Source organism: Prunus mume, linkage group LG3 (assembly GCF_029339155.1).
Source record: "Prunus mume cultivar Tortuosa linkage group LG3, ASM2933915v1, whole genome shotgun sequence".
Lineage (NCBI taxonomy): Eukaryota > Viridiplantae > Streptophyta > Magnoliopsida > Rosales > Rosaceae > Prunus > Prunus mume.
In genome coordinates this window covers 20115343-20184980 of record NC_142700.1, presented here as the reverse complement: position 1 = coordinate 20184980, position 69638 = coordinate 20115343, and the positions used below count along the sequence as shown (strand labels likewise).

The window sequence follows — 69638 nt, the reverse complement described above, 5'->3', positions numbered from 1 at the left end:
ACTTCACCACAAGGTCATCCACATAGTCCTCGACTTCCTTTCCCATCATGTCGTGAAACACTGCTGTCATGGCTCTTTGGTAGGTGCACCAGCATTCTTAAGGCCTAATGGCATGACCGTGTAATAAAACTTCTCATATGGTGTTCGAAAGGCTGTCTTCTCAGCATCCTTAGGTGACATCTTGATCTGATTGTAGCCACTAAACCCATCCATGAATGACAACAAGCCTTGACCCGAGGTTGAATCGACCAAGATATCCGTATTGGGCAGCGGGAATTCATCCTTTGGGCAAGCCCGGTTAAGGTCTCGGTAATCCGTGCATAATCTAATTACTCCAGTCTTCTTCTTCACATGAACAATATTTGCTAACCACGTTGGATGCTTGATTGGCCTTTGATGAATCAGTAGCTAGCAGCTTTTCGATCTCCACCTTGATTTGCTTTTCAATTTCGGGATGGAAATTCCTCCTTGGTTGCACAATAGGCTTTGTACCGAACTCAATATTCAAAGTGTGACTTACTAAGTTTGGGTTTAAGCCAGGCATTTCCTCGTAGCTCCAAGTGAACACATCTCGGAATTCCTTTAGCAAAGATACCATGGCCTCCTTCTCTTTATTTGTTAAATGAACGCTGATGGAGATGGGCCTTGAGGCAGAGGGATCCTTACTCAAATTAATTGTTTCAATTGCTCGGCTACGTTTGTCGATCCATCTTGCATGTGTCTGCAGGTGCTGTCATCGGATCTTGGAAAACACAAGGCATGAGTGACTTGTCATCGAGACCCTTACAGCTGTTTGCTTGCCTTACATCTCCTCCATACTCGAGGTTTTGATGAACACGATCAAGCCCCAACCCGTCACAAGTGGTACACAGTACGTCCATTGGGCAGCGTCACCTTCAAGCATTGGGGATAATCATAGGCATGATTGTTGACCTCCAAGTGCCTCTTCCTCTCTCGATCGACAATGGTGATGAGCTCCTCATTGCTTAGATCACGAATTTCAGTCCACGAAGGAAGATAGGTCCCGAAATCTTTGGATGGGTTGCTTCCAGCACCTGTGCATTCAGTGTAAAATTCTGCCTCGGAGTAGTGAGCTTCATCCTTGTTGAACGGTGCTTGATTTCCAGGTATGCGTAGTGGCCTCAGCCCAATCCTTCCCTTTACGCATTGATGATAAGTAGAGACCACAGGTTTATGATTGTTGAGCCATGCCCTTCCTAGCAAAGCATGGTAAGCCACATCCATATCTATGACATAGAACTTGGTAAGTGACCGAATCGGCCCAACCTTCAAATTTACTTGCACATGCCCGACTGTGACCTCACTTTTATTCCCAAAACCGCTGATACTTGTTTGTGATTGGACAATTTTGGATAATGGGATACCAGCTGCCATAAACACAGACAGAGGAAATATGTTGACAGAGGAACCCGTGTCTACCAAAGCTCTTCTTATAAACACATCGTTGATTTGACCCTCCAAATAAAGCGGCCTCCTATGGTTCGAGTATGGAACTTCCATGTCTTCGTCCGTGAAGACAATAGCATTGTCATTTCCCAAAAATGACCTTTGTGGTTGAGCGGTAAAGCAATGAGGTTAGACCCCTTGAGAGATATTCATAAGAGCTACAACAGCAATGCTTCTCTTGCTTGAGGTCCGAAGCCAAGTTGATCAAAGAGTGATTTGAACTTTGAGTTTCTTTGAAGGGCCTGCGGTCAGGCCCTTTGCACTTAAATAACGCTCCATCACGCTTGTTTCAGCCCGTAAGATTATGAAATGTCACAAAATTGTTTCTGCTGCCTCGATGAAAACCCAGTAGCATTCTTCCGGCATGTCTAAAAAACTTCGCTACCTGAGTTGTTACCCCATCCATCGTGAGCGGCCATGGTGTGTTGTAACTTGAAGGCCTCGAATATTTACACCAATATGTCTTCTCCATGTTCCCGCAAGGTTCCCACATAGCTTTCGGCGGCTTTGGGTCATTCCTCTAGGGGTGGCACAATTCATCATCATCGAGCAAATCATCAGGACATGTAATGATAGCTACTTCCTCCTTTCCCCTTTGTTTTGGCAAGGGGTCTTCATCAATTGTTTGCTTCCTAGAGGGAAGTTCAAGGACTCCCTCATGTATCTTGGCATGTAAAATCCTCCTCAAACTCTGACAGGCAGTAGTTGGATGCCCCACAAATTGATGATAACGATACCTAGGATCATTCTTTTCCTCCTCGGGTAGGAATTTTGTAGGGTCTGACAGGCTTGATTGCGCCCTCAGCAATCATTGTGTCAAGGATAGCATGAAATTCTTCATCTTTGCATGGTAGTGGTGGATACGTCTCCCTATTCTTCCGTTTGCGGGAATTGTAGTCGTTGGATGGCTTGTCATCTATTGCTAATGTCCGATGCGTTTCCTTCTTCTCATTCTTCCAAGTCCTTTGTCCTGCTATTGGCTTGACGGACATGCTTGTCTTCCTTGACTTCCAGTAGAAAATTGACTAATGTCAATATTCTCCAAATAAACTATATAATCTGCCATGATATTGCTGATGCAGATTTCAACAAGCGCCTCCTCATCCTTCTCATCGTAGCAATCCAATGCCAAGTCCCGGAACCTATACACAAAGTCCATGGGATCCTCACCATGCTTTTGACGAGTGTTGTTGAGTTGAGTGGTGGTGACTCGTTCTTCATGCTGGAAATACTTCTTACAAAACCTGCTTGCCAAACTTTTCCAAGAGTGAATAGAGCCTGGTGCCAATGTCGTATACCATGTGTAAGCACAATCGGTGAGACTCTTTGAAAATTCTCTAAGTCGAAGATTATGATCAACGGCATATGGTCCCAAGGCATCAATGAAGCGATTGACATGCTCCTTCGGGCTCCCCTTCCTTTCGTCGAAGATGACAAAAGTTGGTGCTTCATAGCCTTTAGGATATGGCTGTTGGAGCAAGCTTGCTGGGTACGGTGGCTGAGGAAGATACTTCCAATCTTCCTAACTTCGACTCAGCTCCTTTTCCAACATGGCAACAACGTCCTCTTGAGTGACAAAAGATGGTCCTTTTTGTTCAGACTCCTTTCCAGCAGCAGCAGATTCCTCTTGTGGGTGTTTCTCATTTTCTTCACTTGGCTTTGGAGCTGAATTTTTGAGTTCTTTTATCATCTCTGCAATCTCCCTCTGGGTCTTACCCATAGCATGAATGGCTGCAACAAGGTCTGTGAGGGTAAAAGTTCCCTCACTTGCACGTTCTTCTTCTCTAGAAGAGGCATGTTGCCTCGATTCTGAGTCAGCATGGCTTGGCCCATCCTGGGAAGTCATGTTGTTGCTTCTAGTCTTCTTTCTTGGAGGCATTGATGAAGATAATGGCTTAATCCCCAGCAGAGTCGCCAATTTATGTAGGGGACTTTTTCTTCCTGCAGACTATAATGGTGGCCTGCTGTAAGTGAGGAGAATGTCCCTTTGTTTGGGTTCGAAAATTAAGCCCCAAAAATACTTCGAAAGGGCAGCAAAGCCTTAAGAAATATTTTGGTTACCTTCATCAACCAAAATAATGGCTGCTTACAGGTGGTTTTGGCATGTTTACAGATAATCTTTTTAGCTCAGCGTGAGTGGCATGTGGCATGGGAGCAAAATCAACATGAGTTTAGCACCTAGAGAGAATTTAGGCTTGCTTTATGAAAAAAGGAAGTGTTAAGGTAAGAAAGAGATGTTTTGTGAGGGATTTGGCTAAGGAAAGAGAAAATGAAGAGCAGAGAGAATAACAAAATGGAGAAGAAGATGAACAGTGCACGAGGTTGCTGGGTTTTTGCAAATTAGAGAGAAGGCTTGCTCTCTGAATCTGAGTTGCTCTCGTTAGGTAGGAGAAGCCTCAATTTATACCCGCTGGAAACCACCGTTTTTCAAGAAACTCTAATGGCTTCTACCCATTTTGGCTAAGCTTTTTCCTCCGTTCTCCTCTTCTTCTTTGACTTCCCTATCTTGGCAAAAATTACCTCTGTCTATTTGCACGAATTCAGGAAATTTGGGAGCTCAATGAGCCCTTTCCTAGTATTCTGGGAACTTCCATTCTTGGCTACTATTTTTTCTTCTTTCCTTCCCCCTTCTTTGGCCAAATCTGATGAAGGAAAGGAAGTGAAAATATATGCTGGTCCAAAGGGTGCTTCGACAGCTAGTATTCCTTGGTTCTTTGAGCGTCTATGGCTTGGAACTTGCTCCCTGCATGTGATGGAACCTCCCAACAACTTTGCTCAATGAATCTGACAACCTTCCTCACGTGGCTTCTATTTTTTCAAAAGGGCTGAGGCTTTTGTGAGTTATTTTTTGGAGTTTTATATGGGCCAAGGTGGTTCCCTAAGTAAATGGGCTTTTTTTGTTAAACATTGGGCTTTTTGGTTGTGTCCATAGGCTATTTTGCTTGGGCTATTGGGCTATTTTTCTCTCTTGTGCTCATCCACATGTTTGGGCCTAAGAAATGGCTTGAGTCTCAAGGCTCCCAAGCAACCCGAGACTTTTCATTTCTCAGCCCATCAATGGGCCTCATGTTGATTCATTACCATCCATACCACAACCCACTCAAGCAAGCCCCGAGTGTTTGAGTGGCTTGGGCCCACTTAGGCTTGTAGCGTGGTTGGGTGTGAGATAACGATTTCGTGCTTGGCATGGCATGTCGCTTTGGCATGTTTTAATTTATCGTCCTGCGATGTTTAATTTGGGCATGGGCTTGTAAACCCGGTATATTTTATCTCAACCCCTAGCGAATTTATTTATTTAGCGTAGCTTAGCACGTGAACTATAATTTGCATGTGGTGGGTTTTTGTGTACTCTGATTTACGCTTTTTCTTAATGGACTGTCGTTTTGGGCTGATAATTTATTCGGGCCCAACCATAAATTTTTTGGGTCTCAACAACCTTAAAATTTTAAAATTTCAAATATAGTCATTGCTTTTATTGTAGCCATTTGATAGGAAAGGGAGCTAGTTCATCTAATCATATACCATCTACCTATAGCAGTAACCTTTGCAGTCTTCAGTTTTGAGAACAGTATGGTAAGAAAAAGCTTTTTTTTCTCTTCTAAATATGATGTTTGCATAAAACTTGGTTGAAACAATGAAGTTCTTTGTCTGACTTGATTCAATGACATATAGGTGATTGATCCAACCCACCATGAAGAGGCTAATCACGGAGGCCTTGGGCATAAGCAGGCAAGGCAAAGCCCCCAATTTGTATAAACCCCTATATATATGCATTTAAAAAAATTATATTATTTAAAAAGTAGAAACTCAATAAAGGCTCGCACATTAGAATATAAAAAATTTAACTTTACCAATTACTCAATTCAAAATTTAAAAATGAAACTCAATAAAGGCCCATTTATTATAGTATAAATCAATTAGGAAATTAAATACATATATTTATCATCAACACCAAAACCCTCAGTATAACATACACTAGAGATTTTGACAACCCACCAAAAAAGCAAGATGTTTCGATAGCATACAAGTAGCCATTCAATCTTATACTTTTCAAAATTCAAATATGTGAGTACTGTTATTGTTGTAAGTGTGGTGTTATTACTTTGATTGTTGACCATTGAATTTCGATCAACTATGTCACAAGAAAAATTGAACAGCTTTGAAAAGGACATGGTAGAAAGTTTGATTATGTAAAGTTAATTGATACTTTTGCATCAAAAAATGGAAGACAAGTAATATTTAAGTGATATTTTGATGCATTTTATAAAGCTTTTGTATAAGTTACAATATTGTTTGTTTCTTTTATGTTTCAATTGTGAATTTGAGTTCATATAATTTTTTTTAACTTACCGGAAAAAAAAAATCACATAACACACATATAAAGTAGAAGGCCCCATTTAGGTTGTTCGCCTAGGGCCTACTAAACATAGGACCGCCGATGTTGAGCACCTAAATACTTGTCTCATTGTCTCCATACGAATGACTTAAGACTAATTATCCTCCCAATTGAGCAGACATAGTATGTACCGATCTTTACGGATTATTAATATTAAGTTGATAATCCTATGACCATGAACTATTTAGGATATGGGAGTGAAAAAAGAAATGTCTCATAGATTTAACTTCTTTAGATTGCTTTCTCTCAATCTCATAACAATTAATGAAACATTTTCCATTACACAATAATCTTTCCCTTTGATTTAACTTACTATAAGTTCAATAAATGAAATATCGTAAAAAGATTACATCACCTAATTGGTTTTTATGGCATATTTCTAAGTTACTCATTTCGTTTCAATATTTGAATTTAGTGGTATTATCTTGATTTACTCACTGGAGCGTGAGTCTGAGTTCACCCACAGAGTCACTGTCACCGAGCATGATAACTTAGTTGATTGAAGCAAGTCAAAGTCTTGTCTTCAAGGTATAAGAGTCCAAGGTCTATAGGTGTTCCTTCCTCGGGCTTAGTTTTTTGAAGAAGTCCAGATTTGTTTGTCTAACCTTGAAGGGTGATTCTACACAATAAAGCATTCAACCCTATTCAAAACGGGATAAAAAATAAACATGAAAAACATGGTAGAAGTTTGCTCCCATTCAAAGCATTGGCAATTGGCAAGTGTCAGTCTTCCAGCCTCCTTTGCTAATCAATTTATGTGAGCCTTTGCATGAGTTTGGGCACCAAGGATTGAAGAAAAGAATGATGATGGAAAATGTAGTACATTAACAGTCTTTGTGTCTTGTGCTTGACACGCGCTTACAACTGTTTATCGTAAATTCTAAAAGTATGAGCAAATTGCGTCAACGGACTAAAAAGTGATAAGTTGTCAATAACCGCTAACTCTCTGGAATAATTTATGCTGCGTTTATCCAAATGTAGAAAATACAAACAATTTTCTTAAGACAACAAGAAGTCGCCCCATCGTATTCGTAAATATGGAACCTTGGTAAACCAAAAGAAATTGTTTGGCACCTTCCGTAATCGAAAATGACAAATATGGAATCTTCCGAATTCAGAAAATATGTAAATGATTTACCCAATGTGATGATTATACATAATACGCTAACAGATGAATTTAGTGAAATTCAAAATAAATAATTTTTTTTATCTATTATGTGAGAAACAATGAAAAGAAATAGAAGAGTGTGAGGTAAATGAGCATCAAATTAAAGGATTATTGCCTAACAATAAAAAATATATATACACAATACAATTGCAAAACCCGTTCACGAGCTAAAATTGAAAGAAACAAACAAACGAAAAAAAGGAAAAAACACTTGGTTAAATAAACGGGGATATAATGGTCATTTGACCCCACAAAAAACCAACTCTTTTTACCCAAAATTTTCAGGTGTCATTAAACAAGGAGCATGAGTGCCTTGATGGCTAATGCTGAATGGGTTTGCTTTTTAGGCCCCTAGTAATCAAAACCAAGACCTTGAGAAGGGCAATTCAGGGAAATTGACCCACCGACCTGTTACTCCCGGTAAAAACATCCCCTTATCCAATCACGCACCCTCTTATGACCGGCAATTCTGGGTCCTTCTCGTTTGCCACGCCGGTTAGCCACTTGGACTTTACCCCTGCTGCTCTAGCTATAAATTCATTTGACTAGACCCACTGCCCTTTCCACAGAGCCAATTAAACAAATAAAAAAACACAGAGAGAGAGAGAGAGAGAGAGAGGGCAAGCAGGTGACAGTATGGAACGTATGAGAGGGCCTCCTAGCAGCAGGCATGCAAAATCAAGCTCTGGTAAAATCTCTCTGATAACAAATGCCATAGGGCTTTTTTCTCTTTTATTAATTTATATATATCTTCTTCTTTTTTCTGTTTTTTTTTATATGTTTTTCTTGATGATGGTACATATGTGTGCATCAAAAAATAATGGTTGCGAGGTTTCAGATTTTTCTTTTTGGTTTTCTTATTTGTTTGTGGATTTTCATTGCATGCATGTCTTTTTCTCCTCGAAATTCTGAGCACAAAATTTTCTTCCTCACTCCCTTTTTTTTTTTTCCAGAGAGTTCCAAGCCCGATCTCAAGGTTTTTGCTTTCGATCCTGCGTTTGTTGATGTTTTTGCATGTAAATCTATGTTTTGTCTCAGCTCCTCTCGATATCACATGTATATCTGTCTGATCTCATTAGGGTTGTCATTGTTGTGTCAAGATTTTGACACGAAACTTGTTGTAGCTGATTTTTGGGGCTTGAAAGAGTGTGTTTTTGTTTGTGTTTTGGAATTTCTGAAGGGATGTTATCTTTTTTTACCTTATCTTGCTGTACAGCTAGTTTCAGTGCTTCATTCACTGTAACGCTTGCTCAAATATTGGTTGTTTTCTGTATAGGCCGACTCAGGAATATCTGCTTCAAATCTCTATGTCTTCATTTTCGCATATCTCAAATGAACCTTTCCCTTCCGCTCTTCTTATTTATTTATTTATGTATTTGTTGTTTTTTACTCATGTGGCGTTCATGCAGCAGCACTGTAGAGTCTCATCAAGACCTAGGCTTGCACCTGCTTTATATATCATCTATGAATCATATATGATCTGTTATTTCTAACTCATATATCTCTACTGGCTTATTATTGTCTGATTTTTGTTTCTAATGTGAAAAAAATATATATAGTTATTCTCTCGTCCATATGTCCGCACTTTTTATATATATATTTCATGAGATGTCTTTGATTTTCATTGTCGCAAACACCACTAACTTGGTTTGCTTTCACTAAAAACATTTGTATCTTTTTGCCAAAAAAAAAAACATATATGTAGATAGTTTTCTGGTGAAGAAAAGCCAAATCAAAGAGGCTTCAGATTACGTCCATTTTTCTTTATCGAAATTTTACAAATGTCAGAAAGATTTATGTCCTGTATATAATATATATATATATGTATATATACATTCGGATTGAAAATTTGAAATTGTTTGATTAAATCCCAAGTAGACCAGCTAAAAAATAGCAGAGCACATGAAAAACCTTTGAGTAGCTGACAAGGTCTTTTGGTGTTTGGCGAAGACGAAGAAGAAGAGGATTAGGAAGGAGAAACGAGTTTTGAACAGTAGGAGTAGGTTAGGTAGGGCCCACTTTTTGTTTCTTTAAAATGAACCGTTTTCACACAACGGTGCCACGTGGACAAGCAAGCGCGTGAGGTGTCAGTTTATTCTTCTCTTTTGAGCTTAGCTGGAGGACTAACAGACAAACAAAACAGCGTGAGCATTGAGAAAAGACTTGGACCTTTTTCTTCTTTTGTCTTGACCAGAGTAAACGTAAGTCTGATGACATGTCGACGCGCGCGTCCATGCGTGGAGGTCACATTTGACGTCATCACCTCCTGAGCACCAAACCCTATTTTGTTTCTCAATTCCTTCTCTCTTGTTAGTAGATTAGATTAGTGTTGTTATACATGAGGGTTTGATCAATAACTACGCTTATTATTTAAATGGTCAATCATTTATGCATGCGTCAGTGACTAATTGTCTTTACTTGCGTGTGAATAATTAACTATTATTAATTAATACGAGTCTTACGATGAGTTTCACGGTAGATTCAAAGTCTTTGATATTTTTAACATACATTGTATTTAGTATTAGCATAGGCTATATAATGACTTGTAATTGCATGCATCTTGGTTAATGATCTTCCATATGGAGCTTTTATATCGTAGAAAGTGGCAAAACCATTTTTTTTCTTTGGTCGAACATGGTTGGCTAAACCATCTTCCATTTCTGCACTGCACACACAAACACACAGAGAGACAATTAATAAATTATTCACACCCATAAATGTACACCTTGATTACCATAACCATATCTTCCTCACCCATTAATAAACTGACCTATATTGTTACTTTCAAATAATATATATATATATATATATATATATATATATATAAAAGCTTGTTAATTGGTCTCTCATTTATGAACGTATCTGTACAGTGATTAATTATTGCTCGACTTACATGAACTGTTTTTTTCAACCTTGAACGCAGCACAAGTCAACAACTCCGAGAGGAGCAACTCCAAAGCCCCAATCAACGCTACCCCAGCAGCAACCAACAGCAACGCCGCTGCGGCCGTAGCCAACGCCGGTGATCCTGCACAGCTGGCCCCACAACAGTCTGTTGTTCGCGAGCAGGACCAATACATGCCTATCGCGAACGTGATCCGCATAATGCGTCGTATTTTGCCACCCCATGCGAAAATATCTGACGACGCCAAGGAGACCATCCAGGAGTGTGTGTCCGAGTACATTGCCTTCATCACTGGGGAGGCCAACGAGCGCTGCCAGCGCGAGCAGCGCAAGACCGTCACTGCCGAGGACATCCTCTGGGCGATGGGGAAGCTTGGCTTCGACAACTACGTCGAGCCCCTCACTCTTTTCCTCCAGAAGCACCGGGAGTCGGAGAACAGCGACAGGTCCACTCTGAGAGCTGAGTTTATGAAGAGGGATCGTGCAGTGGATTTTGGACCTGCTGGGCCCCCGATTGCCCTGATGCCTCCTCCACCGCCTTATGGGCCGGGCTATCCTTTTGGGCCCCAGCATGGTCCTGGGATGTTCGACCCATCCATGCTTGGGATGTTTAGGGATGGGTCGTCATCTGGCTCGGGTGGGGGAGCTGGGTCTTCGTCGGCTTCAGGAGATCAGGGTCAGAATTCATTGGAGGGGTTTGATCCGTTTGCTCAGTTCAAGTGAGCACAATTTAGAGCAGGGTCTCTGCTTACCAGAAAACAATGAATAAGTAGTAATTAAAGACTTTTGGAATAATAAAGTACTCGCTGGTTGTTGCTGTTGTAGACCAGTGTGATGTACTTTCATGTTTTATCATGGTTTCAGAATAGCTGGGTTGTTTCATTTGAGTTTTAAGACAGCTTGAGTAGTTGTAAATCTTTGATTAATGAAACTGTTTTATTTGGTATGTGTTTTAAGGGACAAAAGGCAGGCCGGCCGTAAACCTAAACCAAAATTCCAATGCAGCCCAAATGTTTCATAGCTCTAATCCAATTCCAAGCCCAATCCATAGGCATCAAGCCCATTTGCAGAGACGATATTATTTATATCTCCAAACAAGTGAAATTCTATAATGAGGGTGCCATATATGAACTTACCATGTGGGCCTTCATATTAACTACACAATCATTTCATTAAACTTAAGTGAAGTTCTTATTCGGATGAATCATGTGGCAAATATAAAGATCCACATCTATGGCCCATATATTACATCTTCACCATAAAACGACTCCTCCAAACAAAATACCCTAATCCAATGGACACCAATAGTGCAGAATCAACCTCAACCTCAAGCTTGTTTGAGGCCTTTTATACCAAGCAATAGGCTTTTTTTAATTTATCCCAAGCGCTTACTTTGCAACCAGAACAGGTCTCTGGCTGATCCTGACTCCCAATTTGAACATATGGAGCTAACATTGTTGATTGGTACTACTGGTTGAATAAGAGTCATTCATGTGTACAACTTATACAAGATCTGCCGTATGAAACACACAGGTTATGTGACCACCACAGAAAAGAAGAAAAAAAAAAAAAAAACCCAACACGAATGCTCTGTGATGGGGATATGCCCACCCAAAAAGCTTAACTATTATATGACAAAACAATAATCATTTCAATACTCATCTAACAAGTGTATGCCGTGTCGCCTTGACACCATGAGTGCTGTTATTTGTATTATATTTTTTTGATCATATTGTTGATCACATCTCTAATACAGGTGAGTCTCGTACATTAATAGGTCCTACTTATATTAGAGAGGTGATACACAATTTGATCAATAAACGCAATGCAAATCCGTAGGACCATTTTATATCATCTATGCTGCCTCAAATTAAAAGCTCTATGTTTGTAAGAATGAGAGTCTAGATTAAAACTAAGTGACAAATTAAACAATTCTCAACCTTCTCAACATGCCCAACTTGGAGCCGAAGTGAAGTAGAGTAACAGGAGGAGGCCAGGAAGATGAGTGCTCTAATAACAAGAAAGTGTGTAAAAAGCATATATGTTTGGTCCTCGTCTTCCAAAAAACATGGCATGACTCATTTTGATGCTGACCTATCGCTCTACGGGAATATTATCACGCCCATCCCGTCCTCTTCCAAAAAATACTATTATTCTCTGCAGCCAAATCCAGAATCTACCCAAAATTGACGAATTCCAGGCACATCATGATCAGCAAAACGATTGGATATCCACTAATAAAGAGAGGAGGATGATATTTTGAGCACGAGATGATGAGATGAGAGTGTTAAGGCTGAACATTTCTATACTGCCATGACAGATGGTGCGCTCAAAAGTGTTGCTGCACTTCGTTGCACAGTACACGCATGAACCCAAGGACAAAGTCCTGGACCATGCACCATGTTCTTTCCTTTATTTTTTTCTTTTCCTTTTAATTTTAGGGTAAATAATATGGACCACGTACGTTTTGCTTTCAAATCTGTACTTAAAAGAGCATGCACATACCAATTGGTGATGAAAAAAAATAAAAAATACACGGACATATATTATATATATAACACTAAAATCATGATTCAAACGAAAAAAAAGGGCAAAATAGAGTTCTTCTTTAAGATGAGTATTTACCATTATATATATATATATATATATATATATATGAGGTCCTATATTCGATTCTCCCCTCCACCAATATCGTTTGTATTAAATAAATAAAAAATCACGATTGAAATATTAATTCGTGACAATTTAATTGAAATATATTTTAAATTTGAATTTCTGCTCTCATATAAAAAATATTAATTAAATATATTTCAAATTCGAATATCTGCTCTCGTATGAAGAAAAGCTGATATGTAATTAGATGTGAACAAAAGCTGATGCATAAATGAATTATATAGTATGTGGTTTCTGAACCCATTGAGAATTTCGATTTTGCTTTACCCGTCTCTTTCTGGAACGGGTTGCTGTTACACGTCTCTCTCCCTAGCATTACTACTGGCATTGGCACCAGTCCTCTGCTGCGTACACTTGGATGGGATACAATACTCATGCAAGTCTATCATCTGAATATACTTAATCTTATGACATCTCAATATCATAGGCTCATATAGCATTTATAAATGATGAATGTTTGACATTGACACCCCAAAAGTTTGGCCTAATTATATTCGAACTTTAATTTGAAAAAAAAAAAAAAAAAAACCTACTTAGAGAGAAAAAAAAGTTAATTAATTAGAAATATGATATGTTAATATAGTATTAAAAAATAAATACATTTGTAATAATATTAATGAATTGGTAGAACTATCTGTGTCACACCAAAAAATCTATTGAAGTTCATGATCTTGATATAATCTTGCGACGTGTCCACATTAGAAATGAAATTACTCCAATACCCTCATTTGGTTAAAAAAAAATTATGGGAGTGAGACCTATTAAGCTTGAGTGACCTACACGGCAAAAGAGGAAGAACTCTAATCCACATATTCTAGGAGTTACTTCGTGCCAAATCTATTTAGATTAGGAGAAGGAATTCAAGGCCAAAACTGCTAACAATAAGAGGGATCAACTTCTTCGTTAGTTTCCTCTTACTCATGTTTACTTACTAAAAATACGAAGGAAGTCATGAATCGGAACTCAACAAGTAATCATTTACAAACTTCATACTAAATCTAAATACACTCTTTGAGAAATCTAAGGTATTCATTCGTAGAAAAATCAAATTATATATAGGGCTCAAACCGTTGGGATTGGTGAAATGGAATATTTGGAGTTGGAAAAGTACCCACACTAAAGAATGCAAATTGTGACAACATGATGTTTACATCAAACAGGCAGGATCGATATACAACAATAAAAATTAAAAAGTTATTAAAATATAAAAAAAAAATTATACAAAACCAAATTTCTCCCGGCACCTTGTTCCCTTTTTGTCCAAACCTTCATAATATTCCACACATGCATGATATTTCTAGTATAATTAAGCCTTATTTGGGGGGTCGGTGTGTAATTAGGCCTAATCAAAGGGTATGAGTCGTAAAATAAAACCGTTCAAACCTATGCGTATGAGGGTGGGAAATCAAACATATATAAGACGTTATAATTTCAAATTTTTAAAAAGTCAGGCGACTATATAAACGACAAGCCCCACCAACAACAATTCCATACGCACAGAAGAAAATTCTGGGTCACAAACTCTCCGCGGTTTCGCCGACCTCACAATTCCCGCCTCCCTTCGCCTCTGCAAAACCCTAATATTCTTCTCAGCTTTCTCGCCTCTTTCCTTCTTTTCAGCTTTTACCTTTTTTCCTCCACTCACTCACTCGCGTCGTCTTCTTCGTCAATTAAAGGTACTTTATGCGCACTCACGCACGCACTTGCGTATATATACACACCTAGATATAGATATGAGCTCTACAATTTTGTATTGTTCTTGATGATTGACAGAGATGAATTTTTTTTTAGGTTAATTGTACTTTGATCACTTGGAACTTTGAATTTCTTTGTTAATTGATTAATTTCAATCTTTTTATGTATCAATTTCTTTAATTTTTCTGCTGATGTTGATTGGATAAATTGTAATAATTTAACAGTAACACACAGTTTATTTATTTGTTGTATATTAATTTTTTGGTGTTTGATTGATTGATCACGTGCGTATGATGTTTGATTTTTGATTTTTTTTCCCTTCTGTTTTAGCCATCTTTAATCTTTCTTACTTTTTTTTTTGCGGACTTAATCGTTTTTTCATTATGGATACATGCGTGGAGAAACATGTGTGTATATATATATATTACTGTTGTCTTCAAATATAGTTCAAAAAAATTCGATGTTATTTTGGAAAGTCTAGAATAATTGGCCCCAATTATTTGTATTTAGTACTAAATATCATTTGTAATTTAGGTTTGATGGACTCGAACAATTTGGATGGTGGAGTGGATGCTAAAGGGATGGATGATCTGAAGGAGCCTCTGTTGAAGCCTTTGGATATTAATAACAAAGATAAAAGGATTAGAACAGTTAAGTTCAAAATAGGGGATATCGAGTGTGCATCTTGTGCAACTACCATTGAATCTGTGCTCGGAAAGTTTGATGGGGTCAAGAATGCAACAGTGTCGCCCATTCAAGGCCAAGCTGCAGTCAATTATATACCAGAGCTCATTAATGTTAGACACGAGATCCTGACAAAAATGTTTCTACTTTAAATTTTTTTAACTACTTCATTAGTATGTTTTATGGACATTTATATGATAAAGGATAACATATGATGTATTCTGTGTTAGGCAAAAAAAATTAAGGAAGCCATAGAAGATGCAGGTTTCCCAGTTGATGAGTTTCCAGAACAAGACGTAGCAGTCACCCGGCTTAGGATAAAAGGAATGGCATGCACAAGCTGCTCGGAGTCTGTTGAATCTGCCCTTCGAATGATTGCTGGAGTGAAAAATGCAGTTGTTGGTCTAGCCCTTGAAGAAGCAAAGATTCACTTTGATCCAACCCTCACTGACACCAGTTGCATTATTCAAGCAATTGAAGATGCTGGCTTTGGAGCTGATCTCATTAGTTCTGGGAATGATGTAAACAAAGTTCATCTAAAACTTGAAGGAGTTAATTCTCCGGAGGATATGAGTATTGTCCAATCCTCCCTTGAATCAGTTGAAGGTGTAAATAATGTTGAAGTGGATTTCGCAGAAAAAAAGGTGACTATTGCCTACGATTCAAACCTCACAGGTCCAAGATCTCTTATACACTGTGTCGAAAAAGCCGGCCATGACCTCAAATTGTACCAGGCAAGCTTGTATGTCCCTCCAAGACGAAGAGAAGCTGAGCAGAAACATGAGATTCAGATGTACAGGAACCAGTTTTTCCTGAGCTGCCTATTTTCAGTTCCTATATTCTTTTTCTCAATGGTTCTTCCTATGCTTCCTCCATATGGTAACTGGTTAGAATACAAGGTTCACAACACGCTTACTGTAGGGATGCTTTTAAGATGGATTCTTTGCACACCAGTGCAGTTCATTGTCGGCCGGAGGTATTCAATTACTGTATTTCTATTCTTGTTCTTGTTATGAGTTGTGTAGCAAAAACTTGTACATCCAGGCTTTTGATAAATAAATATTGATTTTGGATTTCCTTGTCAGGTTTTATGTGGGATCGTATCATGCATTAAGACGTAGATCAGCTAATATGGATGTTCTTGTTGCACTGGGAACCAATGTTGCTTATTTTTACTCTGTCTATATAGCAATGAAAGCATTGGCTTTGGATAAATTTGAAGGGCAAGATTTCTTTGAAACTAGTTCTATGTTGATATCCTTTATACTCTTGGGAAAGTTCTTAGAAGTTATAGCTAAAGGGAAGACATCCGATGCTTTAGCGAAGCTGACTGACCTTGCTCCTGATACAGCTTATCTGTTGTCATTGGATGATGATGGAAATGTTATCTCCGAGATGGAAATTAGCACTCAACTTATTCAAAGAAATGATATACTTAAGATTGTTCCAGGGGCAAAAGTTCCTGCTGATGGTATTGTAGTTAGTGGTCAAAGCTATGTGAATGAGAGTATGATTACAGGAGAGGCACGGCCTATTGCTAAAAGACTTGGTGACAAGGTAGTAAACATTTTTTCTTACTTCTTTTTTTCTGCAGCATTTAAGGAAAAATGCTAAATTCCAATTTTTTCCATGTTCTTGAATAGGTTATTGGTGGCACCATCAATGAGAATGGATGCTTACAGGTGAAGGCAACTCACGTTGGTGCAGAGACTGCACTGTCCCAGATAGTTCAACTTGTTGAAGCAGCGCAGCTTGCCAGAGCACCTGTTCAGAAACTAGCTGACCAGATTTCAAAGTTTTTTGTTCCAACAGTAAGTTGATTTTTATATTCCTCTTTACCATGTAATGTTGGTAATAAATTCTGCTTAATACATTTTTTAGCTAGATTAACCTGCTTCTAAGATTTTTAATTCCAATAGTTGAAGTTTTATGTGCATTTTTCCTATCATACTTTTACCCAAAAATAAAAAATAAAAAAAATAATTAATTAAAACTGGAAATTGGATATTGAAGTATTCAAGGCACTTAGCTGCATCTGATTGTTAGCAGGAGACGCTTCTCTCTAAAATGAAGACTTGCCCTTGATTTAAAAGATCAGGAGCATGTATTTAGGCAATGCTTTTGTTTTTTCTTTCTATTGGTTATTTTAATGTCTTTCTTCTTTTTTATTTCTCTTATCTGTCTTTTGCTTTCTTGGCTTTCTGTGGGCCAGTTTTTATTTTTTGTGCTCCCAATAACATCTGAGTTATTTTTTCTTTTTGGAATATTTTGTTTAAAGTTGAGTTTCTTGCTTGACAAAGTAGCTAATGGTAGCCGGAGGCAAATAACTCCACGTGTTATGACAAATTTTCAATTTCCGAATTAATTTTTTGCCTTTCCTATATCAGGTTGTCATTGCAGCATTTTTAACATGGCTGGGATGGTTCATCCCTGGAGAATTTGGTCTTTACCCAAAACATTGGATACCAAAAGGCATGGATAAATTTGAGCTGGCATTACAGTTTGGTATCTCGGTGCTAGTGGTTGCTTGCCCTTGTGCTTTGGGATTAGCAACCCCTACTGCAGTAATGGTTGCAACAGGGAAGGGTGCTTCACAAGGTGTTCTCATCAAGGGTGGAAATTCACTTGAAAAGGCTCATAAGGTAAGGCCACCTTTGCCTAGGAAACAACTTTCAGCTGTCTATTTAGAATCTGGGTGCAATTTACATGTTATGTTTGCTAGTGTCTTTAGTTACTTCATTTAGAAATAAAAGGAGACTGGAAACCTGCTTGTTTTGGTATTAGGAAATGCAAGTGTGACAATTTTTACTTGAAAAATTGCAGTATTGTGACATTATCTCACAATAAGGTGAATTGCCGATCACAAACTATATATGTCTTGAGGTTGCAAGTGTAGTTATTTTCTTGTTTCCTCCTTTATGAGGTTGTTTTCCTTTTATTGGTCATCAGGTCTCATGAAGTTCATATTATCACATATTTTACCAACATAGCTTATGTTGATGATTGCAAATTGCAATTATGAAAAATTTTATACTTAAGAACAGTAATATTCTCTGCCTCCCTTTTGTGAACTTGTAGGCTTTGAACCCAAAAAAAAACATTACAATTTATGTCATTGTGTATGGAGGGATGCAAACAGAACCTAAGTCATGCACATCCATAGATTTCATATCATTTGACACTTTTTAGGTATCTGGACATTTAACTGGGCGTTCTTTTTGTTTTCTTTTTTCTTTTTCTAAAAATACATATGTGTGTGATCCTACAGGTGAAAACAGTTGTTTTTGATAAAACTGGGACACTGACAGTTGGGAAACCAGAAGTAGTCAGTGCTGTGCTCTTTTCCAATTACTCAATGGAGGAGTTCTGTGCTGTGGCTACCGCTGCAGAGGTTGGTGCTTATATTTCAAAATTTTACATGAAAATTTACTATCTTTACTGTTAATTTGAAACTTTGAGTGCTTAAAGAGTTAAGCTACACATGACATAATCCCCAATAACCGCTGATAGGTTTGTTTGTTTACCACCATTTTAATTTATGAATGATTACAATTATTGTCCTATCTTAATTTATTTTGACAATTATGCTAACACACCTCTTTTTTACAAATATTTAGGCAAATAGTGAACACCCAATAGCAAAATCCATTGTGGAGCATGCTAAGAGGCTGCTTAAGAAGTTTGGATCAACTGAACATGTGATGGAGGCTAAGGACTTTGAGGTACACACAGGAGCTGGGGTTAGTGGAAGAGTTGGTGACAAAATGGTTTTGGTTGGGAACAAGAGGCTCATGCAGGATTGTAATGTCCAGGTTCGTCCTGAGGTTGAGGAATATGTTTCAGAAAATGAAAAACTGGCTCGAACTTGTGTGTTGGTTGCCATTGATGGAAAGGTTGCTGGGTCTTTTGCTGTAACTGATCCAGTGAAGCCAGAGGCTGCACGAGTCATCTCTTATCTTCACTCAATGAGCATTTCAAGCATCATGGTTACTGGTGATAACTGGGCTACAGCAGCAGCTATTGCAAAGGAGGTTGGCATTGACAAGGTGTTTGCTGAGACAGATCCACTGGGAAAAGCTGATAGAATCAAAGAGCTACAGGTAAGCTTATTTCAAGAAGTTTAAATATACGTAGTTGTATGAAGCCTTGTTAATATGCTTTTACTCCCTGACGTGTAGGCAACTATACTAGACTAGAACAAGATTTTGCATGAGTGAGTGATACATTTACAGATGTTCTTCCTAGTTCCGCTTCTAGAATATGGAATTTACTATCCATTTTATCTTTAGGATGGTGGTGACATTTTGTGAGGCATGCAAGCCTCAAATTCTGTTCAGTGTGTGCTTTTTTCATCTTCTCCAGCCTCTACCTCTGTCAATTTTTAGAACTCATTTTCCAGCTGAAAATTACAGGCTTTTTGATCCAGTTGAGTTGTAAAAATGGTTGAGAACAAAACCATTGAGCATGCTTTGATCATTAGTTGACTTATTTCGAAACATCGGAGAGCTTTGAGTCACTAGTTGAATTTCTTGTAAAGGTTTGATGAGTCTTGGATTAATTTGCTTTTTAATGAGACACTGTGTCTTGGATTACTATTACCCAGCTACACAAGCAATTTTATTCTGGTTTCAATTTTATCAGTGGTATGTCGAGAGTAAACCAATTTCTTTAAGGAACATTTTAATTTTTTAATCTGTATTAAGTTTTTTCTCCTACCTAAATATGTGAGTACAATATGAGCAAGTATAGCCTTCTCTGACTTGTCAAATGAAAATTGGATGCAGTTGAAAGGGCTGACAGTGGCAATGGTGGGAGATGGAATCAATGACTCTCCAGCTTTGGTTGCAGCAGATGTTGGGATGGCAATTGGTGCTGGCACCGACGTAGCTATCGAAGCAGCAGATATAGTTCTGATGAAGAGCAATTTGGAAGATGTAGTTACAGCCATACATCTCTCTAGAAAGACCATGTCTCGTATTCGTTTGAATTATGTCTGGGCCTTGGGCTACAATATCCTTGGCATGCCAATTGCTGCTGGAGTCTTGTTCCCTTTCACTGGAATTCGATTACCACCATGGCTTGCAGGTGCCTGTATGGCTGCTTCATCTCTAAGTGTGGTATGTTCTTCTCTCCTGTTGCAGTCTTATAAGAAGCCTTTGCATATCTCCGCCAAGTCTGCATGACAATCGACATTTGACTATATTTCAACCTCTGGTTGTTGCTTCCCTTCTTCATTATTGCAGCAACGAATATGTACATGGAAATAGTTTAAGTGCAATCGTGATTGAATAATATTTTAGAAGTATAAGGCCTTGTTTCTTCTACCAAGATTTTGCCATATCATTTATGACTCTTGGTGCTCTGGAAAACTAATTATCTGTAACAATAATGCTACGGACACCAAAATTGTGCACCACAATTGAGTCCCAAATGATGTGGTATACTCCACATCGTCAATTTTATATTATTCTTTTTATGAATCGTTACTTTGCTTGGGTAAAAGACTATTTAAAAAAGTAAAGTTAATTAACCCTAATAAAAATAATCCCTCGTAGCAAAAAGAAAACAAGAAACCCTAATCGCCATCCTACACCATGGTACCACCATCTGTCTCACCGCCATCATTAAGATCTTACAAGCAATCCCATTTTAGGGTTCGAAATAAATTGAGGAAATTAAATAAAAAATATTGAAGATACAGGCTGCTCATCATGATGATAGTGATGAACAGTCCTTGTACAAGACAAACAAAGCTTAAACCATGATTATTTCTTCTCTCTTCCTCCCTCCACTCTAATATTAGTTTGTGTTGTAGTTGAAGGAGAATTAAAAACACAAGCTTCTTTCATTAGAGTAGAGAATGCAGGAGAGGGCTCTTGAATTGGTTTTTTCATTAGTTGACTTTTCGGTTTCATTCTTAATTCAATTATTTTAGAAGTTAATGATTTTTATTTAATGAATACATGTTGGAAATTTGTTAAGTGAAAATTGATGCGTACAAATTTGGTGTCCCTAATGTTACCCCTATACTGTAAAGTTGAAAATCCATAGCTTGTTCCAGTTTTTATTCCGTTCAGGCCCAAAAATGTTTGTGCTTTCCCAAGCTGTTGCTGTTTCACTTGGCCATACACACCATCAAAGACTCAAGGCCCACCAATCTTCAAAGTAGATGCTGTAGACAGCTTCATACTTGGGCATACGGTGCGGCATTGATATAGAATGCGTAACGCACCCCTCAATTAACCTTATTTGGAGGACATATTGTGAGGTCACCACTACTTTTACTTGAACAATCCAAACAACGAACATGGTATTTGTAAAAAATACTAGTATAAAAACCATTTAATTGAATAGTTAAATGGTTTCGCATTCGTCATTGAAATACAATTTTAAGAAAATACTAATATAATAACCGTTTAATTGAATAGTTAAATGTCATTAAAATACAATGCAATGCGAGTCCCCCAAACATTAAATGTTGATGATATGTGTTCAACACAATTCTCTCAAATGGCTTAAATTACTAATGCTTTATTAATTTTAAATTGCTATTAAAGCAAATAATAACATGAAATCAACATATTGGATTGGATTCTTCTTACAACAAAATCCGTATGTCGGTTTTTGAATTTAGAGATCCAATTCAATCTGCTAAAGTCATCAAAACCAATAAAAACTGAATTGGATTGAATCAGTTCGTTTGAGCGGATTGAATTTTTGAACACCCCATGTTCATGGTGTTTCCCATACATCTTATTGACAAGAGAATCCTGCAAGCCAACCTAAAAACATCAAGCGTGGCACAAAAGACCATCTTCACACAACTGACTAGCAGCCCTCTATCTGTTGGATTTCTTGATTGTCAAATATGCTAACAATGTCAAACCCCAGGCCAACAGAACAGTTAGATGTTTACTTTTCTATTTGTATAAAAGCCAAAGCGCACACAGATCAAGCACACACAGGATAGAAACACAAAGTTATTTCATTAATCAAGAAGTTACTTAACTTCTACATCTGCCCTTGAACAAAAAATATTATAGGGCAGTGAGACTGTTGCTCTTGATTGTTCAGTGAAATTTAATGGTTATATTGGGTTGAGGCACTTCACCAATTTGTGCTCATCTTTCTAACAAAAGGAACAAAATTATTCCAGTTTTCAGCCCTAAAAATCTTATCATTCATTCTGAAGTAAGTAAATGATCTTACAGCTTCGGCCTGTGAATGGTGACAGTTAGCATGTATTTGCCATAACCCAACCTGCAAGAGAAAAGCCGATGGGTGAATATGGGGGCAAAATGGGCAACCAAAGAAGGAGATAAACCCTAAATTCATTTTAAGCTAGCCACCTTAAATGATATCAGAAGTCATTCTTACTAATTATTTGTTGCTATTCTAGGATTGTCAGACATTTCATCTCCTTTCAATCAAATACTCGTTCTCTTACATGAGCATAACCCAATTGCAATATTAAATAAATAATGTTCAATCCATATCTGTGTGTGCTGTCCAATAGACGGTCAAATAGAAATATAAGGTAGCTGAAATTTGCTTTTTTCTCTTAAGACAAAGGATGAATCTACCCTGTCAAATCGTTCATTGGTATTTCTCCCGATCAAATGTATTATCCTTTTCTTTGAAGCAGTCCATATCTGGGGTCAAATAGAATCATGTTAGAGCAAAGTTTAATTGGATAAAAATCCAGTAAACATTTTATATAAGAAACCAATTGAATGATATAGATGGCAGCAAACCACCACTACCACCACCTAGTGGAGTAAAATGGACCAGGCCATGCCAACATAAAGTAAGATATACGTAAACTATAGTGATGCTAAAACGATATTGATGCAGTTCCAACCTTATTTTGTAGTAAATTGTATTCCAAATTTCAATAGTACAGAAAATAATTATTCGTTGAGAAATTGTTATACGTTTTTTCTTTATTCTTCATTTCGCCACAGAAAACAACCCAATTAATACTAAGATTTACCTTACAATGGATTATGCTAAAAGAAAACTACAAAATCACCAATACCCAATATCCGTAATACTAAAAAAATCGCAAGGGTGGATGCCAAGCTCATGTTGGGCCTAGACCTGGCATGACTTGCCGTGCCAAGAAAAGCTGCATGGCCTAGCTAACTTGAAAACTTGAGAAATACAAATGAAAATGTCAAAACTGAAACAAGGACTTCAAACTAATTCCCAACAACGCAACAAGCATAGAAGCAATGCATTATTAATCAACAGGCCAAATACCTGTTGGCGTAATCCTTCTGGGCTGCAAAGATAGGATGCTGGGTTATCAGTGTCCATCATTTCTAAGCAGCTGCAATAAGATATTTAGTATGTGAGCATGCTAGAATAGATACATTGGAAAAGATCATGTCTAAGGAAACCCTTTAGTCATCAGGTTGGTACTATGAACAAAATTCTAGTAAGAAGCTTAAAATTTAGAATCTTACGAAAAATGCAAAGCAGCTCCATGACGAGACAAAATTGAAGCAACAGGTTCATAACCATCCCTAAGAGCAGTGTTGTAGTATCCAGCTGTAAGTTCAGCAGGGTGTGCTGCTGTCTGATACCACCAAAATATACCACCAATTTTAGCCACCAATAGAATAGAAGTTTTCTTGTTTTCTTGATATTTCCTCAGAATTTTAGCTGCCTTTGCAAGAATATCATCTGCATGATGAAGCAGCCTACCACTATACCATTCCTACAATGAGTTAAGCCACTGTCAGATCTCTTAAGCTCCACATTATATTTCAATCAGTTTAATCATGTTATGCCAAGTATCACATGATAAGTAACCATAATACACTCTCCCATTTATACATCTAGAATTGTTCTTGATTTACTTACCAATACAACCCTATGATGATTTTTGTTTTCTGGAAGACAAGCATCAATGCTTTTTTTCATTTTTAATCAAATTGCATATAATTTATACAAATTTATAAATAAACCCAATCCTAGACATGTATTTATAAAAAAACCCAAGCACTATTTAAACATAGAAACACCCCAAAACCCATCATTACCACTTTTATAAACACACCCAAAAAGATTTTTCAGAGAAAACCTCATTCCCTTGTCAGATTCATACTGAATCCTTCAAAACTTATCTACTTCCAGTTGCAATAGAGTAATGTAACAAATGGATTAACCCCCAGAAACAAATGGATTACAAAAAAGTTACAAAAGATTGATACTGTATATTGCAGACCCAAGGTGTTTGCATGCACCTACAAAAAGTCTTGCATGACTAAAAATAACACTAGCCCAATATCTCCTTTCATTGAAGTGTGTGCATTTTATTCCATGCGGAAGTTCTGGAAAGAAATATGCATGAACAGCCAAAATAAATGAACATTTCTGTCATGCAATGTATACTAGGCTATGATTATGCATAAATTTGCTTTCAAAATAATAAAGCAGGCAACTTCCATCAGTTTCATACAAGGAAAAAACACCCATAATCAGAAAGAAAGCTTTCCTCTCCCTCTTCATAAGAAAGGAACTCCAGATGGGAGACTGTTGTAATCGCCAGCATTCTGTGGTCCCCTATCTCCCCACTGAGGCTTTCCTTCCTTGCATGCAGCCATCTTTAGGTCGTCCATCCTAAAAGGAAGCAAGTTTGAAAATAGGGAAAATTCAACATCAACCAAATTTCCATCATGAGATGAAAGAGTCTTAACCTACATGTACTTGTCATAGCACTGGAATTCACCAATTCCAGGAAAGTTCCATCTACCATCGCCAAAAGGATGTGCAGGATACCTGTGAGCAATGTTGTATAAGAAATTATTGCACTGGATTCATACTTGTGGTTCTAGAATGACTGTAACATACCGAAGTTCACCAGAAGGACCAAGACCAACACTAATTTCTTCCATCACACTTCCAATAAATGATTCAAATTTCTTAACAAAACTCAACATGAAATCTTCATAACATTGGACGGCAGTCCGGCCGCAGAACAGAGGCACATGGTCAACCCCTAGTGTAAGATAATCATCATTGGACAATCCATTTTGGTCACGATAATATATGTGCTTATTGTGATCGCCAATCTGGGAGGAAAAAAAGAGCATCAGCTTCTCTATCTAAATTCAGGATCCGAACTTCTTGCTTACTGCATACATCAAAGCTGAAATCAAGTATGCCAATGGGGAACACAGACTATAGCATATTAGCAAGGATCCTGAAGAAAAGTCAATATCATGCATAGCCATCCATATGGGTTATGTTTCTTATGCTTGTAAGGGTACTGATACAGGGGAACGTGTGGATTCTACCAGTCTAATAACTTCAACAATTTAACGAAAACTCCTAGGCCCAACAGTCAAATGGGATTTGCGAATAGCAAAGAAAACAAACCTCTATGATCCAAAGCGGAAGACTTACACCACCTTTTTTGCTAGAAGAAGAGTTCATGTTTGAGTGAAAAGACAAGGCCACATGCAACTTCAACTCTGACTTAGAAACCAGTTTGAAAAGCTCTTCATATAGAGACCAATCATATGCAAGAGGAGAGGAACGCTCCACGATTCCCCACCAAACCTCAACTCCAATTCCATGGACACCAGCCAACTTGAGTGCTTTTAGAGCTACAGTTAAGGCCTTGATTCTGAAACAACAATGAATCAATGGACATATAAAGTGTTTCTGTGTCACCGGTAAAACTTGAAAGGGGAAAAAACAGTAAATAAATAAACTTCAAAATGTTTTCAAAGGCACATTTAAGCCTAAAATAGTTAGCTGCAAGCTGTTTAAAAAGAGTAGAACAATAAATTCCAGTGTGTATATGCATCATACCCTCATCAATTCCTCTCATAAACTTTAGTATTGAGTATATTGACATTATTCAGCTACAAGGAAAGTAATAAAACTTACTTCCTAATCTTCGGACGCCCTGAACCATCAATGCAGAATGCATCAACAGGCATCATTACATATATGGGAACTCTCTGATGTCTTGATGATGGCAATATGGAGGACCTCGAATTCTCTCGTGCATCCATGCTACAATACAATACATATATTCTCTAATTAATGCACAATTGTAATATCACATACGCATACGTATGTACATACACATACATACATCTCTAGATTCTCTATCAATCCAATTTCAACTTTCAAAAGCAAGAAACAAGCTCAGCTCAGAAATTTCTTGTCGAAATCAACTATATAAGTTTTCCCATTTACATTTCTTCATTTTAAATTTAATAGGCAACCAAACTGAGCCTAGGCCAAGTATTCAGTTTACCACGCAAGTCTAAAATTTTTCTCTTTTCTTTCCTTCTTTTCCCGAGTTTTCTCGTGAACCAAACAAACCATGCCACTGACGAATCAATAAATTCAACAAAAAAATAAACTATAATTGTGTGAGCAAACCTGAGAATGCTATTTCCAGCGACAGATGGGCACCGAGTAATGAGGCCGTTTCTAAAGAGAGGAACTGTCGAAACGTTTCGTAGATGGTTTCGGAGATTGGGCTTCTCGTCGAAAGTCACTTCTCTGAAGCAGAAGCTCCTCCTCGCTGTGCATTTGCACACAACTCGCCCATTGTCCGCCATTGCCATCGATCACAGAGACTGACTGAGAGTGCTGAGACTGAGACTGAGCAATTCTGTTCTTCCAAATAATTTGCAACTGAAAATTTTAATCAAAATTTTCTCTGTTTATTTTTTCTGGTATTTTGATCGGAAGTGGTCTTTGTGGGTCCTTCTGGCCCCCTTTTATGGCCCCAAATTTAATGAGACTTTTTTAGATTTTTCATTTATCTTTTCCTTTTTCAGCTGCGATGAGCATTGAGTTGAGACTGGGTGGTCAAAATTTCGAAAAACTATTTCTACAATTTTTTATATGCTAATATTGTTTAGATTTTTTTTTTCTTTTTCATAGAATACACGTCAATGAAGAAATCATCTACTTGCAAAGACTCACGAATCAAGTGATTTGGAGTAATTGCTCTCTCAAATAAGATCTGAGTTCGAGTCATAACGTCTATATTATATGTGAGTTTTAATTTAATGTATCATTGCTTGTCTCAATAAAAAAGTATTATATATATATATATATATATATATAAAATTTACCCGATTGTGGGAAAGAGATGGACGAAATGAAGTGCATGACAAGGTATATACATGTCAAGGTACATGGCATCAACATCTCAAAACTACACATCTATTAATAATATTTTTTTAGGATAACTCCTTGCCTCATTTTCTTGAATAATGCAAATCACGGTTTAATAGACACATGTGTAAAAATAATTTATAAAAACACAAAAGAAAAACTTTACATACATATCAAACTGTTATTAATAAAAGGCTTTTTATCACAAAACGTTTCTAATGTTTAAACTATCAGATTGCATCATTAAAGTTTTTTTATCACTCATAGTCTCTAACGTTAATATGGGTGCTCTTAAATAGTTCATCTGTCAAAAAAACTGTTAAATCTAAGGATATAATTGTCAAATCAATCTAAAATTATATAATATATATATAACCAGGATCAGGGAAATACAAAAAAATAGGAAATTTGGAACATCTGTCTCAATTGGCCAGAGCCCAAGGGCATATATATATATATGTCTGAAGTTGATCTGGAAAATTTGACTTTTGGTGACGAAAAATTTGAAGAACACTGTCGCAGAAAATGTTTAGCCACGAAAAATCTATGAACATCCGTCGCTAAAAACTTTTGGTGACGAAAAGCTTCAAATTTCTGGGCAAAACAGCAGCTTGGTTTTTTGGGTTTTAGGTCCTTTTTTCAACTTCAAATCGTCAGATTGCGAAGATACCTCCCCGGTTAGTACAGCTTCTCCTGAATATCTGAATTACTAGCACCTAGTGGATTCACCATATATGTAATCAAGAATGGTAATGACCCCTATAACAAAAGCGTGATCCATGTCTGGTGTCACCCCAACATGGTAGAGATCCTTGCTTGCCATCAACTCCTTCTTCACCCCTATCCATATTTCATTGTGATCAATAAACAAATCCAAACATTCAGAATTTCAATAGAAACAAACAATGAAACTTTGTATATATTCTTTCATGAATAGGAATTATTACCTGTGCCATTGTGTTGCCTCTTGAGTCAACAATCCTACAATCTTTATCAGGAAAATATCCCTTGATCTCAAAGTCCCAGTCTTTGTGTTTGCCTAGCCTCGATGGAGATTCTGATTGCATGAGTTCTTGCCAAACAGGAGTTTGGCTCTTTCAAACAAAAAACCAATTTAAGAAAACCAATTATATATTTTTTATAATTTTGATTGATTTAGCGATTATATCTCTGGGATTTAACAGTTTTTTTGATAGAGAGACTATTTAAGAGCACCCATATTAACGTTAGGGACATGAATGATAAAACTATCTTTTTTCTTTTCTCCTTTTTCTCATTTTCTTTCTTTCTTCCTCTTTCCATTCCTTTTTCTTTCCTTCTTCCTCTTCTCTACTTTCTCTTTTCTTCTTCCTTCCCTCTTTTTCACTCTCACTCCTCCTTCCTTCCATTACATGAATCCCATTAACCCACCTTTCCGGTTCCACTAATTAATGGTTGTGATGGTTAGATTGGGTGGTGATGGTGGTTGAGCTGGGTATGTGGTGGCTGGTTTCTCTCCTCTCTCTCACTCTTTTCCCTTTCCCTTCTTCTCCCTCTTTCTGATTCTTTCTCTTCTTCTTCTTCCCCTTTTTTTCCTTTTCTTCTTCCTCTCTGTCTTTTTTTCTTAGTTGCAGATTTGTATGATTATGAGTTTTTTTTTTCTTGAAATTTTGGGGCTGATTATGGTTGGAAGGAGGAGATTTGATTGTTTTGGATATAATTTCATTGGATTGTTTGCGAGGCAGAGGAGGGAGTTGGAAAATGAGAGAAAGGAACTTCCAGTTAGAGATGGAATTGGAATTCCTTAGGATATCTTCGTTTGTAGGCATTGCAATTGCATTTGCAGTGAATTTCTAGGCTTTGTCTCAAGATAAAAATAGAATGTGAAGAGAGTTAGAAGATAAAGCTGGAAGAAAAGAATGCACATTCTTATGCAAATTGGTATCGTCCATCAGTTCATTTCATTCCTATTAATCTGAAACAAAAGAATGCACGTTCTTATGCATTCGAAGGTTGTATGGAGCCACATCCCGTTGACCAGCAAACCGGTGACGGTAGCCGTACCTAGCAAACCAATACCATCCAAATGATATCCATACAAGAAACGATATTGGCTGCAGGGTTGTTCCCTGTACTTTTCTCATAGCCGAGAAATGCACAAGGACAAAAAAGGATGTGCATGTAACTGCGTCAAACGGCCCATAAGCGAGCACAGCTGCCACAGAGTGGCTAAAATGAGGAGTTATGGTAAGCGGTTCTAATGAAGGGGTCCTTAATAGTTGTCCGATTCAGTGCAGAGTTATTATTGAACTGTGGAATTGAACCCCCTCTCATTGTAACCCCTTAACATCGCCCTCATTATAGAAGCTCCTCAGCTGCCAACCCAAGCTTAAAGAATGCCCGTCAAACAAACATTATTATCATCAATTTGGACCATCTTCACTTCTTTGCCCTCAATTCGTACTTGGTTTTTATTCCAACCATAATCCACAAATTGCTATTCACACCCAGAATTTTAATCACCACACCTTCCTTAGCAGCATTTCTATTTTTCCTTCTTTGTTATTCTTATTTTTATAATTTCATTAAGTTTTTGAAATTAAATTAAATTAAAAAGAAAAACCAGTCTCCGACTTTTCTGTTTTCTTCTTTACATTTTTTTTTTCCAGTTCCATAAGATCCAGAGCAAAAAAAACAGTTCAAAAAATTTAACAAAAATAAAATTTATTACATGGGACAGAATAAAATATAAAATATGATAATAAACGAATATTTATCATTCAACAACAAAAAAATGATACAAAAGTGAAAGAAAAATAAGTCTTAATAAATAAATAAAATATAAATAATATGGAAGAACAGAAAATGGAAGTATAGATGATTTAGAGAGCCAAAGCAACCCAAATGGACAGCCCACTCAAAACCCCATACTTCAAACTCGAACCGGAAGAATCATCACTAGATGGACCCTGCGCAGACTCCGGCGACAGGCTCGACGGAGCGGGAATCGGTGGGCTACCGCTTGACGGGAACACTCCCGGCGACCCTGCAGGTGTTGCAGAACTCGAAGGAATGCCTGCTGGTTCCGAGGGGGTCGCCGCAATCTCCGGAGCCTCTGCAACTGGGGAAACCCCGACCGGACTTTTTGCTGGCGCAGTCACCGGAGTCTTGGCCGGAGAGGCGACGGTGGGCGGAGGAGTCGGCGGAGATTGAACCGGGGGAGATACACTTTTCGATGGGCTCTTCGCGGGAGAAACATGTGTCGGAGGAGTTGCCGGAGAGACGGCGGGTGTCGCTGCCGGAGGAGTTTGTTGGGTTGGCGGAGAAACTGTCGGAGCGGTTTTGGGGGCAGGCGAAGGCGGGGACTGAGTCGGAGGGTTCGGAGGGGATGACGGAGAAGTTGACGGAGTAGTGGCGGGAGTAGTGGCCGGAGTAGTGGCAGGAGGAGAAGCCTTAGAGGGTTGCGGTGGTGGTGTTTGCTGTGGCTGTGGTGACGGCGGCTTTGGCGTGGTTGTGGAGGGCTTGGGAGAAGGAGCAGGCGCATTGTCTGCTTGTACCACATTGAAATGTGAGACAGAGAAGAGAAGAAGAGAGAGTAGAACAAGTTTATGCATCTTGGGAAATCTTGTAAAATCTAACAACAAATCTCAGACTGTAATTGTTGTTGTGGGTTGAAAGTGTTATGGTTCTGAGAGATTGAGGAAGAAGGAGATGAATTTATAGGGGAGAGAGGAGGGTGTTTGTTTGGATTTTCGAAACAAATTAAAACGTTGTGAGTGAGCGAGAGAATGTTTTTAGGAATGGGTTAGAGGACAAATGAGAAAATGTGACCGTTGGGGTGGAGGGCGCGTTGTTACTGGCTATAATGGGTAAAGTAGCCGTTGTTGTTTGGCACGGTATCACTGGCTGGTCCGGTTAATTTGTCGTCGAATAACTGTAAGATACTGAGATTCGCGGTTAAAATAGGTCTGATTGGTTGGATGCTTCTTGTTTTATTTGTGTGGACTCTTGCACTCAAAGGATTTTCATTTTCTTCGTCTGAAATAAAAAAAAAAATTATGAGGGTATGTTCAGTTGCATGCATTATGAACATAAATATAAAAATGAAAAAAAAAAACATAGAGGTAAAGAGACAATTGAAGAACAAAATTTAAATTATGGACGAGAGATAGATGATGAACGTGAGAGAATTACAAATCTTCTTATGTCTCGTTAATTCCATTTTTTTATATTCAAGAAATGAGCATCAATCTTATTTGGGGAAGTCCTTATTTCTCATTTTTCACTTCTCATAGTTTTTTCTTTCTTTTCTTATAGTTTCATTAAGTCATATTTTCTTATTTCTTTTAAAAATCTTAAATTTTATTTCCCATGTTTTCTATTATTATAGAATTTAAATTAGGTATTAGACGTAAACAAAAAAAAAAATTTGTATGAACTATAACCATTTATATTATATAGATGATAAAAGATTCTTAGATGAAAACAATTTCATTTAAAAGAGCTTTTTGAGTTCATAATATCTTATGATAATTTGGTATTCTCTCATTAACAAAATGGATTTTATTTTGGCAAACAAATACTTTACAAAATATCAAAATCATTTTTATGTAGTATAAAAGCACTTTTAAGTGTGATAGCTAAACATCAAACTACTTCTTTGTAGAAGCTACTAGAATAAGCACTTTTGGAATAAGCCCTTTTCAAAACAAGCCGTAAAAAGTTGGGGTTTAACATCTTTGGATTAAAAAAAACCTAATGAGTTAGACTTGTAACATTGTGTTGTCACTATTAACCTTGAATGGATAAGAATACCTTATTTACGATTGAGTGCAACAATTATTATTATTATTGTGGGACAACAATGTTCCGATGTCTGTGGAAGACCTTTGTACCTTAAAAACTAAGAAGATAATGATAATGATAATAAGTTAGACTTAGGATATGCAAATATAAGAGTAAGAAGGGTAGCTTTTATTGGGTTAGTCGGGATCCGTTATCTCGCTCATCATGTTAATTAGCGATTTGACTTGTGATGTGGGATAATTAATGAGTTGAATGCACCTAATGATAAATCGAATTGAGCCCACCAGGTATAATATCTTAATTCAAAGCTAATCTTTCATTGCACATACTTTTACTGAAATTTTGAATATTATTAGGTTTTTTTTTTTTATTTATGAAAAAGGGGGGATAAACCCCAAAGAACAACCTACACCAACATATCAGTAGAAACTAGACGGGTTCTAGTAACTGCTAGCAAATCATCAATCAAACTAGTCTGAACCCAAGCTGGAGCATCAACAAAGATAAACACTGCGACAGTTAATCTCATGCATCAACTCCCAGCAAATAGCAACTAAGGCTGCAAAAGGATGAACATCAGTAATGCCCTACTTGTGGATCAATTGGACAGCAAGTACTGAATCCATTTCAACAAGAAGGTTATTAATCTCTTTATCCACAGCAAGCTTCAACCCAAAAAATAATGGGAGTTTCCTAAAACCAAAATGATTGAAATATAAAAAAACCCAACACCCAAAACACTTTATAAACACACCCAAAACCAATCATTACACACACTCAAAACCCATTTATAAACACACCCAAAAAGTTGACTTTGTTGATTTTGGGTGTGTTTCATGTTTAAATAGAATTTGGATTGGGTTTATTTATAAATTTGTAAAAAATAATCCCATTCCTCCAAAGTTCACAGCAAAACCAATGACCCAATCTCTAGAGGAACTTCTAATAAAATATCCAGCACCAATATGTCCATAGCCATTCCTCCTTGACCCATCAACATTTAACTTGAACTGACCAAAAATAGGAGGTTCCCACTTTAGATCAACCTGAACTTTATGATTATCCTTACTCAATATATGAGAAGCCTCAAACCACTCATGGACAGTACTAACAATAAGCTTGTTTAGGATCAAAAAGCACATCTTCATCACCTTGAAAAAATTGGTGATTTCTCCATTTCCACACATACCAACAAGTGAAGATAAACACAAGACTTCAAGGAATATTACTACAAAAACAGATATTACAATCTATTTATACACAGGGTATATGAATGTAAACCTTTCAATTACTACATAACGGAAATGTATTTACAACCTAATAATATCATGAACAGCATAAACAATTACATGCTAGCATTCATTGGCTTTAAACCACTCGTTACTGGTCAGGACTGTGGTAACTACGCAACAGGTTTATCACGCCCCTGCAAGCTGAGTGGACGACAAAGAACGGGAAAGAACGGGAAGCTTGGAGGATAAGTAATGAAACCGAAGAGTGGAAAGACCCTTGGTTACAAGATCAACAAGTTGATCCGTAGATGAAATGTAACCAACAGCTCCTTGCGAATGGCTCTCTCCTTAACATAGTGATAATCAACCTCAATATGACGACTGCGGGACTGAAATACGGGATTGGAAGTAAGGGAGATTGCACTGACATTATCACACCACAAATGTGGAGGAGGAATGGGAATACGAAGATCACGAAACAACGAATGCACCAAGACAAGGTAACAGTAGTATAAGCTAATTGGCGATATTCGGCCTCCGTACTGGAGCGTGAAACACCTCGTTGTTTCTTGGAGCTCCAGGAAACAAGATTATTACCATGATAGATACAATACCCTCCTATAGTGCGACGATCATCTGGATAACCGACATAGTCAGCATTAGCATATGCAGTAAGACGTAACTCACCAGGCTTATATACAAGACCATGATCAGAGGTAGACTTGAGATAAACGAAGAATCCATTTGACGGCGGCCCAATGAGTTGTCATGGGCGTGTGCATAAATTGGCAGACTTGATGAACGGAAAAGGCAATGTTTGGACGTGTGTAAGTAAGATATTGAAGAGCCCCAACCACACTACGGTACTTAGAGACATCAAATAATGGGTCACCATCATGCAAACTTAATCTGCGACCACCAACAGCAGGAGTAGGCAAGGGTTTGCATTCTAACATCTTCGTGCGTGTCAAGAGATCCAGTATATATTTGGACTGAGATAAATGCAAGCCTGTGGAGGTTCGTATGTTGGAATTAATGCACTTCCTTCATTATTTAGAATATCTCTATTTATTATAGCAGCTGTAGCTGTCTTTAATTAATTTGGTAGAGCTTCCTATGCAATGTCTTTTAGGTTCTTTAGGAAGCATTCTCTAGAATATTCGTTCTTTTTAAAAAACCCTTCGAGCTTATCATTGTAAAAAGAAGCTAAGTGAATCAAAATACAAAGAGCTCTGCTGAAGCAACTCATATTTCCAACACTTCATATTTCATTACAAAACCAACAACTAGTATCAGAGCAGCGTTCGATCATATCTAGGCGTTGAAATCAATTCTAGAAGATGTCATCAGAAGCCAAAGAAGGTCCATCAGTTTCCTACTTTATTCTCCCAATCTTTGGAGGTGGAAATTATGATTTTTGGAAGGTGAAGATGAGAACTATACTGTTGTCAGAAGGACTTTGGAGCTTCGTTGAAAGAGGGCTTCAAGAACTAGAGGATCTAAGTCGACTTCCAACAGCAGAAATAGAGAAGTTCGAAGCAAAAGTCATGAAAGATGCCAAGGCTTTCTCAAAGATTCAGAATAGAGTCACTTCAGACATTTTTCCAAGAATTACAAGAGCTAAGACAGCAAAAGAAGCCTGAGGATACATTATAAAAGGAGTTTCAAGGTGACAGCAAGGCCATAACAATCAAGCTATAGACTTTGCGCAGGGAGTTCTATAATATGAAGATGAAAGAATCTGAATGCATCCAAGATTATGCCTCCAGACTAGCTGAAGTTGTGAATCAAATGAGAACAATTGGTGAGGATATCTCTGATCGGAGGGTTGTTGAAAAAATACTGATCAGTTTGCCTGAAAAATATGATCCCATTGTTGCTACTATTGAAGAGTGCAAGGACATCATCCACCTTATCAATTGAACAATTAATGGGTTCTTTAAAGTCTCACGAGCAGAGAAGGTTGACACGAAATGATCAATCTGTTGAGAGTGCTTTCCAATCACAACTAAGTTTCAAATCTCAAAAGTCCTCCAAGAAAGGCAATTCTAAAGATGACCAGTGAACAGGGGAGCAAAGAAGGTGGAAGAAAGAAGAATCCAGCAAAAGAGATGAATCCAAGTATAGGAAAAGTACGAATTATGATGATAATCAACCTTCCTGCAAGATTTGTAACAAAACAAATGATGATACATCAAATTGTTGGAACCGTGGAAAGCCAAAGTGCCATCATTGCAACAAATTTGGGCACGTTGAGAAGAACTGCAGATTCAAGAAAGCAAACCAAGCAAATTTTTCTGAAAGCAAGAATGATGATGATGGAAATGAAAACTTGTTCTCTACTTGTTTATCTACCCTTGAGGAAAAAGAAAGCATCTGGTATCTTGACAGTGGATGCAGCAACCACATGTCAGGAAATGAAAATATTTTTCTTGATGTGGATACTTCAGCTACTCCAAATATCAAAATGGGTAATGGTGCTATTGTGGAGGCAAAAGGAAAAGGAAGAATTGCTATCAAAACTAAGAAGGGGGTGAAGCAGATTCATGATGTCTTGCTTGTTCCAAAACTAAGTCAAAATTTGCTTAGTGTTGGACAACTTGTGGAGAATGGCTATCGTCTTGTTTTTCAAGATGGTGCATGCATCATTTATGATAAAAATGCAGTTGAGATGGTGATTGCAAAGGTGAAAATGGAGAGTAATAGAAATTTCCCCATTGAATTTCAATATGCTGAAGTTGCTGCCATGAAAGCTGATGTTGTGCAGGACTCATGGTTATGGCACAAGAGATTTTGTCATCTAAACTTCCAGGGGCTGAAGCTACTCTAGAAGAATAGTATGGTGAACAGGCTGCCAGAAATTAAAAAACAACAGATGTATGTGAAGGGTGCATTATGGGCAAGCAACATCGTAATTCTTTTCCTCGACAAAGCACGTGGCGAGCAAAAGCACCACTGAAACTTATACACACTGATATTTGTGGCAAAATGCAAACTCCGTCTTTAAGTCAATACAAGTATTTCCTCACCTTTATTGACAACTTTTCGAGGATGACTTGGGTTTATTTTTTGAAGGAGAAATCAGAAACTTTTGTTGTGTTCAAAAGATTCAAAGCATTAGTGGATAAGCAAAGTGGCAGCACCATTAAAGTTATGCAAGTGACAGAGGAGGTGAGTACACCTCTCAAGAATTTGAAGATTATTGCAAAGATGAAGGAATTTTGAAGCAATTGATAGCAAGCTATAGTCCCCAACAAAATGGGATCGCAGAGAGAAAAAATCGAACAATTGTTGAGATGGCTACTTCAATGATGAATGAGAAAGGACTAGCCAAACTTTTTTGGGCAGAAGCTGTATTTACAGCAGTGTATATTCTCAACAGAAGTCCAACTAAAGTTGTCAAGAACAAGACTCCATTTGAAGCTTGGAGTGGTTTTAAGCCTTCGGTAAGACATCTCAAAATCTTTGGCTGTATTTGTTATGCTCATATTCCTGCTGAAAAGAGAACTAAATTTGATGATAAAAGCCAGAAATGCATCTTTGTTGGATACAGTTCCAGCACCAAAGGTTACAGACTTTATAATGTTGAAACTAAGAAGTTAATTGTGAGTAGAGATGTTGTTTTTAATGAAAAAGCAAGATGGGATTGGAATGAAAATAAAGTGTAGGAAATGCCATATGCTTTTTAGTGCAAGAGCAAAGGGAGATTCCAAGAGAGCATCAAGAAGAAGAAGCCACTCCTCAAACACCAGGAGCTGCCAGAAACAATTCAAACGCTGAACCTGTTTCCCCAAATTATTCTTTGTCAGAAAGTCCTCCACTAAGAACCAAAAGCTTGAATGATAATTATGAGACTTGCAACTTTTCTAGTATAGAACCAGAGAGCTTTGAAGAAGTCCAGAAGCATGAAGTATGGGTGAAAGCAATGAATGGATGAGATAAGAATGATCGAGAAAAATCAAACTTGGGAGCTTATGGATCTTCCAAAAGACAGAGATGTGATTGGAGTCAAATGGATTTTCAAGACAAAGTTTAATCAAGATGGAAGCATTCAAAAGCACAAAGCAAGGCTCATGGCTAGAGGTTTTACTCAGAAGCCAGGTATTGATTTTTTTGAAACTTTTGCTCCTGTCGCAAGACTTGAAACAATTAGAACTTTGATTGCTCTTGCTGCCCAAAAGAATTGATTGATTTATCAACTTTGATGTGAAGTCAGCATTCTTGAATGGAGTGCTAGAAGAAGAGGTTTATGTTGAGCAACCCCAAGGTTTTCTTGTTGAAGGGGGAGAAGACAAAGTTTACAAGTTGAAAAAGGCTCTTTATGGGCTAAAGCAAGCGCCCCGGACTTGGTATGCTAAAATTGATAAGTATTTTTCACATAGTGGTTTTCAAAAGAGCCAAAGTGAGCCCATACTTTACATCCTAAAGAAGGAAGCTTCTATTCTTATTGTTTCACTTTATGTTGATGATTTGATCTTTACGGGCAATGATGAACACTTGATCCAACAGTTCAAGAAGGATATGATGAGCACCTATGAGATGAGTGATCTGGGATTACTTCATTATTTTTTGGGAATTGAAGTTTCTCAAACTGAAAATGGGATCTTCATTTCTCAAAAGAAATATGCTGAAAATATTCTCAAGAAGTTAAATTTGCTGGGCTGCAAATCAGTGGCTACTCCTTTGATAGCAAATGAGAAAATGAGGAAGTTTGATGGTGCAAAGAAGGCAGATGCTAAGAAGTACAGAACTTTGGTTGGTAGTTTTTTGTAACTTACGGCAACTAGACCAGATATTATGTTTGCTGCAAGTTTACTTTCACGTTATATGCAAGAGCCAAGTCAGATTCATTTTGGAGTTGCAAAAAGGGTGTTGAGATACTTACAAGGCACACTTGATTATGGAATTTTGTTTACAGCAGTAGAAAAATCAAGGCTTATAGGTTACATAGATAGTGATTAGGCAGGATGTCTTGATGATATGAAGAGCACATCAGCCTATGTTTTTTCACTTGGTTCCGGCATATGTTCATGGGCATCAAAGAAGCAAAATGTGGTGGCACAATCTACTGCTGAAGCAGAGTATATTGCAGCAGCTAAGGCAACATCACAAGCTGTATGGCTTAGAAGGATACTTGAAGACATTGGAGAAAAGCAAGAAGAAGGCACCAAATTATATTGTGACAACAAATCAGCCATTGCCATTGGGAAAAATCCAGTGAGTCATGATCGTACAAAGCACATTGCCATCAAGTACCATTTCATTCTAGAGTCAATTGAGAAAGATGATGTTGCACTTGAATACTGCAGGACAAAGGAGCAGTTGGCAGACATACTCACCAAGGCACTTCCACAAGAGAAGTTTTGCTATTTAAGAAGAGCTCATTGGAGTTGTGAAGAAAGTCCATTAAGGGGGAGTGTTGGAATTAATGCATTTTCTTCATTCTCTAGAATATCTCTATTTATTATAGCAGTTGTAGCTGTCTTTAATTAATTTGGTAGAGTTCCTATGTAATGTCTTTTAGGTTCTCTTAGGAAGCATTCTCTAGAATATTTGTTCTTTTTAAAAATCCTTTGAGCTTATCATTGTAAATAGAAGCTAAGTGAATCAAGATACAAAGAGCTCTGCTGAAGCAACTCATATTTCCAGCACTTCATATTTCATTACAAAACCAACATCATACCACTTCCATGCCCAAGAAGTAATGCAAGGGACCAATATCTTTCATAGAAAATTGACGCGCAAATCGAGAATGAGTTGAGTAATGTGCGACCCACTATTGCATGTAACTAAAATTGCATCAACATAAATCAACAAGTAGATAGTAATAGACCCATGAAAGTACATGAATAAGGAGGAATCGGCCTTGGAAGCAACAAAGCCCAAATGCTCAAGATGAGTAGAAAAACATTGAAACCAAGCGCGTGGAGCCTGTTTGAGCCCATATAATGAACGGTTGAGCTTACAACCATGTGTAGGATATTGTGAATCAAGAAACCCAACAAGTTGCTTCATGTAAACATCCTCAGTGAGAGAACCATGGAGAAAAGCATTTTGGACATCAAGTTGGCGAATGGACCACCCAAAATGAACAACGATGGCTAAGATAAGACGAATGGTGGAATGATTGACCACGGGGCTAAAGGTCTCGACATAATCCATACCCTCTTGTTGATGAAAACTATTGGCCACCAAACGGGCTTTAAATCGTTCAATGGACTCATCAGAGCGTGTCTTGATACGAAAGACCCATTTGTTGGGAAGTATATTCATAGTAGGCTTGGAAGGAACCAAAGTCCAAGTGGCAGCTTTCTGTAAAGCATTAAATTCGTCGGCCATGGCCTTGCGCCAGTGTTCATACTTTTGGGCCTAACTATAACAAGTGGGCTCAATCCAAGTGATTAGTAATAGCAGTAAGATGAGCATACTTAGGATTAGGCATACAAATACCATCCTTAGCACGTGTGAGCATAGGATGAGAGACAGATTCACGAACCTGGGGAGAAGGAGGAACCAGAGATGAAGATGCAGCAGCACTTGGTGAGGGAGGAGAAGGGTTGGCAGACCCTATAGTTCCTTCCGTTGCAGCAGGGGAGGGAAAGGTTAAAACATTGCAGTGGGAATCACAGGCGGTAAGTCTGCAAAGAAGGAGGAGAGCAAGAGGCGGTGATGAAGGAGGAGGCCCAATTTCAATCATGACCTCAGGTGGACTTTGGAGAGTGAGCGGCCAAAAGGGGAGTGATGATGGTATCTTTAAATGGAAAACAATGTTCATAAAAAACAACATGCCTAGATAGAAAAACACGACCAGTATGCAAATCAAGACAACGATAGCCATGGTGATTTAAAGAATACCTTAAGAAAACACACCGTTTTGAACGAAATTGAAGCTTATGTTGATTATATAGATGTAAATAGGGAAAACAAGCACAACCAAAAACTTTAAAGAAATCATATTGTGGAATCTTATGAAACAACCGGTGATAAGGAGAAACATTTTGAAGTACACGAGTGGGCAAACGATTAATAAGGTAAGTAGCAGTATGAAAAGCCTCAGCCCAATATGACAAAGGCATAGAGGCATGAGCCAAAAGAGTTAGCCCAGTTTCAACTAGATGATGATGTTTACGTTCCGCCAAACCATTTTGTTCGGGGTGATGGGGGCAAGAAAATTGATGGTGAATGCCATGGGTATTGAAAAACAATCGAATTTTTTTATTTTTATATTCACCACCCCCATCAGTCTGAACTGTCTCAATTTTAGTATTGAACATGTTCTCGACCAAGGTTTTAAATTGAAAAAAAGTAGCAAAGACATCATATTTTAGATTTAGGTGATAAAGCCATATGTAGCTAGAAAAATCATCAATAAATAAAACATAATAATGAAAACCAGAAAAAGATAAAGAAGGGAGAAGTCCAAACATCTGAATGTATTAATTCTAAGGGAGACAAGGCAATAGAGTTGGATAATTGAAAAGGTAATTTTCTACTTTTGCCCAAAGGACATGACTGACAAAAAGAATGAGAAAGAGAGCCTTGAATAGGCAAATTATGATGCTAAACTAAATAATTTAAAATAGCTTTGGAAGGATGACCAAGCCGTGAATGCCAAACTTCATCAGCCACCTTAACACCTAAACATGCAAAGACTGTTGGAATTTTAAAAGGTTTAAAATTTTAACCATTTTATTTAATTAATTATTTTAGCTGTTTTATTTTATTTATTGTGGGGGTTATAATATTTAATATTTAGGTTTTATTTCTGGTTGGTAAATGCCTTAATTTTTTGGTTGGTGAACTTTTATGGTTGGTGAAGGTTACATGTTTTTGGATGCCTATAAAAGGCCACTCCTCCTTCACATTTGATATACACACAATACACTATCAGAATATCACATACACATTCTAATTCTCTCATTTTCTACTTTGACATATATTCTCTACATTATATTGTTATTATTTTGGGCAATGGTTGTGTGATTTGAATACTTATATCTGTCTATGAACGTGCTCATAATGGATCTTGAGTTTGTGTACAAGGTGTCGTATCTTGGAGTCTTGTAGACCATCAGTACCTGCACGTATGGAGGCTACAAAGGCTTTAGGACAGCGTCTTTGACATGCTTCACCATACCAAACTCACCTTCTTACTTATTATTTATTTTCCTTTTACTTACCTATTATTTTGTTTTCTTCAATTTCATTATACCTTCAAAGCTTTCCAATTTGGTTATATGTTATTTATAATATAAATATTTTATATTTGGCTTTATGGAAAGAGGAAAACTATTATTTTTTTACAACAAAGACACCATTGGAAAACTTGGAAGATGAAGGAACCAGAAAAGGATAGAGGCCATTATCACTATGCCCTTGGAAAAGGATCTTCTCCGTCTCCAAATCCTATACAAGAAAGAAATCAGGATAAAAGGTGACATAACAGTGGTTATCTTTGGAAAATTGATGAACAGAGAGAATATTAGCAGAAGCATTAGCACAGTAAAGGGTGTGAGATAAAGGATAGGTAGAAGAAGATGAAAAAACATAGGATGTCCCAACTTGGAGAATTCCCAAACCTATACCACCAAGCACGCCATTAACGTTGTCAATTCCCCAGTACTCCCGAGGATGAGAAAGCTTACTCAAATCATTGGTGATATGAGAGTTGGCATCGGAATCAGTAAGCCATTGAGAAGAGGAAGAACCGCCAAGAGCAGCATGAAGCAGTAAGACGCTTAGCCGGGACTCGGCCTTCATAGGAAAAATATTGAGACGGTTGAAGCAATCAATAGCAAAGTGACCATAACGGGTGCAAATTTGACATTGCACACGACCGGGAGCAATAAAATTGGGAGGCGCCAACGAAGAAGCGCCAACATAACCACTTGGAGCAGCACCAAGAAGACTAAGCGCATGAGAAGACAAGCCACGACCAAAGCTAGGAGAAAAACCGGAAGAAGAACCGGAACCACGAGAAAAACTGCTCAAGAAAAACCATAGCCGCCATGGGAAAAGGAACCACGACCGTGGAAACCACCACGACCATGAGTGGTAGCGAACGATAGCACCAGTGTCACTCGGAGGTGGTAGAGATTGAAGACGACGTTCCGCACTTAAGAGAAGAGCCTCCAAAGCAGCATAGGTGATGAGAGTGACATGAGCTTGAGCAGAAGCAACAGTAGTTTCACACATGGGCCCAATGCTATTCATAATAATGGCGACAAGATCATCATCGTTGAAAGGAGAACCAGACAACGCAAGAGTATCAGCAAGAGCATTGACTTTGTCAAGATAGTTTGCAATGGAAAGGTCACCACGAGTAGTTCGGATAAGATCATTGTGGAGCTACAAAATACGATTGTGCGAGTGATAAGCATAGCGTTTTCCAAAGAAACCTGTAGTACGAGCGAAGTTGTGAGCAGCAGAGACAAGGCAGTGGAAGAAAGAGAAGAATTCAACCAAGAAAGAACTTGTTGGTCTTGCTGGATCCAATCTTCATACGCAGGATTAACAGATTTAGTGAGTTTGCCGTCAACATCAATCAAAAAAGCAGCAGGACAGGTGCTAGAACCATCAATAAAAGAGAGAAGATTACAACTGTGAAGCAAAGGAATGATATGTGCATGCCAGAGAGGGAAATTGGTGCGATCAAGTTTGATAGTCAAAAAATTGGAGATGTTAGAGGAGGACTCCATGAGGACAGAAGAGCTCGAAGCAGCAGAAGAAGACATGAAGAGAGGAGGAAAAAAAAAACAACGAAGTCGTTAGACTCTATGTTGCTCTGATACCATGAAAGAATCTTAGTTTTCTTGTATTCCAAAACTAGATATTACAATCTATTTATACACAGGGTATATGAATGTAAACCTTTCAGTTACTACATAACGGAATTGTATTTACAACCTAATAATATCATAACAGCAGAAACAATTACATGCTAGCATTCATTGGCTTTAAACCACCCGTTACTAGTCAGGATTGTGGTAACTGCCCAACAGGTTTATCAAGTAGAAATTCCATTTGAAACAAATGGCCCTGATGTTTAGGCATTAAAATAAAATTCCATATACCTCTAGCCCTATAGCAATCACGAAGAAGATGCAATTTAGAAGGTATCTTTAGTTTCCACAACAATCTGAAACTATAATCAGGCCATGAGGGACCATTAAAGAACATATTGTAAGCGGTTTTTACAGAATAAACTCCATTGGCAGTTCCTTTCCAAATCTGGCAGTCCTGCAGATTACTATCTAAACCCACAAGATAGTTAACAATATGTTGAACAAGATCTTCAATTAAAGCTCTTCTTAATTTCTCCAGATCCTACCACTCATCTTTAAAACCTGGATACAGAGCAATCTATATCCTCAATATGCAAGACCCCATCATGTTGACAAAGGCTCATCAATAAGCCAACTGTCTTTCCAAAATTTAGTAGTATCTCCCTTACCAATCCTCCAAACTATTCCCTGCCTTAACAACTCCACCCCATACATAACACGCTCCCAAGTGGTAGAACAATCTTGTCTGATCATCAAAGAAGAATCTATTCCCTTTATATTGTAAGCCCAAGATCTTCAATTAAAGCTCTTCTTAATTTCTCCAGATCCTACCACTCATCTTTATGGATACAGAGCAATCTATATCCTCAATATGCAAGACCCCATCATGTTGCGACAAAGGCTCATCAATAAGCCAACTGTCTTTCCAAAATTTAGTAGTATCTCCCTTACCAATCCTCCAAACTATTCCCTGCCTTAACAACTCCACCCCATACATAACACGCTCCCAAGTGGTAGAACAATCTTGTCTGATCATCAAAGAAGAATCTAAGACAGACTTCCCTTTAAGATATTTAGACTCATAAATCTTAGCCCATAAGAAGCCCTTGTCGTTTTTTATGTAATCTCCACCTAACTTTAGCCAAGAGGGCCTGATTCATGGCAGTAGTTTTTTTTTTTAAACCTAAACCCCCATTGTTCTTAGGACAACAAGCTAAATCTCATTGACATAGGTAGATCTTATACTTTTTCTCACTGCCACCCCAAAAGAAATTACGAATTTAATTTGTCCAGCTCTTACCCAACACTAACAAACAACTTGGAGATCTGCATAGCATAAACAGGAATAGCAAAAGTGACAGCTTGTGTAAGAGTTGCTCTACCAGCCAATGAAAGAAACTTTGACTTCCAAGAAGCAACCGCTTATGTACTTTATCAATTAAACTGCCATAAGTTATTTTAGTAATTCTAGAATGCAACATAGGCATGCCTAGATACTTACCAATGTCCTCAGTAAAAGGAGAGCAACAAATAAGACTTGCCTCCTTAGTTGTCTCCTTACTCATATTTGGTGAGTAGAAAACAACATATTTATCATAATTCACTATTTGCCCAGAAGCACTACGAACCTCTCCATACAACTCTTTAGCACCCTAGCTTGAGTAGAATTAGCTTCAGGAAAAAGATCTAGGTCATCTGCAAAGAATAAATGAGACACAATGGGCAGATTGTGAAGACTTAACTGGTTTCCAAACTCCCTTTTTAACAGAATAAAAAATAAGATGAGATAGCTTCTCAATACACATCACAAAGAGATAAGGAGATAAAGGGTCTCCTTGTCTAATGCCATTCTTAGGAAGAAAATGATTAGTAAGCTCACCATTCATGCAAATTTGATACATCACAGTAGACACACAACTCAAAATCAATTTAGTTATAGGACAAGGTAACCCCAACTCCACTAACACATGCTCAACAAACTTCCAATTTAATTTGTCATATGCCTTAGACAAATCAATTTTCCAGGTCATAAAGCCTTTCTTTCCCATAGACAACTTAAATTTATGCATCAACCCTTGAGCAATAAGTATGTTGTATGTGATTTGCCTACCAGGAACAAAACTTACGTAGTTAGGGCTGATGATATGAGGCAAAAAATGTTTTAATCTAGTAAACTAGAACTTTAGAAATAACTTTATAAAGGGTAAAGCAAGGCTTAGACCATCTCCAGCCCAAGAGGTGGAAACTCAAATTTTGAGTTTTTAGTCTAAAAATCTTCTCCAAACCATGTATTTTGGGTGGTGAAATTTTGAGAAATCTCAAAACTGAACTAAAATTCCAGTCTCTTTTCTGCCTTGACTGATAATTTTGTGGGCCCAAAATATGCTTTAATATTTTTTTTGGTTGGAAGCCCACGTGATGGCCAGCCCGCTGACAGGTGCGAAAAAGCTTATTCCCATTTCCTTTATTGATGGCCAACGACTACTTTTTCAAATAATATGATATGCTTATATATATATATATATATATATGTATATATATTCCAACAGCTATAAAATCAATGATTATGATTCATTTTAGACAATCTCAAAGGTAAAATTTCACATCCAATGGCTCAAATTTAAATCCAACAGTCAAAATAATATTTATAATTAATCTAAGTCAAATCCAACCCCAAAACTTATTCCGAACTCTATAAATAGCCATTCATTTGGTAAATAATCCACCAAAAATCTTTTTTTTCCTTTCTCCCTTTGTTATAATTTTTGATTCTACATTCATTCTTGTTGAGAATCAAAAATTATAACAAAGAGGAGAAAGGAAACCACAAGAAGATTTTTGGAGGGTGGGTTTCTGTCTCTAAAGATGGAGTTATTGGCACGAATCAATCAAACAACTCATTTTGATTATGTGTGTACCAAAAGTTTTTGAAAAATGATCCGGGCATGAGCGGAGCCGGGGTATGATCACCACAAGCTATTGCTTCTCGGTTCAAGATCTTCAACCAACAATGTTCTTTTTGGAAGACATGTATAATAAAGGCCAATGCAAGGCATATGAGTGGCTCCAATCTTGAAGATATGGTGATGACCCATTTTTTTCAATGCTTAAATTTATAATTTTAATTTTTTTCAATTAGTAATTTGATTTTTATTTTATTTCATGGGTAGGATAAGAATGCAAAAACACTTTTCTTGAATGATAATAAACCTCCGAATAGGCCTTTCAAGTTGTATCATGCTTGGCAAATCTTAAAAGATTGCCCAAAATGGAACGACCTATGTGAATCTCCCACACAAACATTCAAATATTCTTCTCATAGTGGCAATACAGTCAATTTGGAGGAAGATGAAGATGATGTGGTCATTCCCACTTCAAGGCCGTTGGGAAGAGATAAACAGAAGGATGAAAAAAAGAAAGGGAAAGGGGTTGAAAATTATCTCAACCAAAGTGGTAAGTTCTTGTCTAAATTGGTTCAACAAGGAAATGAGGCAAAAGAGGATAGGAGGCGAAAGTTAGAGCTCCTACAAGAGCAACATGCATATCAAATCCAACAAGATAAAGAGGCTAATGAACAGAGGATAATGTCCATGTACCTATCCAAATTTACTCCAAGAAAGAAGAAGTATTGAGGGGAATAAGAAAGACGAAATTATTGAGGCTCCAGATAAATACAAGTTCCCCCTACAATCCAGAAGACAACTATGGAGACTATTATCCAAGTCCTCCACATAGTGGTTATTAATTTACGTTTATTTATAATTGTTATTTATCTTTATTTATAATTGTCGTTTATCTTTGTTTGTAATTGTTGTTTATCTTTATTTTTAATTATCGTTTATCTTTTTTGTAATGATTGTTTATCCGTTTATCTTTTTTATGATTGCCGTTTATTTTTCTATGATTAGTCTTTTTTAAAATTCAATGATAAACCATATAATTCATTAAAATCACACAACCACTTTTATAATTTAAACCCACTTTCATAATTTAAACACACAATATAATTTAAACACTCTTAGATAATTTAAACACACTTACATAATTTAAATACACAACATAATTTAAACACACAACATAGCTCATTGCCCCTCTCCTTCGCATCTCCAAATGTGGTTGATCAAATCATTTCTTAGATTGTGATGCACTTGCGAAACACGAACTCTATTATGACGGAACCATGTAGTCTGAGATAGTTTGTTTGTCACGGTTTATATCTTACGTGATAGTTGGCTCAAGCTCATAAGCAAGTCTTGCTTTTACTCTTCTAGATGTTCATGGACAATTGTCTTCATCATCAGATTCTGCATCTAGATCCTCATACTCATCCTCAACAATCATGTTGTGCAATATTATGCACGTCATCATGATTGAATGAAGTTGTTCTTTGCGCCACATACATGCAGGTCCCCTAACAATTGCCCATTGAGCCTGAAGTATTCCGAAAGCTCTTTCGACATCCTTCCTATGAGCCTCTTGTTTTTGGGCAAATAGTCTATTTTTTGGAGTATTCGGTTAGGAAATCGTCTTAACCAATGTAGCCCAACAAGAGGCAGATACCATCAGCCAAGTAAAAACCCAGATTGTATTCATTTCCATTGACAACATATTGGATATGAGGAGACACTCCATTGACTACATCATTGAACAACGAGGAACGAGCTAGGACGTTGATATCGTTGTTCGATCCGACAACTCCAAGAAAGGCATGCCATATCCAAGTGTCATACGAGGCCACTGCCCCTAGAACAACAATTGGCTTATGCGTGTAGCCGATAAATTGGCCTGCCCAAGCCTTGGGGCAGTTCTTCCATTCCCAATGCATGTTGTCAAGACTGCCTAACATGCCTGGGAATCCTCTGCGACTAGCCTTGTGCAAGAGCACTGTAAAGGTCAGCCGAATTTGGGGAACGGAGGTACCACTGACCATACATGGCTTCAATAACGATCAAAACTTTCGAAACATTCTACTGATGCTTGTCTGTGGAGTCTGCCGAGCATCCATATGCGAGCATTCGAAAAATGGATGTTAGCTTCTGCTCTAGGATAGACTTTGTCATCCACAAGCGTCTATCTTCTGGGTAAAGTATGGCTCGTATGCAACAACATCATTCAAGATGCGATAGAAAAGCTCTCTTCTTATGTGAAACCATATGCGAAAGTCCACTTGGGCATAAAGTGGTCGTTCACAGAAGTAGTCCTCCATGAGACTCTTATAATGTTTTTCTCTATTCTGATTCTTGTATTCATGGCCTGCAACAGAACCACCATTGGATTGTTGAGCATATTGCTCAAGCAAAAACATATGGTGTTGAATAGCCATTGCAACCCTCTGTTGATGAAGGTCATCATCATCATAATCATCATTGAAAGAAATTTTGTATAGCCTTCCCACGTGAATTCATTGTAATAAGGAGAATTGAAGGAGATTGTGTGGTCAATTCAGTAGAATAACACTTCTTAAATAGACAAGATAATGAGATAACCTACATGTTTGAAAATAATTGAATGAAGATAGGAAAAGATAGGGAAAGATAAGGGAATCCAATAAAGTGAGATGAACAAAGATGAGCAATGGCTCATAACGTAATTGAAACAAGACAAAATGGGAAATGGTTCATAAAATAATTGAATGAAGATATGAAAAAATAGGAAAGATAAGGGAATCCAATAAAGTGAGATGGACAAAGTTGAGCAATGGTTTAGAACATGATTGAAGAACACAAGTGGAGGTGAGCAAAAGTTCAAAACATTATTGAATGAGGATAAAGGAATCCAATGAAGTAAAAGTAAAAGTAAAAATGGAAGAAAATTATGGCAATGGCTTCAATGAAGGCTTCAAATTATTTCGGGCATACGTATGGTGCTGTACTTGTTTTTATTTTTAAGTGAAATTCTATTATGTTTTGAAATTTTAATTTATTTTTTTTTTAGGTTAAAATGTTTAGAAAATTAAATCACTGTATTGAAACAAAAATAATGTCAAGAAAAAAAAATTAGGGGTTAATCATTCTTAAACAATTTAATAAAGTTGCGGACTCAAATTATGAGTCTGCAAAGTTGGAGGAAAAAAAATTTTGAGTCCTGAAAATACTTGAATAGTTGTATTTTGGAGGGTGGAAATTTGAGTTTAGCCCCAACATAGTTGGAGATGGTCTTATGGGTCGAAAATGCACCATAGTCTGTGGGTGGTCAACTTTAGGGACCAAAGTGATTAGAGTACAGTTAAGTTTCTCTGGGATTCGACACTCCTTAAAAGCATTCACCACCATTTGAAAAATATCACCAGCAAATTCATTCCACTAACTTTGATAAAAACATGCAGGGAACCCATTAACACCAAGAGCTTTAAACTCACCAATATTACATAGATCTAGTCTTAACCTCAACCAAATTAATTGTTGAACCAAACCATGCAGATCAGCCACATCAATAGGGGAAAAAGGTTAGGGAGTCAACCACATAATCAACAAGCTCCTCAATCCAAATACCATTAGCAGTCTTCAACCTTTCGATCTTATTTCTTCTCCTTCTTATGATAGTAGTAGTATGAAAAAAATTTGGTGTTTCTATCACCATCTTGTAGCCAAGTAATTCTCGATTTTTGTTGCCAAAACACAGCTTCTTGCTGAAGAACATTATTGAAATCATCAATCAAAGAGGCTTCCAAATTACTAAGACACCTATTAGGCTCCTTGCATAAAACTTTTTGGATACCAACAATCCGAGCCAACAACCAACTTTTTCTTTTGTGCAGATGTCCAAAAACATTCATATCCCAATGTTTAAGAGGCTCAATTAAGGCATAAGTCTTCTCCACAACAGTAACGTCACTAGGAACCCAAGATTCAAAAATAAAATCATCAAACTTCTCATGTTGTAGCCACATCGCTTCAAATCTAAAAGGCCTTAACACAAGGGAAGCTGAAAAACACGAAGTAAGATAGATCTTAATAGGATTATGATCCAACTTGGTTCTAGGCAAATGTTTCACAGTGGCCTCAACAAACAACCCCCTCCACTCCAAATTACATATAGCTCGATCAAGCCTTTCAAAGACTTTCTTATTATTCGAAGTGAATTTAGGGCCTGAGAAAACCAAATCAACTATAGCATTGCAATCAAAATAGCTTTTAAAACCTTTCAATCTACAAACATGAGCTCCTCCTAATTTATCGTTCACATTCAACATTTATCATTAAACCCTAAACTCCTTTATCATTCACATTCAACATTTCATTGAAATCACCAGCAATGAACCAAGGCAAATGTTGACAGTCAGCAATAAAACTTAGATACTCCTATAACTTAGCTTTTTTAACACCACAAGGGCTAGCATACACAGCTGTAAACAACCAAGGAGATTGGCCAGGCCAAGCCACAGAAGTAAAAATAGATTGGTCTGAAGTCCCCAAAATATCAACATGGACTTTAGTGGCATCCTATAGCAACCACAAACCCCAAAAAAACCATTAGCATCAACAATTTCAAAATTAGAGAAACTTAGGGATTTAGTAATAGAAGCAGCTTTACCACCACTTATGTGAGGCTCACAAATGAACAAAATGTCCATATGATGAGTATGGATCAAATCCATGATATTAGTCTTAAACTTTGTGCAAGCAGCACCTCAACCATTCCAGCAAACAATATTCATAAAGATAACTAGAAAGATAAGAGGAACCCAAGGGCTAAACCCTTTTCAAATACCAACAATCATACCTCCACCATCGCTGAAGGTATTTCCTACCAAATTCCCACCACAGAGACTAGCTTAACCTTCCAAAAGATCCATTCTATCCACTTGACACAAACTATCAGAAACATTAGAGTTCAACATATCCTCATCACCCTTAGAATCAGAGCTCCCACACTACTAGCATTTTTCTCACTTATATTAGGCGGTTGATGACCAAAGATGTATACACCTTTCTCATGATGACTCTTTTGATCAATGACCTAACTAGTGATTTGATCATTAACAGGGATAGAACTATCAAATATCTTTCCCTAAACAACCATCTTTCCAATACAAGCTACAGTTCCAGCAAACACTTTTGAATGACCAACACTTTTCCTGACACTCACATCACCACAGACTTTCCCCTCAAAAGGCATATTGGAAATATTAGTCAACGCACTTCTAAATACGAGCTTAGCATTCTTGGATTTAGTCCATACTTTCTTGCCATACTCCATATTAGGAAGAGAGGAACTATTAAAATGGGACTTGTCCTGCTCAACAAACACATCACTAATCGCCTCATCTCTTCCTAAGAGCATCAAAATGTGAGCCCTTAACCTTTGCACCAGAACCCTGACCACCAAAAGCTTTAAAATCAAGTTTAGGTCACCATCGAGATTGAATACTCATCCATAGGACCTCTTAAACCAAAATCACCCAAAGAATCATTCTCACTAGCCCCGGCAGAATCAATTTTCATTTTATCTGAATCATCACCAATTATACTCTCTGTTAGGCCTCATCATTTGGCCCACCTGGCCTATTGAGAAAGGTTCGGCCCGACCCATTATTTAATGGGATGGAACTTGGGCTTGGATGTTTGAAGCCTAATCCAGCCCATAGGTTGGCCCGTTTACCCCCAAGAAAGCTCGGCCTAGCCTACCCATAAAAGCCTAGTCCATTAGGCCCGCATATATATATAAATTTAATTGTATATAAATATTATAACTTGGTTAGGTGGTGAATACTCCCCAGGAAAAAAAAAATATACTTGGGTTTGGTTTGGTGGGTTTGTAACAGTTTCTTTGGTCTGGTGTATTGGGAAAGGCCCAATACCTCCCTATAAAATAGGCATACGGTCTAGCCGCACTCTCTATTCCACCTCTCTCTCTCTCTCTCTCTCTCTCTCTCTCTCTCTCTCTCTCTCTCTCTCTCTCTCTCCTTAGCTATTCATCTGTCGCTGCAGATCGAAGTCCAATAGGTAATAATTGATGTATACATCTTGATTTCTTGTTTATTTTAATATCATTCTCTTGGTAATATATCTTGATTTCTTGGCTGCTTTGTTAATTTGGCATAGTGTATAAGTGTTGAGGTTTGATTATCACACTGAGTTCTTGAATTTTATTTATTGTTGTGAGGACTCATGCTAGCTTGTGTCTTCCTTTTTTGGGGATTATTGGGTTTATCTTTGCTGAGGAAAAGGTAAGGAGATGTGAAATCCAATGTTCAAAACTTGTTCAGCATATGCAAGATGTTCAATCATATTTTAAAGTTTTCTATCTGTTATTTATGATCAATGATTTATTTATTTTTGTCAACAAGCAATGATTTCTTGTTCTTTAATTTTATTTTATTTTTGACAGTAGAGTTTACAAGCAAAGGAGAAGGAACTCCACGCAAAAGAGGCTTAATGGAAAAACAAGGAACAAGTAATTGCCCAATATATCTTCTATCTTATATCTTTTGTTTCTATTATTTTTTTCATCTTAACATATTAGGATTCATACTTGTAATTGTGTGTCGTCTATTACAGGACTGATAATCATTCATCTTTTATTTACTCTTTTTTTAAATTTATTTAAAGTCTTTTTTGACCAAATGTTTTAATCAATGTATATAATATATGGCACTTACTAATTTAGGAATATATGTTTAATTTTCAATTCCACCTATGCCTCGTTATCGTTAATGACTTCTATTTTGTTAATATGACAATTACATGTTGATCTTAGTTTTCACTTTGTTGCATGAGTCTGTAAGACTGTATCTTCCTTTTTTAGGGATTATAAGGATTTCTTTTATTTTCTTTAGTTGTTGGTAGAAATGGTAAGGAAATGTCAATTGTTTTAGTTTGTTAATATAACCTTCAGTTCTGTACAAGTGTGCTCAACACAACTTTGATTATTAATGAGTTCTTGGTTTGCTTTATTTATTTATTTATTTATTTTTATTTTTTGCAGGAAATACCCAGAAAAGTAAAGTTTCTGCTATTTAGCATACGGGGAATGCTAGCAACTTTCTCTCTAACCTTTCTTTCGGACATTCTCCCTTTTTTGCTTGACATGTATCATTCTCCTTACACTTAAAACAATGTCATTAATATATTATACAAGCTAACTTTTGCTTTCCAAGTTTACCCTTATTAAATGTATTCAATTTATCCAAAAAAATTTCAAAACTTTCTTACCATCTTATTAAATTTTTTTTAACGTCAATTATTTTTTTAAAAGAAAATGTTTGCTTTTTTAAAAAAAAAAAGAGGAAATGTCCTTTTTTTTATTAATAAAAAAAAGTCTAAACTTGGCGTTAAAAAAAGGGACATTTCCTCTTCTTCTTCTTTTTTAAATGCAGACATTTTCTTAAATAAATAAAAATTTGACGTTAAAAAAAATTAATAAGATGGTAAGAGAGTTGTGAATTTTTTTTGGATAAATTGAATACATTTAATAAGGGTAAACTTGGAAAGCAAAAGTTAGCTTGTATAATATATTAATGACATTGTTTTAAGTGTAAGGAGAATGACACATGTCAAGCAAAAGATGGAGAATGTCCAAAGGAGAAGGTTAGAGAGAAGGTTGCTAGCATTCCTCTTAGCATATTGGCTATGCTACTATTTATCAAGTAACACCTTTCATTTGTCTTTATTTTCTTAATATCATCCAAATGGATACTGCTAGTGAGACACGTCTGGATGAAACTAGAAATGAAACTGTTCCATCTTCACAATCACCTAGTGCAAGTACACCTAGATTAACAAGTAAAGTTTGGTCTTATTTTGAAAGGGTTAATAAAATTGAAAATGGTAAACCAGTCATTGAGGCTAAATGTGATAATACTTTGTTGGTTGGTAATCTAAGTAGTAGTACTAGTCATTTAACTCATCATTTAAAAAAGCATGAAGCTGCCCAAGCTATGATAAGTCCAGGTCAAATGTTATTAAATGCTGATGTTGCTGGAAATTTGACTAATTTTGTTTATGATCATGTTGTTGCTCGTAAAGAAGTTGTGGATTTTATTATTAGAGTAGAAATGCCATTTAAATTTGTTGATAGCCATGACTTCAAAGGCATGATTCAGTGTGCATTTTGTCCTCAATATAAGGGATTTCAGCCTCTACATGTAAGAGAGATGTGATGAAAAAATTTGATAAAGAAAAGAGTAATTTGCATGTTGTTTTTGAAAAACTTGATTAAAAAATCTATTTAACTTCTGATGTTTGGTCATCACGACAGAAAATGGGTTATATGTCACTTACTGCACATTTTATTGATAAAGAGTGGTGTTTGAATAAAAGGATAATTTTCTTTAAAATGATTGATTACCCACACATCGGAGAGTCACTTGCAACTCATATATTTGATGAATTGTTGTCTTGGGGCATTCACAACAAAATATTTACTATATCATTAGATAATGCATCAAATAATGATTCAACTGCAAGTATACTTCCATCATCTCTTTTGCTTGATTTTGTACAAGAAAAGTTGTTTCATATACTTTGTTGTTGTCATATATTGAATTTGATTGTGCAAGATGGACTCAAAGTTTTATCTCTATCTATTGATAAAATTACTGATATTGTACGTAGCCTGAATTCATCTACAAAAGACATGAAATTTGGGTAAAATGTTGTAATGGTTTCAATAAATTATAAAGAGTGGTGGAATTCCACATATGAGCTTTTACATGTTGCTATAAATTATAAAGCTCATTTGAATAGTTATGTTCAAAAGGTAAATCTAATCACGTTCTTGTAAATTTACAAGTACCTAAGGAAGAAGATTGGACAATAGCACAACTTGTTTGTGGGTTTTTACAAATTTTTGTTCTTCAACCAACGTATTTTCTTGTGTGTATGATAACTTCAAGTCGTGTTATAAATTGTTTAACAAATATTTATGGATCATTTGTTGCATATGTTGAATTCTCTGTTTTTAAGGTTGCTTTGACTGAAATGAAAAGTAAATTTGATAAATATTAGAAAGAGTTTCCTGCTATTTTTTGCTTTGCTACTATTATGGACCATAGGTTTACATTATTTGCAATTGATGAATGGTTAAAGATGATGGGAAATGATCATTAATCCATTGACTCAAAAAATTTATCTTTAAAGACTTTATTATTTCAGTTATTTGATACTTACAAGAGAAGAGTAATGTCTGATGATGTGGATCAAAATAGGGATGGCAATTTTCCCTGCGGTAAGGGTCTTTCGCGGGGTTTCGACTCTCAATTGGTAGGGAATGAAGGAAAAGAAACGGGTATGGGGATGAGTATGGGGAAATTATAGGGTAGGGTGATCGAGGAGGGACAAGGATGATATTTTAATCCCCAACCCGAACCCGACCGGTTAAGAATATATATATATATATATATATATTAAAGAGTATATATAATAATAGGAAATCTCTTCAACTGTGCGAATATCGTAATAGGAAATCAACCGACATCTAGGGCTCTCTATAATAACAGAAAATCTTCTTTATTTATTTATTAAATATAAATATATTATTAAAGAGATTTCATTATATTGCCCTAGTGTTGTTGTTTATAAATCTTACAGCCAACATCTAGGGCTCTCTCCCATGTAGGCTTGGACCACTTGCACCCTTCCTTCTTTCAAAGTCAGAGGAGTAGATTATCAACATATTGCAAGCACTACTATCCTAGGTACTTGATTCAAACTTTTAACCATTGATAATATTTTTTTGGTTCTATTTTTAGTTTTCATATCGTACCAATATTATATCTTAGTTTATGCTTAGACATTATTCATTATATTTACCTATTAATAGATTTCTTGATCATCCTATTCATAGATAGACATTGATATTGAGAACGTATTGGACTTTGACGGTGGTACTCAACAACAAGATTCTCCAAATGTGGAGACACCAATTGAATGCTCAATAAGAGTTGAGAATGAGGATGAGAACCAAAAACACATTGCACAACCAACTAATGAAGACCCAAACCAAGATTATGGTGGGTGTAATGATAACAATCAAAGTAAGAGAAAGTTAAGATATGTTGTTTGGAATCATTTTTTAAAACAAAAGTTTAGAGATGTGTGGAAAGCAATATGTAATAACTGTAGGAAAAAGCTATCGGCTGGAAGCAAAAATGGAACTACACATTTGCATGATCATTTCAAAATATGTCCTTTGAGGAAGCAAAGAGATATAAAGCAGTCTTTGTTGCATCCTACTAAATCACATGATGGGGGTGTCAAGCTTGGTACGTATAATTTTGATCAACAAAATGCAAGGAAGAAGCTTGCTTGTATGAATATTTTGCATGAGTGCCCGATATGCATGGTTGAACATGTCGAATTTTAGAAGATATTCAATGGCTTTACAAGCCTTGTTTAAGATGGTTTCTCGAAACACAATTAAGAGTGCCATCTTTAAAATATTTGAGTATGAGAGTGAAAGAACAATGAAGTTATTGGAGACAAATCAAAGTAGAATTGCAATTACAACTGATATGTGGATCTCAAATAACCAAAATAGAGGATTTATGGCCGTCACATCTCATTTCATTGATGAATCTTAGAACTTGCAAAGTCAACTTGTGAGGTAATTTATTTAGTTTTGAAATAAAACTTTTAACGTATTTTTCATTGTAAATGCATATTATAGCTTGTGTACTTAATTTGTCTTTTTTTCTTCTCTTTTTGGTACTAGATTTATGTATGTGCCATGTCCACATACAACTGAGACTCTTGCTAGTGCTTTGATGGATTGTTTGCTAGATTGGAACATTGATCGTAAGTGATCCACTTTGACTGTAGATAATTGCACAACTAATGATTCCATGATTGAAACACTGTTAGAAAAAATTTCTAGCTCACTATTGTTGGATGGAAGTTTGTTTCACATGCGTTGTTGTGCACATATATTGAACTTGATTGGTAAGGATGGCTTGGATGTTATCAACACTAGCATTGAGAAATTTCGTTCTAGTGTTGCATTTTGTTCAACCACCCCAAAGAGATCGGAAAAATTTATTAAGGCAGCCCATCAATTGAAAATTGAGAGCACTAAGCAATTAGAGTTAGATTGCAAAACTAAGTGGAACTCTACCTATTTGATGCTTAAGACAGCAATGATATACACACAAAAATTTCCTCATTTGAGACAACATGAGTCCCTATATAAATTTATTCCTAGTGAGCAAGATTGGACGAAGGCAAGTATCATTGCTGAAAAATTGCAAATTTGTTATATTATGACTGAATTGTTTTCTAGGACCAAGTATCCTATAGCAAACCTTTATTTTCTAAATATTTGTGAGATTAGGTTGGCAATTTATGATTGGCTTGTTGTCTGACCAAGATGAAATGAAATTGATGGCCTAAAAATTGGTAACAAAGTTTGAAAAATATTGGGATACAATGCATGACATGATGGGATTGGCAATTATTTTGGATCCAAGGTTTAAGATGACATTGATTGAATTTTATTTTCTTCTTATATATAAAGAGAAGTCTTCCTTGGATATTGAGAGGATACCCAAATTGGCTTATGATATTATCAAAGAGAATCAGTCCAAGTCTAATTCAAGTATTACTCATGAATTTTGTCAATCTTCAATTTCTACCTCTTCATCGATGGCATATCAAGTTGGAGTTGAGAACTCTATGCACAAGTTTGAATCTTTTCTTTCTAATTCAACTAATGTTTAGCTTGTTAGATTATAGCTAGACCATTATTTGAAAGAGTCTCTTTTACCTAGGACTCTTGATTTTGATATATTATCATGGTGGAGAACAAATGGCATCAAATATCCTACTTTGCATGATATTGTTAGAGATATTTTGGCTATTCATGTGTCTACAGTTACTTCAAAGTCGATATTTAGCACTAGTGGAAAAATTGTAAGCCCCCATCGTAATCAACTTCATTCAAAAATTGTGGAGACTTTGATGTGTGCTCGAGATTGGCTATGGAATGAGATAAAAGGTATTGAAAATATGTTATATAAATTTACTATTAGAATGTAATTGTTACTTAGTATTTTCTAATTATTCATGCTTATTGTGAATAGGTTCCTACTCTACATTATTGTAAAATTTATATTTTGTTTTATTTGTGTCAAGGATCTTACACTAAAGAAGTTGAAAACATCACTTTGTGCGATTGAGATGTGTGATGACTACCTCTATAATGATGAACATGTCTTGGACATATAATTTTGATATGTATTAAATTTTTTATAGAGTCTAGATTTTTAGTTAATAAGAATTGAATTGATACATATGTTTGCGCTTATAGTGTTTTTTTCTCGTTCAAAAAAGTAGTTTTTTTATTGGTTTTTCTTCAGTAATGGGGCGGGTAGAGGAACCCGTTCCCTAATGAAGGCGGGATTCCCCATCCCTGCTTAGAATATTGCGGTATGAATGCGAGAATGGGGGAAAAATGTTTAACGGGGATGGAGATGGGAATGGCATACCCACCCCTGATTTGACACGTTGTCATCCCTAGGTCAAAATGTGCAAAATGTCATTGTAACTTCTAACATCTTAAGCCAAACTCCTGGTTCTATATCTATCCTTGTTATGAGAAGTTCTATGCAAAGCTTGAAAAGGGCTAAACTATCTTCCTTTTCTTCTTCTTCTTCTTCTTCTTCTTCTTCCACCAACATTTATGAGTTACAATTTTATCTTGATTTACCAACAATAGAGGTTGCTGATGAATTTAATCTTCTAGGAAAAGCAATCAATCACTATATCCTATTGTTTCCCTTATGGCTCGTGATTTGCTAACTATTCTAGCTTCTACTGTAGCATCAGAATCATGTTTTAGTGCAGGTGGTAGAGTTGTATCCAAGAAGAGGGCCAGTTTGAGTCCCAATGCAATTGAAGCTTTAATTTGCTTGAAAGATTGGGCCTTGGCAGATTCAAGAAAGCAAGATGCTGCAGAAGATGAGCAACGAGCTGAAGAATTAATGAACATTAAGGCATCAATACCAGATTGGATGGCAGACAGTGAAGTTGACATTAGTAGTGAATCAGAAAATGAGACCATTGAAATTTGAAAGTAGAAATGTTATGTAATAGGACTACCTTTTATTTTGCAAGCCTTGAATTTTTATTGTTGTATCGGTGTCAAACTTGGGACTTTTATTATCATGCTTTGATGGTTTGGGAGCCATTTAATTGAAGTTATCCTTTTGATGAGATTGTGAGTGAATTGAAGAAGTTATCATTTTGGCAGCCACTGTAAATCTAATTTGATTTTGCACAGATTGGGAGTTGAAAAGAAGATTTGTGGTTGGTTGTAACCTTTCAGACTTTAACAAGAATGGAATGAGTTTCAATTTTCATCTATGTTTCAAATTATTATTTTTTATTAAGCCCATTTGGCCCTGGCCCAGTTGGGCTTTTTAGGCCTTGCTCATCAAAGCCCATTTAGGCTGGGCCCATGGATTGGGCCCGAGTTCTAAAATATTGAATAAAGTCCACTAATTCTCTTTTATTATTCTCTTCTATTGATGAAGCCTACTTTATATGTTCACATCAGCAAGCACTTTAACTCTCAATTCACAATTTTCTCATTTATGCCCATATCTTCCACAATGGTAACAAATATCAGGCAAACCTTCATACTCAATGTTGTATCAACTTTGATTGTTTTGTACATCTAGAGGTTTAGTTAAATCTAACTCAACACACAACTTAGCAAACTTACCACGATTCTGTGCAGTGGTTAGCGAATCAATTTTTAACAATTTGCCCAGCAAGTTCCCAATCCTCTTCAAATATCAAACGTCAAAGCACTCGAGTTGAATAGCCGAGACCGTGAGTCACGCTGCCATACGAGTAATATGAGCAGTGCCTAGGCAAAAACCTGATCGCCATTTCTGTATTACCAAATATTGTCCCATGATAATCCAAGGACCACCAGTCAGTACAAAGTTTAGATCCTCTTCAAAATCAAATTTCACCACATAGTAATCATTAACCAAATCTACCAACTTCCATACCCCTTTCAAACTCCATTTTTGTTGTAATCTAGCATAGAGATAATTATAGGTATGAGATTTACCTAACAATTTAACAATCAGAGCATTTCTCCAAGGCTTACATAAACGATCCATAGCCTGATCAGATAATTGAATACTTGGCCCACATTCTCCATTAGAAATTTGAACATCTTCAGCATCATTTAAATCATCATAATCAGCATCAAGAGAATAGATATCAATTCCCACGTTTTTCCCTAAATTGACCTTGTTCATCAATTTGTCACGAAAACTTTCAACTTCAAAAGTTGAATTCAGCACAAGACCTTGTTTAGATTCAGACATCGAATGCTCCATCAGAGAGGGATTGGGTTGATCATCCATACCGCACTCAGGGGTACGATCATCCATATCGCACTCAGGGTTACAATTATCTCCAACTCGAACTCGCTTCGTTAAACGGTGATTTTTAAAGAAAACTCATGACGATCCTTCCTCCATAATCAAAGAAGGTACACCCAAAGTAGAAACAACAACAATTGATTAAGAACAATACTTGGAAACCACCGTGTAAGGTAGCCTCTAGTACATTGGAAACAAAAACGGAATCGCAGATATGAAAACTTAGAAAATTTAACCGCACGTGGGGTGAGTACCAAAATTCATATATGATTATAATCGTAACCTACCACTGCAATATTATTAGGTTTTCATTAAGCTAGATTTAAGTTAAAATAGAAATATAAAAAAACTGTAGTGGAGATTAGTGTTTCAACCCGCTAATTTGGGATTTGGAAAGAATAAAAAGAACTAGAAATTTTGGCATGGAAATAATAATCAAAGCTAACTAACTCAAATGGAAATTTGGTTAAATCATGAGTATCGAAACCGAGACCGTAACCAAGCCTTACAAAGCCACAGTAAGCATTACGCAAGTTATTTCTTTCATTTTTTAAAAGATCCTTAAGCATTACGCACAACGGCGCAAGTTAGTGAGACATGGAATGGACTTTGGAATTAAGATAGATTACCAGAAAATTCACCTGTCTGGTCTCTCTCTCATAAGTTTCCAGAAATCCCAGATTAGGGTTTTCTTTCTCGAACTCTCAACAACACACTGACTCTTTTGCCTGGTAAGATCTCCAACCCCAATCTTTTCTTTCATTTTCTTTTCTGTCTTTCCTTTCATTGGCATCATAAAAATGCTTCCTTTCGATTTCTGAACACACTTTCACTGCTCACTCGAAACGATAGATAGAAAACCCTAGGCCTTCACAGACCGAGAAGAAAACGGAGAAGAATGGATGAAGGTGACGGAGCCGATCAGTTCCACCGGAACGAGGCGATCTCGGCCGTGGCCGACGACGGATTTTTGGCCGAAGAGGACGATGATTATGAGGACCTTTACAACGATGTCAATGTCGGCGAGGGGTTTTATCAGTCTATGAGAAAGAACGAGGAATTAGGGTTTAGAAATGAAGTGGTGGAGGAGAAAAAGATTGAGTCGCCGGAGGTTGCGGCCCCGGAACCTCGCGGTGTTCCCATACCGGGTGTTGGGGGCGGTAGCGGTGAGGGTACTGGAGGGGGTGACGGAGGGGTTAGGGGTTCTGGGTATAATAACAATAATAATAACCAGAATCTAGGGTTTAGAGGGAACGAGGTGGGTGTGAAAGGGAGTGTTGGTTTGGGGCCCATTGGGGGAGGAGGTGGGATTAGGGTTGAATTAGGGCAAGCATCAGGCAAATTGAGTGAGTTTGAGCAGCAAAGTGGAAATAATAGTGGTGTTGGGGTTCAAGGGATTGTTGCTCAGCAGCCGCCGCCACAATTGCAACAACAACATCAACCACAGCCTCAACAGCAACAGCAACAATTACATGCTGCTGCTGCTGCTGCTGCTGCTGTTGGGAATGTGGGAAATGAGGGCATGTTGAGGCAAGCTGGTGGTGTTGGAGGTGGGAATGTTAATGGGATTGGTGGGAATAGTGGTCCAGGAGGAGGATTTGGTGGTGGCGGGGGTGGTGGAGGTGGGACGATATTATTTGTGGGTGATTTGCATTGGTGGACTACAGATGCAGAGCTGGAGGCAGAGTTATGTAAGTATGGACCAGTGAAGGAAGTGAAGTTTTTTGATGAGAAAGCAAGTGGGAAGTCAAAAGGATACTGCCAGGTTGAGTTTTTTGATCCTGTTGCTGCTACAGCCTGCAAGGATGGGATGCATGGGCATATGTTTAATGGGCGGCCATGTGTTGTTGCTTTTGCATCACCATATAGTGTTAAGAGAATGGGGGAGGCTCAAGTAAATAGGAACCAGCAGGTAGCCCAAACTGCAGTACCTCAAACTGGTGGGAGGAGGGGGCCTAATGATGCTGGGAATAAAACTGGTGGGAGTAACATTGCGACAGGGGGAAATTATCAAGGTGGGGATAACAATAGAGGTTACGGGAGAGGTAATTGGGGGAGGGGTAATGCTCAGGGTATGGGAAATAGAGGACCAGTTGGTCAAATGAGGAATAGAGGTGGTGGGATGGGTGGCAGAGGTATAATGGGGAATGGTGGAAATGGGTTTGGGCAAGGTATTGGTGCAACCCCTCCTTTGTTGCACCCTCAGCAAATGATGGGTCAGGGTTTTGATCCAGCTTTTGGTGCACCAATGGGGAGAATGGGGAGTTATGGAGGCTTTCCTGGTGCTCCCACGCCTCCTTTCTCTGGAATTTTGTCTTCATTCCCACCTGTGGGGGGTGTTGGGCTGCCTGGAGTAGCCCCTCATGTGAATCCTGCATTTTTTGGCAGAGGGATGCCCATGAATGGAATGGGAATGATGCCAACATCAGGTGTTGATGGACCTAATATGGGAATGTGGTCTGATCCTAATATGGGTGGATGGGCTGGTGAAGAGCATGGTGGTGGGAGAGCTGGGGAGTCTAGTTATGGTGAAGAAGCTGCTTCTGACCATCAATATGGTGAGGTTAGTCATGATAGAGGAGGTGGGTGGCCAAATGCCACAAAGGAGAAAGATAGAGGTTCAGAGAGGGACTGGTCTGGATCTTCTGATAGAAGGTATCGGGATGATAGGGATCAGGGATATGACAGGGATGCGCCTAGAGAGAAAGATGTGGCTCATGACCATGACTGGTCAGAAAGAAGATATCGTGATGATGGTGATGTTAGTCGAGAACGGGACAGAGAGCGTGATAGGGGCCGAGAACGTTCTCGAGATCGTGATCGTGATAGAGATCGGGAACGAGAACGGGACCGTGATAGGTACAGGGAAGACCGAGACAAATATACTGATCATCATAAGTACAGAGACCGTGAACCGGAACATGAGGATGAATGGGAACGGGGAAGGTCATCGAGGACTCACAGTAAGGCACGTGTATCCCAAGAGGATAACCGTCGGTCAAGATCAAGGGATGCTGATTATGGGAAGAGACGGCGGCTTACTTCCGAGTAACTGCTCTGCAGCTTCTTGCTTTTGATGACTTTCGATTGAGAAAGAAATGGAATAGAGTAAAAGAAACTTTTGGTGGCTTTTGGTTCGCCATGCTTATGTGGACTCTCTTTCAAGTGTTGTTTTTGGGTCCTTGATTCATCCAATGGCTGCTCTCATGTCATTGCCTAGATTTTTTGATTGCTTCTGTCTTGCAGGAGCAGAGTTCAATTCTCATGTGGAAAAAGGTAAGCCTATTAAAATTCAGTTTAATTTTCATCTGTGCTTTTAAGTTTGATAAATGTTCGTTTGCCTGTCTGGGATATGCCATACTTGTTTTATGCTTTTATCATACATCACCACTCTTGTATACCGGTTATGTTCTTGTGCATTGTTTGTACAGTTTTTGGTTCTAAGTTTATTTGTTTTGGGAGGTTTTCATGCCCTTGTTCTGACCTCTCCATACCTGTTACTGTTGTTGATCAGTTTTTTTACTTTGCCTTTTTTGTATATCTGTGGTATGATAGTTTTGGTTACTAGGGATTTTGAGTGTTGATTTCAATTTTTATGCTATGTTTGTCATTTGGGCTGAACTTGATGTATTACAACACGTATATGATTAGAGTCTAAATGATACAGCTCTACACCAAGTTTTCAAGCATTCATGACATATTGTAACATGAATTTTTGTGCTTTTTCGAATCCTTTTCCTCTTTACACCTACTACCCTTACCACTAGTGTGTGTACATATACACAGTACATTTGTTTGTATGGAATGGATGCTTGACGACCCCTCAATTCCTTATTGTGTTGACCTCACTGTGAAGTCAATGTGATAAGCGATGTGCAGTTTTCCACGATGTCATCTACACACTGTGAAGTCAATGTGATAAGTGACAATGACCACAATTGAAAATATGTGAATTTGTATATGTATACAATTTGGTATCTCCTGTGTTAAGACTATCACTCAGGACTATGCATTCAAACATGGTTCCTCTTGATGAAAGGCTTTGTCTTGCTAGAGAACAGGATATATCTAATCTAGTTTTTATAAAAAAATAAAAAAATAAACTTTATAACTTTAACATTATAAAAGTTATGATTTTGAATTGCAATTTTCCGTTATTTTTCAGTATATCTAGTTTTCATGTTCATGATCCTGCCATATTCAAAATATATTATAGTATCTGATTTTTTGGATTATTCTCCTACCGTCATTTTGTTGGATTTGGTGGCAGCGGTGAAATGAGGATTTGGTCCTCCTTTTTTATTGTTTCTTTTTTCTTTTTCTCTCGTGTTCCTTGGTGTTTTTTTTTTTTTTTTTTTTGGTTCTTCGTTGTTCTGTTGTCCTGTGGATGCCTTATCCACCTTTTTAATATATCGTTTCTCTTAATATATATATATATATATATATATATTATAGTATGAGTTGAAGAGATGGGTAATCACTGATGACTTTGACTCATAAAAAGAAAGAATAAAAATTAAAAGAAAGTCTTGGTTTGGTAATTTGTTTCAACTATGAGCACTGAAGTATGGTACATATGTGTCTTAGAATCAGAGGATTGCTATGTTCTTCATTGATTAACTACCCTCCTCCCCTCAATGACTTTCCAAAATTGAAGGCTGCTAAACTTATTTGGATATGTCAGTGATCTAAATTGAAAATGAAACAATGACCTGGAAACTTACGTGGACGGTGTTCTATTGTTTTAAAAATAGTTTTTAGTAACAAGAGAAAACTTGGTTGGCCTTGCCGAGGGTTGCTGTGCTATTCTATATTGCTTTTCCTTCAGAAAGTGCAATGTTCCTTTAAGGTATTCTAGACGGCTCCAGCAGTCATCTTACCCAGTCTTGGAGATTTGGAAACCTGCCATTTATATTGTCAGTGCATTTTGTTGCTGTGAAATGGTTTACCGGTTCAAATGTCTTCTCAGAACAAATACAGTAGAAGCAACTTGATTTGGATTAACAGACTAGTCTTTGCAAAGCTCAAACCATAATTACCTTCTATTGATGTCCCTACTTGTTGTAAATTATGGTGAAAACCTGTCCTTAATATCTATGGTCGACCAATACATAGAATAGAACCTAGTAGTTCTTCTTGCTACTATGATCCAACTGTGTGGGATCCATCCTTGGATTTTGAGGACGTGGTTGCTTTTTACAGACTTTCGTGTGTCTGTCTGTGTCTGTGTATTACCCTATACTGCATTCTCCTTCTTATCATTTAACCCTTTATAACTTAAATATACTGCTGTGTAGTGATGTAGTAGAGTATTTTATTGTTTCCTGATGCTTATGCTTATTGTAGATCTGTCACCTGTTTCACTGTCTAATAGTTTGAAGGACACTCTGTCGTGAGAATTGAAGCTGTGAAGTACAACCCAGAGTTGCTTTGGAGATGAAGAGGACCTCCAACTTCTACATTGAAGAGACGATGCATGGCGTTTCCCTTTATCTAGCTGGATTTAGAAGCCGAACTCTTGCTTTTGGTTTTAGCTTTCTTTTGCCTTTATGTTTGAGTTAATTATAGCACTTGATCAAAATAGATTTGTGGATAATGTTATGGCTTGAAATTGCTGAAGTCTGGAATGTGGTAGATTGTTCTGGAACCTGATATTTGACTGTTGTAATAGGATTTAGCAGAGGATGTTGCTCATGTGCCTTGTTCTGATTGGCTAGTTGTATCATCTTTACCCCATTTCTTCTTTTGTTTTGTTTAGGGTAGTTGTATCATCTTTCCCGCCATGCTGATTGTGCCAAATTTTTGTGAGGATGTAGAAAATTAACCATTCTTTTAAAGCAATTATTTAGACCCAGAAATTGTATAGTAGCTTATCATGTACATAGGGAAGAGCTGGTGTATGATATCTTGTACATAGTGAATTCTTTGTTGAATGGATTCATTTTCATAATGCCCTCTCCCTTCTCTTCAGAGTTCATCTTATTTCTCTCTCTCTCACAAGTCCCCAAGAGCTTAGTTGTTGTCTCCGCTAAATCATTATTCTGAATGCTCTTCTTCTGCTTATGGTGGGATTTTCTTGCAAACATCATTTGGCATGCTTACAGACATGGTACTTATAATTGTAATATCTGGGAATTCTACCACCTTCACTTGTAAGCTGTAAGTTGTAACATAACCATATGATCATCATTCCTACTTAAACCGGTAGGCTATGGGTGGGGGTTTCATAGTTACACTAACACTCTTCTTTCGTATCTCCGGCGATAGTTCGACTCTTACCTTTCTCCTCCCTTGAAATGGAAAAATAAAAATATTGTTGTCCTATTTTTTTTGGTCGAAATAAAAATATGGTTGTCACTATAACTTCGGCAATGGTTCGATTTTTGCATAGTAAAACTGTAACTCCAACATTCGAATTTTACCTCTACACACGAAATATCAATCTCACTCAAAAGTAATGAGTAGGACTTGGTCAAAGATAGAGTGGTGGTACATCCAATGCACCGATGCATTGCACAATTTAGTCATTGAATTAAAAATTTAAAAGAAAAAAATTCGAAGTCATTGGATTAAAAAAAGTCGAAGAGTAAAATAACAATAGTCCAGCAGATAGTAACATACAAAATGCAAACAGAGGATCTGAATGCTTGATGTGCGCTTGTTCAATCGGCGTCACTTCTTTGTTTTTGCTCGCTCACTGACATTTATAATGCACGGTTAAAATTCAAAGTCAAACAATAATTTCTTTTTTGTTGTAAATAATGTGGAGCCCACAAGTAAGCAATGAAAAGAAAAAAGTAAATGAATGTGAAGACTTTGTGTATAGCCTAAGGAATAGGTGCAGCAAATGTGGTTGTAATATCTCCATTTATAAAAGGAGGGTCTCAATAAGAAAGGAAAACATACCAATCATAAAAGAAAAGTGAGAGGGAAATCAAAAAGTTAAGAGTGTTTTTTTAGTAAGATTCAAGAGAGAAAGTTATATCAGTGTAATACTATAAAAGATAAATATAATCTCACTCTAATATTTAGAGGTATTCTCACACTTTATCTATTTTATAACATGTTATCAACATGATAGTCTCTCAATTGGTTTTTGGGGTGAAACCTCAACTTTCTTCATGATATCAGAGCGGGTTATCCACGTGTGAAAACTCAATGGCCACACGTACTCCACGTCACCCAAAATGTGTTGTCCACGTGTTAAGTTTGAAAATTCGTCACACGTGCGGGGGGGTGTGAGAATGTGAAGGTAAAAAGTCTCATATTGGAAAGTTGAAAAACATAGTAAGAGCTTATAAGGAGTTGAGCTACTCCCCCCATTGCCAATTGGTTTTAGAGTGAAACCTCAACTTCCTTCATAGTATCAGAGCGGGTTACCCACGTGTGAAAGCCCAACGGTCACACGTGCTCCACGTCACCCAAAATGTGTTGTCCATGTGCAAGGATTAAAATATCGGCCGTGCAGATAATATCGGGCCTCCAATTTACAAATATTTCGGGGGATATATCATTATCGTTTTAGGTTTCGGGAAAAAATCAACAAAAATGACAGATATAGGCATTGAAACACATAATTTTTGTGTAAAACTTTCATAGATGTTATGTACATTATCAAGGAATGTATTGAACAAATAAAACTCAAAATTTACTAATAATAAGATATACATATGATGAAATATAAGTGGTATGTAGTGCGCATTAATGAAAAGTTTGAAAATAAAATGTTAATTAGAATGAATAAATCATGCATAAATCCATAGTTTGTTTAAACATTGTATTACAATTTAGATAAGTGTCCATCTACATAAATGAAGAGCTTCAATGAGGTTCAAACAATGAGGAACAACCATCTAGATTCATACAATAGTTATACAAAGTCATGTAACCCAAGCAGTTTGTAAGTCATGTTTGAACATAGTGCACATAGGTCTCTCTTGAGCTCCCTATTGTCCTTCCATATATGGAATAGTTAGGATTAACCAACTAGTAGGTCCATAATTTTTTTTATCATCTTGAGCTTCATAACTAGTTCCACTATAATTAGACATGACATAAATATAGACATAGACATCATAAGATTCATTTGAGTTAGTATTAGATCTAGTTCTTATGCTCATAGATCCAAAACTGAACGATGTGTCCTCTTCGGATGGATTGGAGATATGTGGATAGTGGACTGTGCATAAATTCTTCATATTAATAAATTATAGGGTTTTGAGCAATGATTAGCTATTTTTGGGTTTCAATTTGCTTTAATTGCCTTCAAAACCTCTGAATTTTTTTTGGGTTCTGTTATGAGTATCGGGAAATATCGGGGATATCGGCAAAATATCGGGAAATATCGGGATATCAGCAAAATATCGGGAATATCGCACTTATCGGGGATATATCGTCGATACAGGGAAGATATGGCCTTACCCCGATATCGGTGTCGACAGTTGAAAATATCGATATATCGCAGATATATCGGTGTATCGACCGATATTTCAATCCTTGTCCACGTGTTAGGCTTGAAAATTCGCCACACGTGCGGGGGCGTGTGAAAATGTGAAGATAAAAAGTCCCGCATTGGAAAGTTGAGAAACCTAGCAAGAGCTTATAAGGGGTTGGGCTACTTCCTCCATTGCCAATTGGTTTTAGGGTGGAACCTTATTTCTCTATCTCATTTCCGTCATATGTCTGCTCTCACTTTACTATTATGACATACATACGTTCTTTTTTGTATCATAGTAATTTTTATGTTGTTTCATTCATGTTTGTTTAATTTATTTTTTTGTACTATAATTTAGAATGGTGCGGTATTATCCCTCATCCTACTATTTTATGGTGGTGTAATTCTATTGTCCATCATATTGTAACATATATTATTGTAATAAAAATGGTGGTGTGATTTTAAAGCCCATCCTAATAGTAATATATATTTATTTGTCAATAATTCTTACTAGTGGAATTCCTTTAGTAATAGCCATTATTAAAGGTTGACCCTTAGTAATAATTATTACTAACCACTGACCCTTACTAAAACATATGATTTCTTTTATGCTACTAACCTTTCTGTTTATTTATTTTAATAGTTTATTATATACTGGATATATAAAAGTCACAATTACACAACTTGGACGATGCAATTAAGCATATGTAAATACCAATGTGATGTGGTAAATTCGATATATGATATTTTATCCATATGTCATTTAATTTTGTTACTTTACATTATTATTGTGAAAGAAATCATCTGTTAACATACATGTACAATGGGAGCCTTAAGAAATGGCCTAATGTACCAGATCTCGAATCTGTGCAAACATATTATTGCAAATCATGATACATCTCATTTTCTTTTGAAGATGGCAAACTT

The 69638-nt window shown here is 37.1% G+C and overlaps 5 protein-coding genes and 1 pseudogene across 7 annotated transcripts; 3 read left to right on the top strand and 3 right to left on the bottom strand.

Moving 5' to 3' along the window:
* The first annotated feature begins 9899 nt into the window (after window positions 1–9899).
* LOC103326701 (nuclear transcription factor Y subunit B-9-like) lies at window positions 9900–10870 on the top strand. Its single transcript, XM_008228939.3, has one exon. It carries the CDS (start codon window positions 10110–10112, stop codon window positions 10656–10658), a length of 549 nt encoding a protein of 182 aa, XP_008227161.3. The 5' UTR covers window positions 9900–10109; the 3' UTR covers window positions 10659–10870.
* Window positions 10871–14104: 3234 nt separating this feature from the next.
* On the top strand, window positions 14105–20461 carry LOC103326728 (copper-transporting ATPase HMA4-like). 2 transcript variants are annotated; one of them, XM_089048452.1, is made up of 9 exons: window positions 14105–14284; window positions 14838–15100; window positions 15218–15963; window positions 16073–16544; window positions 16631–16798; window positions 17375–17629; window positions 18256–18378; window positions 18605–19087; window positions 19772–20461. In XM_089048452.1, exons 2-9 carry the CDS (start codon window positions 14843–14845, stop codon window positions 20168–20170), a joined length of 2904 nt encoding a protein of 967 aa, XP_088904578.1. In that variant the 5' UTR covers window positions 14105–14284; window positions 14838–14842; the 3' UTR covers window positions 20171–20461. The 2 variants fall into 2 exon arrangements, with proteins under 2 accessions (XP_088904578.1, XP_088904577.1); XM_089048451.1 differs by lacking the exon at window positions 14105–14284 and adding an exon at window positions 14310–14399.
* A 1493-nt stretch (window positions 20462–21954) lies between these two features.
* On the bottom strand, window positions 21955–26702 carry BAM4 (beta-amylase 4). Its single transcript, XM_089049161.1, is given in 11 exon segments — window positions 21955–22247; window positions 22571–22639; window positions 23250–23319; window positions 23456–23709; window positions 24454–24504; window positions 24506–24614; window positions 24696–24773; window positions 24846–25066; window positions 25374–25623; window positions 25890–26018; window positions 26394–26702. Coding segments are annotated over 11 exon segments (1572 nt in total). The 5' UTR covers window positions 26582–26702; the 3' UTR covers window positions 21955–22094.
* An 836-nt stretch (window positions 26703–27538) lies between these two features.
* LOC103326704 (protein LURP-one-related 6 pseudogene) lies at window positions 27539–28283 on the bottom strand (annotated as a pseudogene).
* A 1592-nt stretch (window positions 28284–29875) lies between these two features.
* Window positions 29876–30885, bottom strand: LOC103326705 (uncharacterized). The gene has a single exon (XM_008228941.3). It carries the CDS (start codon window positions 30731–30733, stop codon window positions 30002–30004), a length of 732 nt encoding a protein of 243 aa, XP_008227163.2. The 5' UTR covers window positions 30734–30885; the 3' UTR covers window positions 29876–30001.
* A 29974-nt stretch (window positions 30886–60859) lies between these two features.
* Window positions 60860–66013, top strand: LOC103326706 (RNA-binding (RRM/RBD/RNP motifs) family protein). 2 transcript variants are annotated; one of them, XM_008228944.2, is made up of 3 exons: window positions 60860–61008; window positions 61130–63553; window positions 65652–66013. In XM_008228944.2, the coding sequence occupies exon 2, from the start codon at window positions 61176–61178 to the stop codon at window positions 63327–63329; it is 2154 nt and encodes a 717-aa protein (XP_008227166.2). In that variant the 5' UTR covers window positions 60860–61008; window positions 61130–61175; the 3' UTR covers window positions 63330–63553; window positions 65652–66013. The 2 variants fall into 2 exon arrangements, with proteins under 2 accessions (XP_008227166.2, XP_008227165.2); XM_008228943.2 differs by having other exon boundaries at window positions 65624–66013.
* The last annotated feature ends 3625 nt before the right edge of the window (window positions 66014–69638 follow it).

Bases quoted from the DNA above. Each gene is read 5' to 3' on its own strand.
- LOC103326728 (XM_089048451.1), top strand. The intron at 16,799-17,374 runs GTAAGTTGATTT...TTCCTATATCAG, and splicing joins CAAAGTTTTTTGTTCCAACA to GTTGTCATTGCAGCATTTTT. The intron at 17,630-18,255 runs GTAAGGCCACCT...GTGATCCTACAG, and splicing joins CACTTGAAAAGGCTCATAAG to GTGAAAACAGTTGTTTTTGA.
- LOC103326705 (XM_008228941.3), bottom strand. From the start codon at position 30,733: ATGCATAAACTTGTTCTACTCTCTCTTCTTCTCTTCTCTGTCTCACAT.
- LOC103326706 (XM_008228944.2), top strand. From the start codon at position 61,176: ATGGATGAAGGTGACGGAGCCGATCAGTTCCACCGGAACGAGGCGATC.
- LOC103326701 (XM_008228939.3), top strand. From the start codon at position 10,110: ATGCCTATCGCGAACGTGATCCGCATAATGCGTCGTATTTTGCCACCC.